The sequence below is a fragment of the Ranitomeya imitator genome, chromosome 4, assembly GCF_032444005.1.
Source record: "Ranitomeya imitator isolate aRanImi1 chromosome 4, aRanImi1.pri, whole genome shotgun sequence".
NCBI classification, from domain to species: domain Eukaryota; kingdom Metazoa; phylum Chordata; class Amphibia; order Anura; family Dendrobatidae; genus Ranitomeya; species Ranitomeya imitator.
Window position 1 is genome coordinate 358,435,405 of NC_091285.1, and position 72,089 is coordinate 358,507,493.

The following is a 72,089-nucleotide window of genomic DNA, read 5'->3' on the forward strand; positions in this document are numbered from 1 at the left end:
CATGGACATCACCAAACGCTGGGTTTCCTCCTTCTTAATGCTTTGCCAGGCCTTTACAGCCGCAGCCTTCAGGTCTTGCTTGTTTGTGGGTCTTTCCGTCTTAAGTCTGGATTTGAGCAAGTGAAATGCATGCTCAATTGGGTTTAGATCTGGAGATTGACTTGGCCATTGCAGAATGTTCCACTTTTTGGCACTCATGAACTCCTGGGTAGCTTTGGACGTATGCTTGGGGTCATTGTCCATCTGTACTATGAAGCGCCGTCCAATCAACTTTGCAGCATTTGGCTGAATCTGGGCTGAAAGTATATCCCGGTACACTTCAGAATTCATCCGGCTACTCTTGTCTGCTCTTATGTCATCAATAAACACAAGTGACCCAGTGCCATTGAAAGCCATGCATGCCCATGCCATCACGTTGCCTCCACCATGTTTTACAGAGGATGTGGTGTGCCTTGGATCATGTGCCGTTCCCTTTCTTCTCCAAACTTTTTTCTTCCCATCATTCTGGTACAGGTTGATCTTTGTCTCATCTGTCCATAGAATACTTTTCCAGAACTGAGCTGGCTTCTTGAGGTGTTTTTCTGCAAATTTAACTCTGGCCTGTCTATTTTTGGTATTGATGAATGGTTTGCATCTAGATGTGAACCCTTTGTATTTACTGTCATGGAGTCTTCTCTTTACTGTTGACTTAGAGACAGATACACCTACTTCACTGAGAGTGTTCTGGACTTCAGTTGATGTTGTGAACGGGTTCTTCTTCACCAAATTAAGTATGCGGGGATCATCCACCACTGTTGTCATCCGTGGACGCCCAGGCCTTTTTGAGTTCCCAAGCTCACCAGTCAATTCCTTTTTTCTCAGAATGTACCCAACTGTTGTTTTTGCTACTCCAAGCATGTCTGCTATCTCTCTGATGGATTTTTTCTTTTTTTTCAGCCTCAGGATGTTCTGCTTCACCTCAATTGAGAGTTCCTTTGACCGTATGTTGTCTGCTCACAGCAACAGCTGCCAAATGCAAAACCACACACCTGGAATCCACCCCTGACCTTTTAACTACTTCATTGATTACAGGTTAACGAGGGAGACGCCTTCAGAGTTAATTGCAGCCCTTAGAGTCCATTGTCCAATTACTTTTGGTCCCTTGAAAAAGAGGACGCTATGCATTACAGAGCTATGATTCCTAAACCCTTTCTCCGATTTGGATGTGGAAACTATCATATTGCAGCTGGGAGTGTGCACTTTCAGCCCATATTATATATATAATTGTATTTCTGAACATGTTTTTGTAAACAGCTAAAATAACAAAACTTGTGTCACTGTCCAAATATTTCTGGCCCTAACTGTAGCTGAAAAATTTCTCTGGGTCTCTTCGTAGCTCCATGTATAAAGTAGAAAGGACTCCCCGCATCATTCTCTGTGCTGTGATGGGGTGGATCCACAAACGCCGTCGCCACTGACGCATGATGCGCCGCTGTCTCTCTCGCGCCTTCTCCAGAACAATCGCTCTCAAACGATTCGCCTCCACAGTAAAATCCACGTTGATCTTCAGAATATTCGCAATAATGACATCGATCTTGCTCTCCAACCACTTGCTCCTCCACAACCTGTCACAGATGGGTTGAAGGAACACTGTATATATAGGTTTTCAGTAGCCAATCACATTTGGTAGCCTCCCAGGGGCGTTTTTAAAATCCGGATCCGTGAAAAAAATGGATAAAAAAACTGAAGAAACGGATGCAAAACTGATGAAATGGATCTAGTTTTTCGCCAGTTCCGCTAGTCGGATCCGGCGTAAAACTGGATCCTTTTCATCAGTTTTTCACATTTTACACCGGATCCATCGCTCCGGCGTGATGCCGGAATCGGCATGACGGCAAAAACCTGATGTGTGAAAGTAGCCTTAATATGTTTGTGATTGCACATAGCCCAAACAGAAAAAATGCGTTACATCTGTATGTAATAATATATCAGATGGAGCTTAAGTCAGGAAAGGAAAAATAAATTTGAGCGGTCTCACCAGTTCCTTTAGTCCACTTGCCCAAATAGTGTCCTCCTGGATGGTACTCCAGAGAAGGAATGGGACAATACATACCCCTATCAGTCCCTGTGGGGCTAGATTTAGGCTATGTGCACACGTCAGGATTTTCTGCAGAATTTTCCTGAACAAAACCGGACTTTTTCTGCAGGAAATCCGCATGCGTTTTTTTCGCGTTTTTGACTTTTTTTGTGCGTTTTTTTTCCGGAGCTTCCCAATGCATAAAATAGCGGCAAAAACACGAAAAATCCGCAAAATTAATGAACATGATGAGTTTTTTTACTGAGATGCTTTTTTTTCACGGAAAAAATGCATCATGTGTAGAAAAATTGCAGAATGCATTAAAAATGATGGGATGCTTATGTATGCGTTTTTTAAGCGTTTTTCCCACCGAAAAAAAGCGAAAAAAATGCGAAAAATCCTGAACGTGTACACAGCCTTAAACTAATCCCCCAAGACTTCTGCCCTGACAAGGGCAGTCCACAACTACCCCTAGGCTGAGAGGCCCTGCACAGTCCCTTAAATACACATCCCAATGCGCTTCATCCAAGAAAAATCATCAGGGGACAAACTTGAATTCATTATTAGATACTAACGTGCTAAGTGCTAAATATGTCAGTGGGTCCCTCTACTCTCTGTCCTGTTCTGCAGCAAGACAACAAACAATCAGTGTAAGGCCAGTCTCACACGTCCAGATAATTCCGGTACCGGAAAAATTGGTACCGGAATTGTCCGTGTGCTCCCGTGGTACATCAATGTGGCACACGTGTGCCGACTGGGTACCACACGGAGCGTGCAGGAGACAGCGCTAGAGATAAGCGCTGTCCCCTGCATCTGGTGCTGAAGCGACCATTCATATCTTCTCTCCAGCAGCGTTCGCTGGAAAGAAGATATGAAAAATCCCTTTTTTTTTTTGTCCTCGTGTTTAAAATAAAGATCCCTGTCGCCAAGCCCCCTCCCACCCCCTGTGCGCCCCCCCCTGCTGTTACTAAAATACTCACCCGGCTCCTTCGCAGCGTCCTGTCCTCGCCGCACCTTCTCCTGTATGAGCGGTCACGTGGTGCTGCTTATTACAGTAATGAATATGCGGCTCCACCCCTATGGGAGGTGGAGCCGCATATTCATGACTGTAATCGGCGGTCACTGAAAGCAGGCAGAGGGGCCACGCCAGAATCGAAAACCCTACCCATATTCCCGCCCCTATGCACCTAAAGTTTATTACACCCAAGCTTCAAATGCTGATTAAAGAAAAACCAGGAGGCGGTTTTCTTCACTAAATATATCTATCTACTGAACCTGTATAACAGCGCCATTATGGCTATGCCTTTACTTTAACATGCTAAATTGTGATGATAGGTTCTCTTTAATATGTTGATCCACAGGAAGGCAAAACCCCCAGATTTTTTCAGTGAGCACGGTGGCTCAGTGGTTAGCACTTGCTTTGCAATGCTGGAGTCTTGGCTTCAAAGCCCACCAAAGAGAACATCTGCAAAGAGTTTGTAAGTTCTCCCCGTGTCTGTGGGGGTTTCATCCCCACTCCAAAGACATATAAGATTTACATTGAGAGTCCCAGAAGGAAAGAATGATGATTTCGTCTTTAAAGCACTGTTAAATAGGATGGTTCAAACTAAGTAAAAAAACATTACAACTAGTGTTGAGCATTCCGATACTGCAAATATCGGGTATCGGCCGATATTCGCTGTAACGGATATCAGATACTGAGTTCCGATATTTTTAAGATATTGGATACCGGAATCTGAAGTTCCTATAGTGCAATGATGCACTATAATGGAGAGTGGGCGGTGTGTGGGCGGAGACTGCGTCTGTGTGTGCGGGCGGGGTCTGTGCGTGACCATGGGGGGGTCTGTGCGGGCCTGTCGGGGGTCTGTACGGGCCTCTCGGGGGTCTGTACGGGCCTCTCGGGGGTCTGTGCGGCCGGCGGTCTGTATGGGCCTCTCTGGGGTCTGCGCGGCCTGCCGGGGGTCTGTACGGGCCTCTCGGGGGTCTGTGCGGCCTGCCGGGGGTCTGTGCGGCCTGCCGGGCATTTGTACGGGCCTCTCTGGGGTCTGTGTGGCCTGCCCGGGGGTCTGTATGGGCCTCTCGGGGAGCTGTGTGGGCTGCACACACATTAGGAAAAAATTATTTTAATATTCTTCATTTAACCATACTTACCATACTTCAGCGCCTGCAAAAAACGTAAAATAATAAACCGTATACTACCTGTCCGCCGTAGTCCAATTAATAACGAGTGTCCCACGACGATCTCCCCTATAGAACGGTGACATCAGGTGATGTCATTGCTCTATAGGACCCTCAGTGACACACTGACAGGAGATAATGGCTCCTGCAGTGCATCACTGAACTATAATAACCTCTCAGAGTCTCACTTTATGGCAATTGCTGCGTGGGAAAATTTCTCACACAGCAATGCCAAAAGTGAGACTAGGGACTATTTTTTTTTACAGCGGCGGAGGAATACAGTGCGGTAGGATACCTTCCTCCCGTCATTGTGTTCCTGGAGCCCCTGGAGAGTGGTTGCATCAGCTGATGCTGCCATTCTCCACGGGAGATCGTCATGGGACACTCGTGGATTTCTGCGGATCAGGGAGTATATTAGTTGTTTGTTATTTTAATCTTTTTTACAGATGACACTGTCTTTGGGGATCAAAATGACAAGTAATGGTGAGTATGTAATCTATGTTATATGTATTGTATGAATGTATTGTATGTAGTATGTATGAATGTATTTTATGTAGTATGTATTGTGGTGCGGTGACCCACGTTACAGCCAGGGGGCGCTGTGTGTGCGCTTCAAGATGCGTTAGGAGGCATAAATGTGATGAGACAAAGTCCGGCAGGAGTTTAAATGGCCGGTGTGTGTTGCAGAGGAGGACATTCTGCGCTGTCAGTCTGAAGTTTGGTTGGTGTTCTGGGACCTGTAGTCCCACAAGTAATGGTGTAGTTCTAATGGGAGACTGGCAGGGCTGGTTATGAGAGATGGGAGGGTCAAACTAGCCACACACACCCACACTCCCACCCAGGGGAGTGGTTACAGGTATGTAATGTGACTAGGGTGTGGGTGGGTCACATGGTTCCTGTGTATGGATCCATTTGGTCCATGTGCAAGGTCCTCGCTGGTCAGTGTTGGAGTCTCCTGGCATTGGAGAAGACCTGCAAGCACTACTGAGATCGTGGACCTAGTGGACGGGTCAGTGTTGGATTCTCCTGGCATTGGAGAAGTCTTGGAAGCACTGTAGAGTGAGTCCTACAATAGTCTGTGTGGTTTGGATTGTCCTGAAGAGGGCTGGAGTCCTGGAAGCACTGCTGAGGCTATGGACTGAATGCTCAAGGGTGTTGGATTGTCCTGGGATGGACTGGAGGCCTGCAAGCACCTGGTAAGAGTGTGAATCCTGGAATGGTCAGAGTGTTGGATTGTCCGCGGATGGACTGGAGTCCTGTAAGCACTTGGTAAGATCATGGACTGATGGCCTGTGTGTTGGAAGTGCCTGTGATTGGACTTCCTGGAAGCACATGGAAAGGCTGCATCTACAGAGCCTGAGACAGTTTCTGTGTTTGGGGAAGCTACAGTTCCTACTGTGGGTCTGGACTATCCGAGGTGCCCTGGTCACAAGGACGGTGATCCCAGTGAGGCAGTTTCCCTGTGAACTAACACTGGCAGGAGTAACTACCGCATGTTTTGTAAAGCCACACGTGTTAAAGTAACAGACTGTGTGTAACCTGGCTTACGGTGCGGTTTATGACGCTTTAGTAAACCGGAACGGACTTAATTTGTGGAAAAATCATGCCTGTATGCGTTATTCCCATGCAAAGCGATTGTCCCCCAAGACCCGAAGTAAGGGAAACGCTACAGTATGTGGTATGTAGTATGTTGTTTGTATGTATGTTGAATGTATGTAGTATGTAGTATGTATGCATGTATGTAGTATGTATGTAGTATGTATGTACGTACGTATGTATGTATGTATGGATGCATGTAGTATGGATGCATGTAGTATGGATGCATGCATGTTTTGTTTTTTTACATTCAACACATTAGCCGGATGATGGGACTACTACTGTCAAATCATTGGCTAATGTGTCAATTACTGCCATTGTAGCAGGCATAGCCCGATAGGACTTGTAGTCCCATCGGACGATGCCTGCACACCCGCACACACCCCGGAGAGGCTCGTACAGACCCCCAGCAGGTCGCACAGACCCCAGACAGGCCTATACAGACCCCCGAGAGGCCCGTACAGACCCCCGGCAGGCCGCACAGACCCCAGAGAGGCCCGTACAGACCCCCGGCCGGCCGCACAGACCCCCGGCAGCCTGCACAGACCCCCGAGAGGCCCGTACAGACCCCCGGCAGGCCCGCACAGAGCCCCCACGGTCCCGCACAGACATTCAGCCTTTGCCCATGCACCGCCCACACTCTTCCCCTCTCCGGAACAGGATGTACAAGGACAGAAAGGGCTTATTTTAATTCCGATATTTGTGTCCCATTGACTTGCATTGGTATCGGGTATCGGTATTTTTTGGATATCGGCCGATCCAAACCGATACCGATATTTCCGAATATCGGAAGCTATCGCTCAACACTAATTACAACAGCTTGTGGTGGAGAGTTTCATACCCATATACCCCAGTTTTGTATTTTGTAAATTGATGAGAACAACTATTAACAGAACTATTTTTGAAAGCATTCTCTTTCAGATGGCCGTGATAATCGGTGTAATATCGGATCACAATGCACACACTGATCCCACATAATTGACCCGAGCATGACAGCTTCCTAGAAATATAGAACACTGTCATGCTGGGGTCAGGAGGTGTGCAGCCAGTTTGTGCATTGCGAGCCGACATCGGACAGACTATTACAGATATCTGAAGGAACCCGTAGGCTAGGGTCACATTGCGTTAGTGCAATCCGTTTAGCGCTAGCGCTAGCGGATTGCGCTAACGCAATGTTTTCTATGGGGCTGCGGTCGGGGTCGCGGTAACGTCCCCGCTCTCGCAGATCCCTGATCTGCGAGAGCGGGGAACGGACCGCGGGCGCGCCTCGGACGCTGCAAGCAGCGTCCGCGGCGCGCCAGGAATCACCGGCGCGTCGCTAGCGCGTGCCGAACATGGCACGCGCTAGTGAAGCGCGTTCCCATTGCCTTCAATGGGCGCGTTAACGGACGCGTTGCACGGCGTTAATTTCGAGGTGCAACGCTGTCCGTTAAACGCGGACCCATAACGCAATGGGAACCCAGCCTTACTTTGCAGCACTTTTCAACACCTGCATTAAGCTTTACATCTGTATAATCATTTAAAGGGAACCTGTCACCCCCAAAATCGAAGATGAGCTAAGCCCACCTGCACCAGGGACTTAGGCTAGGTTCACATTGCGTTAGCGCATTCCGTTAGCGTATGCACTAAACGGATTGCACTAACGCAATGTACAAAAAGGGATTGCGTTTAGCGATTCCGCTAGCGCATCTGCGCTAGCGAGAACGGACCGAAAAACGCAAGCAGCGTTCAAGGTCCGTCAGAAAATAACGGGACATTGCTAACGCATGCCAAAAATGGCATACATTAGCGATGCGTTCGATACATTGCAGTCAATGGGTGCGCTAACAGATCCGTTACATTGCGTTAGTGGCGCTATGTAACGGATCCCGTTAGCGGACTGCCACTAACGCAATGTGAACCCAGCCTTATCTACAGCAGTCTGTAATGCTGTAGATAAGCCCCCAATGTATCCTGAAAGATGAGAAAAAGAGGTTATATTATACTCACCCAGGGGCGTTCCTGCTGTGGTCTGGTCCGATGGGCGGTGCGCAGGCGCCGGGCCTCTCTGACCTTTCCCGCTGCCTGCGCACTGCAGTACTTTGCTCTGCCCTCAACAGGGCACACAAAGTACGCCTGCGCCAGAGCCGCAGCGTGAAGACAAGAAGAGGAGGTCATCCTATGAATATGGGAGGCCCCGGACCGCGACGCCCATCAGACCAGACCGCCCCTGGGTGAGTATAATCTAACCTCTTTTTCTCATCTTTCAGGATACATCGGGAGGCTTATTTACAGCATTACAGAATGCATTACAGAATGCTGTAGATAAGCCCCTGATGCCGGTGGGCTTAGCTCACCTTCGATTTTGGGGGTGACAGGTTCCCTTTAAACATTTTTTTTTTAGAAGGCTCAAATGTTTTCCAGCAGTTTCATTTTTTTCACCAAAATTTACGAAACGACTTTGTGGAGCATGTATGTCAGAACCCACCCAAAGAAAACTCCACACTCAAGTATTCAAAACTGTATTCTGGAAGTTTGTTAACCCTTCAAGTGCTTCATAAGAATTGCAATGCATTGGACTTGTCAGTGCCAGTCCACCATACCTGGCATATTTTGAGGTCAGAATTTGAGCTCTGGATGCCATGACAACCATCAGCACTCCACAACAGTGACAAGGAGAGAGCCCCCTCCTTCTTACAACTGACTAGATGCAGCAGTTGCTATTGAGGTATCTAGAGGGTTAAACAGCTAGAACCGATGCTGGCACTGACCCTGGCCGTCAGTTAATATGGTTATCCGATAAGTGAACTGAACTGTACTGCTCATTTTACCGAGTCATTTTTACTACACAACATCTATAAACAACAAAGGCCACCATTTCACAGCACTAGGAATTTCCTTACGGTTTTCCAGTATACATGCAGTAAATGGGGTTGTTAAAAACTACAAAATACAAGCCCTCATGTGGATGTCAGTGAAAAGTTAGGACTCCTGAGGGAAAAAAAAGGGAGGAAAAACAAAAGCCCAAAAACTGATTGGCTGTGGCAGAAGGGGTTATAATAAGGGTGTGGGGGAAAGGGTTATAATAAGGGCGCGGGGGAAAGGGTTATAATAAGGGCGCGAGGGAAAGAGTTATAATAAGGGCGCGGGGGAAAGAGTTATAATAAGGGCGCGAGGGAAAGAGTTATAAGGGCGCGAGGGAAAGGGTTATAATAAGGGCGCGAGGGAAAGAGTTATAATAAGGGCGCGGGGGAAAGAGTTATAATAAGGGCGCGAGGGAAAGGGTTATAATAAGGGCGCGAGGGAAAAGGTTATAATAAGGGCGCGGGGGAAAGGGTTATAATAAGGGCGCAAGGGAAAGAGTTATAATAAGGGCGCAAGGGAAAGAGTTATAATAAGGGCGCGGGGGAAAGGGTTATAATAAGGGCGCGAGGGAAAGAGTTATAATAAGGGCGCGAGGGAAAGGGTTATAATAAGGGCGCGAGGGAAAAGGTTATAATAAGGGCGCGAGGGAAAGGGTTATAATAAGGGCGCGAGGGAAAGGGTTATAATAAGGGCGCGGGGGAAAGGGTTATAATAAGGGCGCGGGGGAAAGGGTTATAATAAGGGCGCGGGGGAAAGGGTTATAATAAGGGCGCAAGGGAAAGAGTTATAATAAGGGCGCGGGGGAAAGGGTTATAATAAGGGAGCGAGGGAAAGGGTTATAATAAGGGAGCGAGGGAAAGGGTTATAATAAGGGAGCGAGGGAAAGGGTTATAATAAGGGAGCGAGGGAAAGGGTTATAATAAGGGCGCGAGGGAAAAGGTTATAATAAGGACGCGAGGGAAAGGGTTATAATAAGGGAGCGAGGGAAAAGGTTATAATAAGGACGCGAGGGAAAGGGTTATAATAAGGGCGCGAGGGAAAAGGTTATAATAAGGACGTGAGGGAAAGGGTTATAAGGGAGCGAGGGAAAGGGTTATAATAAGGGCGCGAGGGAAAGGGTTATAATAAGGGCGCGAGGGAAAGGGTTATAAGGGCGCGAGGGAAAGGGTTATAAGGGCGCGAGGGAAAGGGTTATAAGGGCGCGAGGGAAAGGGTTATAATAAGGGCGCGAGGGAAAGGGTTATAATAAGGGCGCGAGGGAAAGGGTTATAATAAGGGCGCGAGGGAAAAGGTTATAAGGGCGCGGTGGAAGGGGTTATAATAAGGGCGCGACGGAAGGGGTTGTAAAAAAGGGAGCGGCGTAAGGGGTTATAATAAGGGCGCGGGGAAGGGGTTATAATAATGGCGCGGGGGAGGGGGTTATAATAAGGGTGCGGGGGAAGGGGTTATAATGAGGATGCAGCAGATAAGGTTCTCAGTGACAAAGGGGAGACACATGAGAAAAGTTGTGCCAGCAGCACTGGGGGCGTATCCTGCGCACAAGGCTGAGTGTGCACGCCCCCAATGCACTCGCAGGCTGCTTTGCATACACCTTACACCTCGCCTTCTCACATCGGATTACTACATGGCCGGGACTTTTTTCTTACACCACGCCCCATACAGCCATAGTTGGCACATTTGTCCTGTCAGGTTCCCTTCACAGAGCACCACACGGTGAGAAGTGGCGCAGAGAAGCGCATGGAGCCTCCTCGGTGCGCTGTGTGGCCGCCCATGTAAGGCTACGTTCACATTAGCGTTACGCTAATGTGCGTCGCTGTTGCGTCGGCGACGCAGCGGCGACGCGCCCCTATGTTTAACATAGGGGACGCGTGCGTTTTTTTGGTTGCGTTTTTCGACATGTGCGTCATTTTCGACGCTAGCGTCGGACGCACGAAAATGCAACAAGTTGCATTTTTCGTGCGTCCTTTTTTTGTCAAAAAACGACGCACGCGTCGCAAAACGCAGCGTTTTTGCGCGCGTTTTTGGTGCGTCGCACGTAGCGTCGCCGTTGCGTCGCCGACGCATCGGCGCGCAACGCTAATGTGAACGTAGCCTAACGCTATCGTGTCCCAGCGCACCTCATTTTCTCTGACATCGGAACAACCCCGTTTTTATACCAACTCTCCACACAAAGAATGCTGCTGGCGACGTGGATGTCACCTGACCGTCATGTGTTACGCAGCCGACTGACAGGAAGAGACAGCTGTTACGGAGCATGTGACAGTGGGCGTGTCCCGGCCGCCATTGTGCCGAGTCCACGCCCCCGTCGCGCAGACAGTTGAGAGTTCCAGGTGCTGCAGGAAGCTGCCGCGGTGAGAGCCGGCTGTCCGGGACCGTTACTGTCGCAGCTGTTGGAGACCCTGCCGGTGACGCAGCAGGGCGGTGCTGTGTGCTTCTCTGGTTGTCCGCGCTTTTCCCTCCCCGGAGAGGTGGCGACCTGACGTCACTAATGAACAGCCTGACTCAGGTAGGACGGGAGGCCGCCGTCCGTGTTCCGGTGCGAGCTCTGTTCCGTCCCGCGCTCACTAACTTCCTGCCTTCTGCCGTTACAGAAAATGTCGGGCCTGCAGCTGAACTTCAGTCCGTTAAAGGAGCCGCTGGGCTTCATCAAGGTGCTGGAGTGGGTGAGTGAGAGCTGCCGGGACACGGGCGCACCCTGTGCGGTGACAGGAGGCCCCACCGGGTGTGCCAAGCCGGGGAGGGGCCGCCGTCACAGGCCGGAGCCGGCGTCTGCCGCATGGGCACCGGCCAGCGCATGCCCACTGGGATGGATAGGGGCTCTGTCGCCCGGTTCTTGATCCCCTTAGAGCAGCATGATTTATGGGCGGAGACGCTGATTCCAGTCGTGTCACTTACAGAGCTGCTTGCTGTAATTTGATGAAAATCTGTGTTTTTAGCTGCTGCAGATCTACCAGTAGGGTTGAGCGAAACGGGTCGTTCATTTTCAAAAGTCACCGACTTTTGGCAAAGTCGGGTTTCATGAAACCCGATCCGACCCCTGTGCGGGGTCGGCCATGCGGTACGCGACTTTCGCGCCAAAGTCGCGTTTCAATGACGCGAAAAGCGCCATTTCTCAGCCAATGAAGGTAAACGCAGAGTGTGGGCAGCGTGATGACATAGGTCCTGGTCCCCACCATCTTAGAGAAGGGCATTGCAGTGATTGGCTTGCTGTCTGCGGCGTCACAGGGGCTATAAAGGGGAGTTCCCGCCGACCGCCATGTTACTGCTGCTGATCTGAGCTTAGGGAGAGGTTGCTGCCGCTTCGTCAGAAGCAGGGATAGCGTTAGGCAGGGTCCATTAACCACCAAACCGCTTGTGCTGTAGCGATTTCCACTGCCCAACACCACCTTCGGTGTGCAGGGACAGTGGAAGCTACATTTTTTTTTTTTTCTCAGCGCTGTAGCTCATTGGGCTGCCCTAGAAGGCTCCCTGATAGCTGCATTGCTGTGTGTACGCCGCTGTGCAAACTAACTGCTTTTTTCAAAGCACAAATCCTCTTGTTCCTTCCTTTCTGCACAGCTATCTTTTTTGTTTGTCCACACTTTTTATTTAATTTGTGCATCAGTCCACTCCTTATTGCTGCCTGCCATACCTGGCTGAGATTACTGCAGGGAGATAGTAATTGAAGGACACTCCCTGTTTTTTTGTTTTTTTTTTTGTGGGAGATTAAGATTGGCATTTCTGCTAGAGTGCCATCCCTGTCTGTGTCATCTCTCACTCAGTGGGCCATAGAAAGCCTATTTATTTTTTTGCTTGATTTGGGTTCTAAATTCTACCTGAAAAAATCAATAAATCAATCAGTGGGAGATTAATATTGGCCTTTGGGCTTGTGTGCCAGTCCTAAGCGTGCCATCTCTCTCTGTCTCTCAGATAGTGGGCCATAGAAAGCCTATTTATTATTTTTTTTATTGGGTTTATAAATTTTCCCTGGAACAAAAAAAAAAAAGTGGGAGATAAATATTGGCCTCTGGGCTTGTGTGCCAGTCCTGAGCGTGCCATCTCTCTCACAAATAGTGGGCCATAGAAAGCCTATTTATTATTTTTTTTATTGGGTTTATAAATTTTCCCTGGAACAAAAAAAAAAAAGTGGGAGATAAATATTGCCCTTTCTGCTTGTGTGCCAGTCTTGACTCCTGGGTGTGCCATCTCTCTCTCTCTCTCTCTCTCCAATTGTGGGCCATAGAAAGCCTATTATTTTTTTAGCTTGATTTGGGTTCCAAAATCTACCTGAAAAAATCACTACATCAATCAGTGGGAGATAAATATTGGCCTCTGGGCTTGTGTGCCACTCCTGACTCCTGTGTGCGTCATCTCACTCAGTGGGCCATAGAAAGCCTTTTTTTGTTTTATTTGTTTTCTAAATTCTCCCTGAAAAAATCATTTTATTTTATTTGGTTTCTAAATTCTTCCTGAAAAAATCATTTTATTCTATTATTTTTTTTCCCTAAAGTCTCCCTTAAAAAAAAAAAAAAAATCAAATCAGTGGGAGATTAATATTTACATTTGTGCTTCAGTGACAGTCCTGCGTGTGTGGCATCTCTCTCATTTGTTGCCACCAACAACAGAGTGTGTAACATTGTGCCTGATTTTCGTTGTGGTGTCACTCACCTGTAAAGGGGTAGGTAAATCATACTGAAGTTATAGCTCACCGTGTAATTTGTGTGACAGCAACAAATACCGTTAGTTTGTTTACGTTTTTAAAACAATGAGGAAGTATGGTGGAAGAGGTCGTGGCCGGGGGCGTTCATTGTCAGCTGGTAATGAGGGTAGTGGTAGTGGTGGAGCATCAGCTGGTCGTGGGAAAAAAAATATTGCACCTAAGTCTGGAGCTGTGGAGCCAGGTTCGTCGTCCGGCTACACAAGGCCTCAAACGCTCCCTTTTCTGGGAGTAGGAAAACCGCTTTTAAAGCCGGAGCAGCAAGAGCAAGTTTTGGCTTATCTTGCTGACTCAGCCTCTAGCTCTTTTGCCTCCTCTCGTGAAACTGGTAAATGTCAAAGCAGCGCGTCGTTAGTGGATGTTCACGGTCAGGGACAAGTCGCTTCCTAGTCCTCTTCAGCAAAAACAACAACAGAGAAGAATGCAGCAGGCGACACAACGGGTTACTCCATGGAGCTCTTTACACATACCGTCCCTGGCTTAGAAAGTGAAGCAGTTAACAGTCCATGCCCATTACAAGTTGAATCTGACATGGAGTGCACTGATGCACAGCCACAGCCAGACTACTATGCTGGTCCTTTGACTCAGACCACAACATTGCCCTTGCAGGGTGCTGATCAAGAATCAGACCCTGATGAGACTATGTTGCCCCATCACGAACGCTATACCACCGACCGACACGGTGACACAGACGAAGTTGCACACGAGCTACTAGAAGAGGTAATAGATGACCCAGTTCTTGACCCCGATTGGCAGCCATTGGGGGAACAGGGTGCAGGCGGCAGCAGTTCTGAAGCGGAGGAGGAGGGGCCGCAGCAGGCATCAACATCGCAACAGGTTCCATCTGCCGGGCCCGTATCTTGCCCAAAACGCGTGGCAAAGCCAAAACCTGTTGGAGGACAGCGTGGCCATCCGGTTAAAGCTCAGTCTGCAATGCCTGAAAAGGTATCCGATGCTAGAAAGAGTGCAGTCTGGCATTTTTTTAAACAACATCCAATTGATCAGCGCAAAGTCATCTGTCAAAAATGTTCAACTACCTTAAGCAGAGGACAGAATCTGAAAAGTCTCAATACATGTTGCATGCATAGACATTTAACCACCATGCATTTGCAAGCCTGGACTAACTACCAAACGTCCCTTAAGGTTGTAGCACCCTCGGCCAATGAAGCTAGTCAGCAACGCAACATTCCTTCCGGCAGTGTAGGGCCACCATTTTCCGCACCACCTGCACTATCTGTGCAGGTTTCTTTGCCAGGCCAAAGCAGTCAGGGAATCACCAGTTTCGTAGTAGGAAACACTGCATCTAGGGCACCGGCGGCAACAATACCATCTCTCACCGTCTCTCAGTCTGCCATGTCCACCGGCACCCCCGCTAGTTCCACGATCTCCAGCTCTCCAGTCCAGCTCACCCTACATGAGACTATGGTTAGAAAAAGGAAGTACTTAGCCTCGCATCCGCGTACACAGGGTTTGAACGCACACATAGCTAGACGAATCTCGTTAGAGATGATGCCCTACCGGTTAGTTGAAAGCGAAGCTTTCAAAGCCCTGATGGACTACGCTGTACCACGCTACGAGCTACCCAGTCGACACTTTTTTTCCAGAAAAGCCATCCCAGCCCTCCACCAGCATGTTAAAGAGCGCATCGTCCATGCACTCAGGCAATCTGTGAGCACAAAGGTGCACCTGACAACATATGCATGGACCAGTAGGCATGGCCAGGGACGTTACGTGTCCATCACGGCACACTGGGTAAATGTGGTGGATGCAGGGTCCACAGGGGACAGCAAGTTTGGGACAGTTCTGCCTAGCCCACGGTCTAGGAAACAATTGGCTGTAGCCGTTCGCACCCCCTCCTCCTCCTCTTCGTCCTCCTGCAGAAGCGAGAGCTCGTCCACAGACCGCAGTCGCACAACCACTCCATCCGCAGCTGCCACTGTTGCACACCAGGTCTCCCATTATGGGGCAGCTACTGGCAAACGTCAGCAGGCTGTATTGGCTATGAAGTGTTTGGGCGACAACAGACACACCGCGGAAGTTCTGTCCGAGTTCTTGCAGAAAGAAACGCAGTCGTGGCTGGGCACTGTAGATCTTGAGGCAGGCAAGGTAGTGAGTGATAACGGAAGGAATTTCATGGCTGCCATCTCCCTTTCCCAACTGAAACACATTCCTTGCCTGGCTCACACCTTAAACCTGGTGGTGCAGTGCTTCCTGAAAAGTTATCTGGGGTTATCCGACCTGCTCCTCAAAGTGCGTGGACTTTGCTCACATATCCGCCGTTCGCCCGTACACTCCAGCCGTATGCAGACCTATCAGCGTTCTTTGAACCTTCCCCAGCATCGCCTAATCATAGACGTTGCAACAAGGTGGAACTCAACACTGCACATGCTTCAGAGACTGTGTGAACAGAGGCGGGCTGTTATGTTTTTGTGGGAGGATACACATACACGGGCAGGCAGTAGGATGGCAGACATGGAGTTGTCAGGTGTGCAGTGGTCGAAGATTCAAGACATGTGTCAAGTCCTTCAGTGTTTTGAGGAATGCACACGGCTGGTTAGTGCAGACAACGCCATAATAAGCATGAGCATCCCCCTAATGCGTCTGCTGATGCAAAGTTTGACGCACATAAAGGATCAGGCGTCTGCAGCTGAGGAAGAGGAAAGCCTTGATGACAGTCAGCCATTGTCTGGCCAGGGCAGTGTACAGGACGAGGTAGCGGGCGAAGAGGAGGAGGAGGACGAGGAGGATGATGGGGATGATTATATTTTTAATGAGGAAGCTTTTCCGGGGCCACTGGAAATTGGTGGCGCGGCAAGGCCGGGTTCTGGTTTTTTGAGGGACACAAGTGACGTGGATTTGCCTGAAACTGCCCCTCAACCAAGCACAACCGCAGATTTGAGAACTGGAACTTTGGCCCACATGGCGGATTATGCCTTACGTATCCTCAAAAGGGACACACGCATAACTAAAATGATGAATGATGACGATTACTGGTTGGCCTGCCTCCTTGATCCTCGCTATAAAGGCAAATTGCAAAATATAATGCCACATGAGAACTTGGAACAAATATTAGCAACCAAACAATCAACTCTTGTTGACCGTTTGCTTCTGGCATTCCCTGCACACAGCGCCCGTGATCGTTCTCACACGAGCAGCAGGGGCCAGCAGACCAGAGGAGTTAGAGGGGCAGAAATCAGAAGTGGCGTTGGCCAGAGGGGTTTTCTGACCAGGTTGTGGAGTGATTTTGCTATGACCGCAGACAGGACAGGTACTGCAGCATCAATTCAAAGTGACAGGAGACAACATTTGTCCAGTATGGTTACAAACTATTTTTCATCCCTTATCGATGTTCTCCCTCAACCGTCATTCCCATTTGATTACTGGGCATCAAAATTAGACACCTGGCCAGAATTGGCAGAATATGCATTGCAGGAGCTTGCTTGCCCGGCAGCTAGTGTCCTATCAGAAAGAGTATTCAGTGCTGCAGGTTCAATACTAACAGAATAAAGGACTCGTCTGGCTACCCAAAATGTAGATGATCTAACCTTCATTAAAATGAACCACAACTGGATTTCGAAATCTTTTGCCCCACCTTGCCCGGCTGACACCTAGCTTTCCTATGAAAAGGTCTTGCCTGTGGACTATTCTGAATGCCTTTTCCAATCTCGTAATTTTCTGCACCTGATTGTCCAGCATACGACATGTTTACACCTCACTAAATGGCCAAACTCCCCACACGGGGCCGTGGTATCGACAGTTGGCGACAGCACCCGTGAGAGTGCAGTTTGTCTGAAGAGGTGGGTGTGCCCGCTTTTGGTCGACGGCACTGCCACTGGGTCCCTCCTAGTACAATAAAGTGTCTCTGGCGGTGGTGGTGCGCACCCAACGTCAGACACACCGTTGTAATATGAGGGGCCCTGGGCCTGTACCGCCGGCCACAAGACAGTTCCCCCCCCCCCAGCTCAAACAGTGCTCTACCACTTGCAAAAGTATCTCACAGCTCCACCAATGTTTAGTCTATGCGCTGACATCCTTCAATGCCTGCCACTGACAATACCATTGTATTGACATTTTTGTTATGTTAGGCCTTCGATGCCTGCCTGTGGTCACTCCTTCCACTAGGCCTCCACTGACCACACCACTGCTGCCCGTGTACCCCTGGAACCAATTTAAAATTGCCTACAGCCATGTGTTATTATTTTAGGCCTTCGATGCCTGTCTGCGGTCACTCCTTCCACTAGGCCTCCACTGACCACGCCACTGCTGCCCGTGTACCCCTGGAACCAATTTAAAATTGCCTACAGCCATGTGTTATTATTTTAGGCCTTCGATGCCTGTCTGCGGTCACTCCTTCCACTAGTCCTCCACTGACCACACCACTGCTGCCCGTGTACCCCTGGAACCAACATCAGAAAATATAAAAATAAGTATTTTGCTTATAAAAAAGAAAATACTGGAGAGATATCAAATGCAGACATTTTAACATTAAAAACAAACACATACAACAAAAATCTGGTACAGTACTAAAAATGGCCACCAGCTACAATAACTTTCTCCTGCAAGTAGTTAACTGAAAGGTTTTTTCAATTTTAAACACAGATATGGCATCCACCGAGTGTTGTCCTGTCGCGTCGTCTTTATATTATTGCCAAGAAGATGCAAAACAATGAAAATAATAAAATCATTATTTACCAAAAAAATAGAGTAAGTCAAAACCACATTGCAAATAAACATTCATTACAAATAAAGAAGCAGGGCGCGTCCGAGGGTGAGTATATACCTAATAAGAATATAATCACCCTCGGACGCGCCCTGCTTCTTTCCGACAGCCTTCCTTCCTAAGAATCAGCCCTTCCGTGGTGTAGAGAGAGGGTTTGTTACATTCCAAGGTGTTCCCCAGGTTGCCTTTCCTGAGCTTCGATCTTCCGGCTCTCGTTTAGTAGTTGTTGGAAACTACGCTGCATTGGGCCTAAAAATTGGGTATGGGGTGTAGAGAGATGGTGTGTTCCACTCCAAGGTGTTCCCCAGGTTGCCTTTCCTGAGCTTCGATCTTCCGGCTCTCGTTTAGTAGTTGTTGGAAACTACGCTGCATTAGGCCTACAAATTGGGTATGGGGTGTAGAGAGATGGTGTGTTCCACTGTAGAGAGATGGTGTGTTCCACTCCAAGGTGTTCCCCAGGTTTCCTCGCCAATGCTTCGATCATCATGCTCTCGTTTAGTAGTTGTTGGAAACTACGCTGCATTAGGCCTACAAATTGGGTATGGGGTGTAGAGAGATGGTGTGTTCCACTCCAAGGTGTTCCCCAGGTTTCCTCTCCATTGCTTCGATCTTCCGGCTCTCGTTTAGTAGTTGTTGGAAACTACGCTGCATTAGGCCTACAAATTGGGTATGGGGTGTAGAGAGATGGTGTGTTCCACTGTAGAGAGATGGTGTGTTCCACTCCAAGGTGTTCCCCAGGTTTCCTCGCCAATGCTTCGATCATCATGCTCTCGTTTAGTAGTTGTTGGAAACTACGCTGCATTAGGCCTACAAATTGGGTATGGGGTGTAGAGAGATGGTGTGTTCCACTCCAAGGTGTTCCCCAGGTTTCCTCTCCATTGCTTCGATCTTCATGCTCTCGTTTAGTAGTTGTTGGAAACTACGCTGCATTAGGCCTACAAATTGGGTATGGGGTGTAGAGAGATGGTGTGTTACACTCCAAGGTGTTCCCCAGGTTTCCTCTCCATTGCTTCGATCTTCATGCTCTCGTTTAGTAGTTGTTGGAAACTACGCTGCATTGGGCCTACAAATTGGGTATGGGGTGTAGAGAGATGGTGTGTTCCACTCCAAGGTGTTCTTCAGGTTGCCTTTCCTGAGCTTCTATCTTCAGGCTCTCATTAAATTGTGCTTAAACGGAACTGCATTTGGCGTACTAGTTGGTTTGGGGCCTACTATCGGTGTCTGCCGCTCCTTGCTGTTCTGCTGGTTTCCTGTCCTGAAATTCCGTTTTCAGGCGCTCGTTAAGTAGTTGTTAATGTTAGACTGCATTTGGCCTACTAGTTGGGTTGGGGCCTACTATCGGTGTCTGCCACTCCTTGCTGTTCTCCTCCACTGAACAAAGCTGTGCCGCCTGTTTACTACTGTTGCCAATTTTGAACTGCATTTCGACTACTTACTGATTTGGGCCTACTCTCTGTGTCAGCCTCTCATTCCAGTTGTCCTCCACTGCAGTGCCCCCTGATTAGTCCTGTGTTACCAATTTTGAACTGCATTTAGCCCACTTTATTCTTTGGGCCTATATCTGTGTTTCCTCCTCATCCTGCCCATTGCCCAGCCAGTGATAGATGAGTCTGCTGGTACATTGACCCATAACGCAACATTCCCCGTGCACGCTACACAACAACATTGTGACCCTGCTGAAAGTCAGGTTGCTCTTCCCGCATACCATACCACCTTACACGGGGACAAAGAGGAAGGTGCAGATGAAAGTGCAGGTTCCTTCATCAGGTGGGGGGGAGGAATACTAGTTGGCGACGTCACTGGCACAGGGCCTCTCATAGTACGCAAAAGTGTTGCTGCCGGTGGGAGGCGCCCCCGCCGTGCAAACACACCGCTGTACTTTGAGGGGCCCTGTGCCAGTGCCAATGCCAACGAGTGGGCCCCCCCTGCTTGCTCAGGTTCACAGCACTTGCAAAGTTGAAATACTTACCTCTCCGTGACGTGGTCCAGATTTCCTGGGCCCACTAATTACTTGAACCAGCCCTACCCACCACAACTTTAGCCAAATGACCCCCAATTTCAAATGCCTTCCAATTATTATAAGGTAAATTACGCTTGACAAGCTTCATTAAGAAGAATGGATGGTTTTGACATTAAAATGGGCACTCTAGGTGTTTTCCTGGCCCCCACTCACTGCCGACTATGCTGCCCCATTGACTTGCATTGGGTTTCGTGTTTCGGTCGATCCCGACTTTACGTCATAATCGGCCGATTTCACTCGACCCGACTTTTGAGATAGTCGGGTTTCGCGAAACCCGGCTCGACTCTAAAAAGGTCAAGGTCGCTCAACTCTATCTACCAGCTCTCTGAATGTTGATGTCTGTATAGCCCCACCCACACCACTGATTGTCAGCTTTCTGCCTATTTACACTGTGCATAGGCAGAAAGCTGCCAATCAGTGTGGGTGCGTTGTCTGACTACTCGCTAGCAGGTTTTGTACTCCACTAAGGTTCTCTTACTTGTAAAACAGTGATTTTTATCAAGACTAGAGATGGACGGACAACTCAATGTTCAGGTCCGGCCGAACAGGTAAAAAAAAACTTCAGGTACCAGAACAGTACCCGGACCCCATTCACTTGAATAGGGGGCCCAAACATCCACTGTTTAGCACGCTGTCATGTGCAAACACTGCTTCTGATGGGTAGTAAAATCACCGCCAATCAGACAGCCATAGTTCCCAGGCTGACAGCGTGAGCCCACAGTTGTGATTGGAGGTGTAAAGTTTACATCCGGTCACTGGTGATGGCTGATGGGACTACTGCTCCTGTCCCTGCTAATAAAAGTGAGAGCGGGAGCTGCTGATGGGAGAATTGATCAGCCACCGCCACAGCATGGGTTCCTCGTGTTTTTGATAACCATCCAGGCAAAACTCCCAGCTAGGGGCTGCAAACCTCAGCATTAACAAGGCTGGTTATCAAGAATAGAGGGGGTCCCCATGCTAAAAATAGCAGCTCGCAGCCACCCAGAAAAAAGCACCTCTATTAGATGCACCAATTCTGACACTGTGCCCTACTCTTCTCTCTTTCCCTGTAGCAGTGGCAAGTGGGGTTGATGTCACCTTTTGTATTGTCAGGTGACATAAAGCCCACAGGTTAGTAATGGAGAGGCGTCTATAAGACCTATCCATTATTAATCCTATAGTTCTATTGTAAATGGACAGGCAGCAAGAGTAAAGTCTCTTATTTGAAATGAAAAAACACATTTTTCCTTTTTTTTTTTAACTTAAAAATAACGAACACCATAATACTCACCTGACGCCCATTCCATTTAAGTCCTTGTCTCCTGCAATAAAACAAATTAAAAAAAAAAAAAAAATATTATTTATATATATATATATATATATATATATATATATATATATATATATATATATATATATATATATATATATATATATATATATATATATATATATATCTATCTATATATATATATATATATATATATATATATATCTCTCCTCACCTGTCTGCCCTTCTGTCCCACACTGTAATCCATGTCTGGGGATTAATAGTTTTCAACCTAGAAGATGATGCCAAGATGTGAGAATACCATCCCCCAACTGTCTTCTTTAGCTGGACTGGTTGTCAAAAAAAAGGGGGGGTCCCATTGCCATTTTTTAATTGATTTATTTAAATAATTAAAACAGCGTGGGGACCCCTCTATTCTAGCCAACCTTGCTGAAGCTGACAGCTGAGGGTTGCCTGGCTGGTTATCAAAAATACAGGGGAACTCACATTGTTGTTTTTTTTTACTTACAGCGCAGGCACCGATTGATGAATACTCTTATCAGCCGCTCCTGCTCTCACTGTTATTAGTGGCAACAAGCATAGGCTGATGGGAGCTGTAGTCCCGTCAGCCGACACCAATGACTGAAGGTAAACATTATACCTCTGATCACAGCTGCTGGCTCACACGGTCATTGGACAGTGTGGGAATTGTGGCACCCTGACCGGCGGTGATGATTTTACCGCCGCTGTCGTACACATGACAGCATGACAAACACCCAGTGTTTGGGGGGTGAACCCGAACAGTAACATGAACTTCCTGGTGAAATCCTTGTTCAGTGTCGATGCCCAAACAGTAGGGGTTCGGTTCGGTTGCAGAACTTTACTGTTCAGGTTCGCCCATCTCTAATCAAGACTACAGAAAGCAGCCCAGATTCCTTATTAAAGAGGTTCTCTTGGAGTAGAAAAAAAAAAGACCCACTGCAGGTTTTGTAACTTCTTCGTCTCGTGGGGTTGTCTAAACTGTGTAGGAAACGGGCGTCTGGTGCTTTCTGGGTGGGTGAGCTTATTTCATCCGCTACAACTATGTCTACTTAGTCTTTGATTTTTTGGTATCACTCTATATCTGGCATCCTGAGCTAGCATCATGTAATTCCCTGATTTTTATGACTAAGGCTACCGACGCATCCTGTGACAACGCAGCACAACGGGGGCAGCGGATGCAGTTTTAGAACGCATCCGCTGCTCCATTGTGAGTTGTGGGGAGGAGGGGGTGGAGTTCCGGCCGCGTATGCGTGGTCGGAAATGACGGACACGACGCACAAAAAAAGTTACATGTAACTTTTTTTGTTCCGACGGTCCGCCACAACACAACCGTCACACGACGTGTGGCAATACGTCGCTAATGTTAGTCTATGGGGAAAAAACGCATCCTGCAGACAACTTTGCAGGATGCGTTTTTTCTCCAAAACGACGCATTGCGTCGTACGACGCTAGTGTGAAAGTAGCCTTAAACATAATATATTTTATCCTTAGAGGTTGTCCAATATTTTTTTTTTTTTTCATTGCAGACCTATTGTTAGGATAGATCCACAATTTCTGATTGGTCCGGATCCGACACCTGTCCCCTCCGCTGATCACCTGTTTTGTGTCGGCATCCGCCAGCTGGAACTGCTCTTTCTCTGTCCCCCATGACGGCACTACAGAGAGAGGGGATCCGCCCACCAAGGACAGGAAACCTACAGATAAAAAGGTGGTACCTCTCTCCCGCATCAGTTTGGTTTCCTTTCCTTGATGGGAGATCCACAGAAGCCTACCTCGATTCGTCGTGGGATTCCAGGGCCAATTAGTCCGATGCAGGCAACGGGGCTCCCCTTGCCTCAGCTGGTGTGGTGACCCGAGGCACCACCGCTGGGGCTAGTAGGCCTCTAGGGTGCTTGGGGAGAGGTGGCATAGAGCAGTCGTGGCCGCCTCTCCAGGTAAAAAACTCTGCGATGCAGCAGCAATATCCTGGCGGGGGTTCCTCTGGGTAAGGAGACCGTGCCAGTCCCATTACGTGGTAGCCGCCTCCCAAAAGCGTAAGCCTGCACGGCTGGGGCCTCCCGGGAGCTCCTGGGTCCAGCGTACACACGCGCCGCTGCACGGTCCCATCTTGTGGGCGGTCCCACTATGGTGGCGTTCTTGGCGGCTCTGCACATGCGCGAGACCAGATCAAGATTTCGTGCATTGCATTACTGGGGGCAGTCACTGCGCATGCGCGGGCAGTAATTTGCGCGGCCCCTATTATTTAAGGAGTGCAGCCTAAGGTCAAGATGCTTCCGATGGAGCTCGACCAGCACTCCCCCAGTATGAGTGACCTGGAACCGCAGGGATCCCCTATATGTAGATCCTCACCGTCGCAGCTGCCGCAGCAGCAGCCGCCGCAGCAGAAGCAACGGCCACAAAAAATACAAGCCTCTCATCACAAGGAGGCCACCGGCAAAGGACGCTCTGGATCACAGCATAGCAAAGGCTCTAGTCCTGCTGTAGTGGCCCGGGCAGGGTACTGCACATCTGCTTCCTATTGATATGAATAGGAGGCGGATGTGCACTACCCTGCTGCGGCTACTACAAGAAGACGGAGCAGCTCCACAATCGTGCAGTTCCGGATGCTGACACAGAACCGCTGATCGACAGCTGTCTGAACCCAACCGATCCGATGATATAGTGGTAAACAACCTCTTTAATTATTCAGTTGAATTCTTGCTGCTATTTGTACCTCACCCATTTGCTTCTCCTTTGTCTAATGTGCTCATTGTTTTATTTTCTGTCTTAATCTATTTGAATGATATTGTCTGTTTTCTGTGATAAATGTAGGTCCCTCTGTCTTATTAGGTATTGTATTGATAATTCTCTGGGACTTACCACAGTGCCAGCAGTTAAGTTAAGATACCTGTATAACTTGATAATGCAAAGTGTTTTTTTGTTTTTTTTTCTATTCTGTATAGTTTTTTTCAATCTTCTCGTTTGCTACTTGTGGTGGATACAGTGGACAAACTAGTTTAAAACTGTCCTGCAATAAGACTGAAAATCTAACTATCACAGCCTCATTTGGGTATCCTTTTAGGTAAGTAGTATCGGACTGGTATTGTGTGTTTACCAGCTATGATGTGTGCATATAATGCCTTGCAAATGTTCTAGCAACAGCCCCAAGCTAAGGTCTTGTGCACATGGCAGAGCTGTGACAGTGTCCATGGTGGTTAACCGTGTGTGTATGTATGTGTGTATCTATCTTTCTGAAGAGCCCGGCGTTGCCTGGGCATAGTAAATATCTGTGGTTAGTTATAGCGCCTCACTTCTCTCATTTTCCCATCACGTCTTTTTCTCCCTCACATCTTCCCCCCCCCCCCCCCAACACCTGTCATTTTGACCTCACACCTGTCATTTTCCCCTCAGTATGTACCTGTATGTAATCTCCCCTGTATATAGTATATACGTGTCATCTCCTCGTGTGTGTGTGTATAGCATGTACCTGTGTCATCTCCTCGTGTGTGTGTATAGCATGTCATCTCCGTGTGTGTGTGTATAGCATGTACCTGTGTCATCTCCTTGTGTGTGTATAGCATGTACCTGTCATCTCGTGTGTGTGTGTGTATAGCATGTACCTGTCATCTCGTGTGTGTGTGTATAGCATGTACCTGTCATCTCGTGTGTGTATAGCATGTACCTGTCATCTCGTGTGTGTGTGTGTATAGCATGTACCTGTCATCTCGTGTGTGTGTGTGTGTATAGCATGTACCTGTCATCTCGTGTGTGTGTGTGTGTATAGCATGTACCTGTCATCTCGTGTGTGTGTGTATATAGCATGTACCTGTGTCATCTCCTCGTGTGTTTGTGTATATAGCATGTACCTGTGTGTCATCTCCTCGTGTGTTTGTGTATATAGCATGTACCTGTGTGTCATCTCCTCGTGTGTTTGTGTATATAGCATGTACCTGTGTGTCATCTCCTCGTGTGTGTATAGCATGTACCTGTGTGTCATCTCCTCGTGTGTTTGTGTATAGCATGTACCTGTGTATCTCCTCGTGCGTGTGTATAGCATGTACTTGTGTCATCTCCTCGTGTGTTTGTGTATATAGCATGTACCCGTGTCATCTCCTCGTGTGTTTGTGTATATAGCATGTACGTGTGTCATCTCCTCGTGTGTTTGTGTATATAGCATGTACCTGTCATCTCCTCGTGTGTGTGTGTGTATAGCATGTACCTGTCATCTCGTGTGTGTGTGTGTATAGCATGTACCTGTGTCATCTCCTCGTGTGTTTGTGTGTATAGCATGTACCTGTGTCATCTCCTCGTGTGTTTGTGTGTATAGCATGTACCTGTGTATCTCCTCGTGTGTTTGTGTATATAGCATGTACCTGTGTCATCTCCTCTTGTGTTTGTGTATATAGCATGTACCTGTGTCATCTCCTCGTGTGTTTGTGTATATAGCATGTACCTGTGTCATCTCCTCCTCGTGTGTGTGTGTGTGTATAGCATGTACCTGTCATCTCGTGTGTGTGTGTGTGTGTATAGCATGTACCTGTGTCATCTCCTCGTGTGTTTGTGTATATATCATGTACCTGTCTGCCATCTCCTCGCGTGTGTATAGCATGTACCGGTGTCATCTCCTCCTGTATTAGACCTCGTTCTCACTTTATTTGGTCAGTATTTGTAAGCTAAAACTTGGAGTAAAACGGAGGAAAAGTTTATTAGAAACAAGTCACCACTTCTATATTTTCCTCCCACTCGTGGTTTTGGCTTATAAATACTGAGGTAAAAAACTGAACATGTGAATGTGGCCTTATACACAACCTCCACCTGCAGCGCCTCACTCTTCTCTATATACACACCCTTAGGGTATGTGTCCACGTGGCGTAATAGCTGCGCTTTGGATGCAGCGGAAACCCTGCTCCGTCCAAAGTGCCGCCCCCCTTTGTAGGCGTTGTGATTCTGGAAGTGTTCCTTGAACACTGGCGGAATCGCCACATCCTATACATAAAACTGTGGTATTTATTTTGCGGAGGCGGAGCGTCTCCGCAAGATAAAGACATGCTGCGGTCTAGAAAGACGAGCTGCATGTGTGTAAATGCATGGCCGCCAGATGCGGCCATACACATAGTGGAGATGGGATTTCATAAAATCCCCTGCACTATGCTGTAACATCTGGACGCTGTGGCTGTACGCAGTGTCCAATCCGCAGCTAATCCTGATGTAATACGCCATGTTGAAACATACCCTTCTACTGCAGCAGCACCTCACTTCTCTCATTTTCCCCCTCACATCTCTATCCATGAGGCTCCCCCCTTTCCATTGATGTCATGCCTCACAGGAGCAGCTCCATTGTAGACATGACGGAGCTAGATGTGGCCTGTGCCTGCTATGGGGAGTGGGCGTGGCTCAACACTCACTATACTATATTTTTATTCCATACAATATGCCAATTTAACGCACTTTGCTGCTCTGTATAGTGATTTTAGATTAGCATAAATTTGCCTTATTGTTGGGGTGTGACTCATGGACTTGCACAGCATTATTAGTTTGGAGAAGAACTGAAACTGGTAGAAGTATCTGCATAGACGCCTCATACACTGAAATAATGAGAGACTTGACGATAAGCCCAGTCGTAAAAGAGCTGAAAATAATACCAATTAAAGTTTCAGCTTAAAAAAAAAAAAGGCCATCCTACAACTTAGTTGGTCTAGGAAGAAAAAAGGTTATGGCTTATGGAATGCAATAACACATTGTTTAAGTGCTTTTATATTTTGCAAAACTAGGAATTCAACCTCTCTCCCCACCGTCTCCTTTTTTCCAAAAAAATGAATCCTAACCACCCACACAATTAAAGTTATCATTTCATCTATTGTGCACTGCTAGCAACGTTAAAACTAACAAAAAAATGCCCGCTTGCCAATGTGTTTAGTGCTTTAAAGGGGACTGGTCACTACTAGGACAACCCCTTCTTAAGCTAAATGTTCAGCCCTGATAAAATAATCAAGCCTATACTTGCCTCCTGTGCCGGCATTCACTCTCCCCAGGGCTGTGATGCGGTGTTGTGACGCTGGCATCGCTCTCTGCCTTCATACGAGCTGAACATGAAGAGGAGGCTAGAGATCAGCCGCAGCCTGGACTTCCTCTTCATGTCCAGTTTGTTCGGAGGCTATTACAGTGACACCAGAGCTAACTGGGCGCCGGGTATCACATGTCATTCCACAGCATCACAGCCCTGAGACCCCGAGTTCTGGCTCGGGAGGGGAGTATCGGGGTGAAACATTTCGTTTAAGGAGTTGTCCTAGTAATGGACAACCCCTTCAAGCCTGGATATAGTTAGAACCAATGTCTAATCTCAGTTGACATCTCCTGTTCTATTAAAGGTGGTTGGCTTTTTTTTCTTTTCTTTCCTGGCGGTCTTGCAGGCAGGATTAGTGTGCGGTGTGATCTTCTTTTATAAAGCTTTAGGCAGAAAGCAAAGGATTCACAGTTTACAAAAGATGATGGCGAGCCCTCACCCGTCCCTGCATTCCTTGCGTAGATAAGAGTATGTTCCTCTATTTAAAATTGAATAAAAATATCTGCAATCAGAAAATATCAGATTGTGTCAGAAGCTAATTTTATTTAAAAAAACAAATGGGAAGTTATGGTAGATCTACACCTTTCCAAAACTATAGTTACATTTTGGGGGAAAAAAAAATCTCTGTACCTGCCAAATCTCTTTCATGTAATTGTGAGCATTTGGTAATAAACTACAAGTATCTGTCCTGTGTTAATGGTTGGGTTGCTGTTGGCCTGATGGTGTGGTAATTGGGTTGTATAGTCATTGTAGTAGAGCAGACTTTGGGATCTGATAGAACCATAGACTTGCAGCAGTGTGTTGATTTTATGTCAGCAAGTAACAGAATCTCTAAGGAATGTTGACAGCACCTTGTTGAATTTAGGCTGTCCTAAGAGAAATGGACAGGGCTGCCCGGTTCTATTATACTGGATTCACTCATGGAGGTGTCTGTGGTCAAGATCTTTCCAATATGGATATTGGCACTTAAGTTGATGGCAAATAAACAGCCCCTGGTTTGCCACTGAATGTCAGTGTATCTCATAACCATTAATAAAGATGCTTTTAGCTGAGGATAATTTGAAGACCAAGAGAATGGTGTGGTTTTGGCTTCATCATGAGTGAACTCCAGTTGCAGTGTGTACCATGTAAATTTGACAGTATTAATCTTTCTACTGGGCCATACTAGCCAGAACATCATTCCTGGTCTTTTCCATTTGTCACAGTCCATACATTAATGTTCTAAATTACCTCCTAAACCCCTTCTGCACCATGACATACATATAGATAATGGAGATGGAGCTGTGCCTGTACAACTTACTGTTTTTATGCGACCGACCTCAGCTTTTAAGGACTCTGATGAGGAGAACTATTAACTCACTCGCCCACCCACAGCAATGATTTGCCATCACAACTATGACAATGGCTTGCCAATTACAGAAGTATTTTAGATCTTGTTAACGGCAAGATTTAATGGGCTACCTGTCAGTATAAAGCCTTCACGAATATCTATGCTCGATGTCTAATGATGCAAATGTATGTTCTACTTTCATACTATTGACTGAGTCAGTAGGAAAATATGTGCAAGTCATTTTATTTAAAGTGAACCTGTCGGCAGTTTTGGCCTATAAGAGATAAGGCCATCACCTTTCAGGGCTTATATACAGCATTCCATATAATGCTGTATATAAGCCCCAACCCAACCTGTAAGAACTGAAAAATAATGTTTATGAAATACTCACCTGCGAGCGGTGTGGTCTGAGGGGTGTCACTCTTTTGTCCGGCCCCTCCCATCTTCTTATGATGCCGTCCTCCTGTTTGCTTTGGGTGGATGATGCTACCCTGCATCATCCACACAGGCTCCCCAGCATTGCGCTCCTGCGCAGGCATACTTGTCTGTCCTGTTGAGGGCAGAGCAAAGTACTGCAGTGCGCAGGCTCTGGGAAAGGTCAGAGGCCCAGCGCCTGTCCACTGCAGTACTTTGCTCTGCCCTCAACAGGACGAACAAAGTACGCCTGCTCAGGAGCGCAATGCCGAGCAGACTGTGTGGATGATGCGGGGATGCATCATCCACACGAAGCAAGCAGGAGGGCAGCATCACAAGAAGAAGGGAGGTGCTGGACCAAGAAGAGCAACACCCCTCGGATGGGACCACCCCGCAGGTGAGTATAAGTTATTTTTCTTCTATTACAGGTCGGGTTGGAGGCAGATATACAGCATTATAGAATGCTGTATATCAGCCCTGAAAGGTGGTGGCTGTATCTTAGATTGGCCAAAACTGGTAACAGGTTCCCTTTAATATTATAATTTAATAGAGGTACTTGTATTTATTGAGGTAACAATATCCTTGATATATCAGATTACTATCTGCCTGCTGAATAGCTTTTGCTATCACTGTTTGTCCCCCCCCTTTTTTTATTAATGTACTATTTTATTACTATATCATTAAACTATAATAAAATTATTCAATATTATTTTTTTGATATGTTCCTTGTTCGTTTTTAGGTTGTAAGATTTAATAGGCCACCTGTCAGTATAAAGCCAGTCATATGTTGTAGGAAGCAGTTGAAGGAAAGCAAAGTCAGAATTGTACATGGGGGGATGTTGCACATCAAACCGTGTAAAAAAAAAAAAAAAAAAAAAATGTAATTATAAAGTTGCATTTAACTAGGAAAAAAAGGCTAGGTTCATACACTTACCATGCTGTCCGCTGAGCATTGCATCAGGGTTTCCATCAAAATCCTATTTTTTCTGCACCTTTGAAAAAGACTGTTGGGGTGGAGGCCAGACAGTGTCCAATTCAATTGTTTGCCTCTGTTAGGGATCGGCTGGGTTCACATTGCGCTTGAGGCGTCCGTTAGACGGACTACGTTACACCGTGGTGTAACGCAGCCAGTTAACGCCGCCATTTAGTCCAATGTCAGATACATCGCTAGCGCACGGCCACAATGGGCGTGCGCTAGCGATGTGCCGTCATTGAGTGACGGACCCTGGGACGCGGGCTGCAGCATTTCCGGGTCTGTCACTGCTAGCGCAGGTAGAGCTAGCAGATGCTCTATCTGCGCTAGCGCGATGTCATGTTGGCACTTGCGTTAACAGCAGCCCGGTAACGCATGTGTTGAACCGGCTGCTGTTAACGCACCGTGAACCCAGCCTAAAGGTACCGTTACACTAAACGACTTACCAACGATCACGACCAGCGATACGACCTGGCCGTGATCGTTGGTAAGTTGTTGTGTGGTCGCTGGGGAGCTGTCACACAGACAGCTCTCTCCAGCGACCAACGATCAGAGGAACGACTTCGGCATCGTTGAAACTGTCTTCAACGATGCCGAAGTCCCCGGGTAACCAGGGTAAACATCGGGTTACTAAGTGCAGGGCTGCGCTTAGTAACCCAATATTTACCCTGGTTACCATTGCAAAAGTTAAAAAAAAAAACAGTAGATACTCACATTCCGATGTCTGTCACGTCCCCCGGCGTCAGCTTCCCTGCACTGACTGTCAGCGCCGGCCGTAAAGCAGAGCACAGCGGTGACTTCACCGCTGTGCTCTGCTTTACGGCCGGCGCTGACAGTCAGTGCAGGGAAGCTGACGCCGGGGGACGTGACAGACATCGGAATGTGAGTATCTGCTGTTTTTTTTTTTAACTTTTGCAATGGTAACCAGGGTAAATATTGGGTTACTAAGCGCGGCCCTGCGCTTAGTAACCCGATATTTACCCTGGTTACAAGTGAACACATCGCTGGATCGGCGTCACACACGCTGATCCAGCTATGACAGCGGGTGATCAGTGACCAAAAAAAGGTCCTGATCATTCCCCAACGATCTCCCAGCAGGGGCCTGTTCGTTGGTCGCTGTCACACATAACGAGATCGTTAGCGGGATTGTTGCTATGTCATAAAAAGCGTGACGTTGCAACGATATCGTTAACGAAATTGTTATGTGTGAAGGTACCTTTAGGCACAAGCAGTCTGCTCTATGATGAGGAACATGTTTGTGCTACGGGGTGGCCTGGGGTGGTCTCTCCTTGGCTTCTCTGGCTAGCAGGAAGATAAAACTCTGCCTACAGTCCCGCCCTGGAGCATGGGCATCTCATTAACTGAAAAGTTACCAGATTTCTTCACCCCAGGTATCATTTTAATCAGTTTAACACTGCCAATCTGACAATGTCTGTAATTTACTTGGCAAAATCCTGCTGACAGGTTCTCTTAAAATGCAGATGTTAATCTCTAACGGCATCATTTAAAGGACGTGTACCAGGAGCGTGTCTTTCCATGTGCTCCTCTTTTCCCGTGGAACATGATTGTGTAATGCCGATGGATTGCCATGTCAGCTGGGAGGCTCGCTGAAGGTTCCAATGAATACCAACATGAGGCTGGGCTTCATTGGAGACTGATTTTTTTATTTTTTTTTTTTATATATATACTATACACTGCAATTTTATGTTATTTCAGTACATAGGTTGAAGTGATTAGACAATCACGGGTTACCCTTAGGAAATCTAATAGTTTATCCAAATATTAAAAGAATTAAACCAAACTCCGAAAAGAGGAAGAAAAAAACCCTGAAACTCCCATGCTGCAGTCTCTCCATAACTCAGCCTTAAAAAATAGCATCCAACTGTCATATCTACCCCAAAATGTTTCACTGTTATTATATTGACCCTGTGAATCATATTGTCAAGTCGCTTTTAGAGCACAATGAATGCCGTAAAAAAAAAAAAAAAATTGATATTTTTTTTTGTTTACCAATTTCACAGCACTTGGATTTTTTTCCCCAATTTTCTAGTACATTTGAATAGTAAAATGTATTTTGTTATTGAAAACTACCAAAAATACGTCCTGCTGTGTATGGGAAAAATATATATATATATATATATATATATATATATATATATATATATATATATATATATATATATATATATATATATATATATATATATATATATATATATATATATTTTCAAAGGCACAATTAAGAAAGGAAAAATAAAAATCGAGCTAGGAAGGGGTTAATCCGGAATATGTAGGTTGTAAGCAGATAAACTTATGAATAGTATATCTTTTTTATATCGATATAAATGCAATACTCATTTTCCTTATGGTTTGCCTTTAGGTTAAATAATGTCAAATTTGCTGAATATAAAGAAGGCTTCTGTGGATCAACACTGAAAGAATGGCACCTTAGTGGTGATTTTTCTTCCTCTGCTGAATTTTATGTTACAATTGCAGTTCTTGCTTTTCTTTACTGTATTGGTGCTCTTGTCTTGTATCTTGGATTCAGACATCTTTATCAGAACCCTAGCAAACTGCCATTAATTGTAAGTATTTTGTATAAACTGTGTAATGCTGAAATTCTATGTACAGTGCAATTATATTGGTCATTAACTCCAGTAAGATAATGGAATGAGTGCTCTGTTCCGTATCCGTGAGCTTAATACTTACAGTTGGGTCCAGAAATACTTGGACAGTGACAAGTTTTGGCACTTTAGCAGTTTACCAAAACATTCAGTGCTGACTGTCTCTCGACTTTAAATTGAGGGTAGAAAAATGCTGTAGGGAAACAGCGCACACCAGACCATTAGGTGATACCTTTATAAAATGATATATTAAACCCAGGTAATCTCCCTTGAGCGCGTTCTGTAGGCACAACTCCTGGGTACAGTTGGTTTTTCACTTGAGAAAGATACCAGTTCAGCGTGGAAATGCGTTGTGAAATAAAAAACGCTTTTCATATTGGATCAAGGATCATCATTTCGGTTAGTGCAGCCCAAAACTGGGAATTATTTTCCTTTAACTTGTGGGTAGTCCCATCCCAATTGGCGTTTACTGTTAAGGAATTACAGTTCTTTAATATGTAGCTGCCTCTTTTTAATAACACCAATGGTGATTGGACAATTGTCAAAAGCCTTTTTCCAGAATGTCCCTTGTGACAGCACACCAGGAGGTAGTCCTTCCTTGACATATGACTTGACGGGTTGACAGAGAAGTTAAAAGGCCTTTCCCCCCACCAGTGGTTTTCCTGTCCCTGCAGGGGACTGTTGCATGAGAGGTTCTCGTAAAGATATCTTATCCTGTGGAGCTTCAGGGTATGTGCACACGTTGCGGATTTTGCTGCGGATCCGCAGCAGTTTCCCATGAGTTTACAGTACAATGTAAACTTATGGGAAACCAAAAACGCTGTACCCATGCTGCGGAAAAAGCCGCGTGGAAACGCTGCGGTTTATTTTCCGCAGCATGTCAATTATTTGTGCGGAATCCGCAGCGGTTTTCCATCTGCTACAATTGAAAACTGCAGATGGAAAACCGCAGCAGAATCCGCATTAGAATCGCGGTAAATCCGCAGTAAAAACCGCAGCGGTTTTTCACTGCGGATTTGGCAAATCCACTGCGGGAAAATCCGAAATAGAATCCGCAGCGTGTGCACTTAGCCTCATTGTATGAACTCTAGGGCATTGACGGGTCCCTGCTTTTCCTTCCCCCTGTCAATTTGATTCGGACCATCAACTTTCTCGGTAGAGGTCCCTCAGCCAACAGTCAGACACTGCATCTTCTGCAATAATGCAGTATTCATCAATGTGATGCCGCTTCATTTCCTGCTGGGCTCTCGGCATTTCCAGCTCCCCCTGTTCTTCTAATGGTATCTGAAGCTATGGAACGGTGTGGAGGCAGAACAGGTTAAGTGCACTTGGTAAATGTTGTCTTAATGGGCTAGGATTCTGGGCTGATAATGCCGAAGTTGAGCCTAGGGCCTCATGTGCTGAAGTTTGGCTTGAAGTACAGAAGCTAGTATTTGGACCTCTAGACTAAAGTTAAGCCTCATGTCTTGGCTACGTCTCATGGATTAACTTCAGTTTGCTGCATGTTTTGGCTGTACAGGGCCTCATGATTGAGTTTAAAGGATTGTTCGGTCTAAATTGTGACTTGTGAATCTTCCCAGCTCACACACCGTGCGCTTAAAGGATTTGCCAGTTTCTGAGCAGGTACATATGCGTTTTGCATACTCCCAGTTAGAGCCCATCTAGTGGGCGCATCCTCGCTAAATACAAGTGGCTCCGTGGTATAACTTGTCTACCACATTCATACTGAATGTTTGGCATTTATAGGCATATATTTGGCATCACTACAGTGATTAATCTTTGCAGATTTCTAAAATTGTCTGCTTTCTTCTGATCTTACAGATCAGTCCATATAGACTGAGAGATAGATGGAGAGATGGATATTTATATCCTTACTAGATTGTGGCCCGATTCTAACGCATCGGGTATTCTAGAATATGCATGTCCCCGTAGTATATGGACAATGATGATTCCAGAATTCGCGGCAGACTGTGCCCGTCGCTGATTGGTCGAGGCAACCTTTATGACATCATCGTCGCCATGGCAACCATTATGACATCATCGTCGCTGTGCCCGTTGCTGATTGGTCGAGGCCTGGCGGCCTCGACCAATCAGACGCGGGATTTCTACGTCCTTTATGACATCATCGTCGCTGTGCCCGTCGCTGATTGGTCGAGGCCTGGCGGCCTCGACCAATCAGACGCGGGATTTCTACGTCCTTTATGACATCGTCGCTGTGCCCGTCGCTGATTGGTCGAGGCCTGGCGGCCTCGACCAATCAGAGAGCCGGGATTTCCAGGACAGACAGAAAGACAGACAGACAGACGGAAAAACCCTTAGACAATTATATATATAGATATCTATATCCTGGTTCTTGCCCAGGAGTGTGATCCTTTTAGGGCTTCTGTATCCACTCTGGTGCTGTTTTCTCTGGTACTACTCCTGGTATTCTGTCTGGAGAGAGGTACTGGAGAAATAGAATTGGATCCACCAGGAAGTCAATTTCCAGGTACTACCTCAAAACAGCACCCTTACTTCCCCTCCCTTAGGCTTGCACAAGATCAATCTTCCTACAGATCGTTCATTCATCAAGTCTCCATGGGTCGAGTGAGCTGGGGCCGTTAAAGTGTTTATCTTGTTTTTGAGTTTCTAGTGGGTTGTAAAGACCATTTACATCCATCCTTCTGTGGTACTTTGTAAAACACTGTGGGTGGAATTGGCCTTTTATCCTCCCTGTTATGTCTTGTCATAAAACAGCACACCAGGGGGTAGACCTTCCTTGACCCGAGGGACTACCTGGAAATCGAATTATCGGTAGATCTAATTCCCTTTATTGGGCTGCATGGGCTATTTCACTCATTAATCATCAATTATGCAGGTTAAAGGTTCGGAGCTCATTCCCAGTGTGGCAATTGGAAGCTGTCTCTTTCTAACTCAAAACATGCAGTTAAAGGAGCTTTCAATGGAAGGGAAACAGACAAAAAAGCAGAAACCCATCAGAGATGACAGAAATGTTATGTTGTAAAAGAAAAAAAGTTCACTAGTGAGTTTGGGAATGCAAAAAGGCCTGGATGTCCACAGAAGACAAATGGTGGATGATCACAGAATCCTTTTCATGTTGAGAAAAAAAATCCCCTTCACAACATCCACCAAAGTGAAGTACACTCTCCAGGAAGTAGGTGTCACAGAATCTAAGGCCACATTCACATGTTGCGTCCTGTCCTGCGGGTTCTCCCGCAGCGGATTTGATAAATCTGCAGGGCAAACCCGCTGCGGTTATCCCTGAAGATTTATCGCGGTTTGTCCTGCGGGATTTTACCCCTACTATTGATGCTGCATATGCAGCAATATGCAGCATCAATAGTAATGTTAAAAATAATGATATACTCACCCTCTGACGTCCCGATCTCCTCGGCGCTGCAGGCGGCGGTCCGGTTCCAAAGATGCTGTGCGACCAGGACCTTCGTGACGTCACGGTCATTTCACGGACTTCAGAGGTGAGTATAATCATGATTTTTTTATTTTAATTCTTTTTTTTTTTTTTTTTTTTTTTTTACTCAAATATGGTTCCCGGGGCCTGGAGGAGAGTCTCCTCTCCTCCACCCCGGGTATAACCCGCACATTATCCGCTTACTTCCCGCATGGTGGGCACAGCCCCATGCGGGAAGTAAGCGGATCAATGCATTTCTATGGGTGCAGAATCGCTGCGATTCTGCACAAAGTGGTGACATGGTCCTTCTTTTTTTCCGCAGCAATTCAGTGCGTTTTTTTTTCGGGATTTTCCGCAATGTGGGCACAGCGGTTTTTGTTTTCCATAGGGTAACATTGTACTGTACCCTGCATGGAAAACAGCTGCGGACCCGCAGCGGCAAAATCGCGGCGGTTCCGCAGTAAAAACCGCATAGTGTGAACATACCCCAAGTCTGCCATAAAGAATACTTTGCACCTTGAAGGGAACCCTCTGTTTGCACTCAAACCATTAATCAGCCTTAAAAATAGGCCAGTTTGCTTTGCCAAAAAATCATCTAAAGAAGACAGTGTAGTTCTAGAAAAGCACTCTTTGGACTGATGAAACAAGATTATCCTGTACCAGAATGATGTGAAGGCTTGGAATGGCTCATAATCCAAAGCACGCCACATGTTATGTAAAACATGGTGGAGGCAGTGTGATGGTATGGGCATGCATGGCTTCCAGTGGCACCACACCACTAGTGTTTATTGATGTGGCTGAAGACAAGCAGCTGGATGAATTCTGAAGTGTACAGGGCTGTACTTTCTCATCAGAATCAACCAGATGCAGCAAGGTTATTTGGATGGCGCTTCACAGTACAGATGGACAATAATTCAAAACAATGTAAAAGGAACACAAGAGTTTTGTTTTTGTTTGTGTTTTTTTTTTAGGCCAACAAGTGTAATCTGTAATTGCCTAGTTAATCAGCAGATCTCATCCCCATCAAACATGTATTTCACATGTTTAAGACAAGGCAGAAAGGCGCATAAACAAGCAACAACAGAAGTCACAAAGGAGGGAACCCAGAGTTTGGTAAAGTCCATGGCTTCCAGACTTCAGGCAGTCATTGCCTGCAAAGGATTCTCTATAAAGTGTAAAAAATGAACATTTTATTTATTGTTAGTCAATTTGTCCAATGGCTTTTGAACCCCTGAAATGAGGAGGCTTTTTAGAAAGTGGTTGCGATTTCTAAACATCTCCCAGAATATTTGCATTCAACACCTTTAATTAAACCTGAAAGTCTATTCTAATTTGCTTCTAAGTTGTTTGGTTTTAAATAATAGTGGCATGCAGAGCCCAAATCACGAAGACTCGGTCACTGTCCAGTTATTTCTCCACCTTACTGTATAGCATGATAAATATTTCAGCCATCAATTATGACTCAAATTGAAGTGGAGTCAGTGCAGGGGCATTTTTTTTTTTTTTTTTTACATTGACTGTTACCAGGTAATGGTTGTGTCCCAAGTAATTTTCATACTGCTGTTCTGCAGTGCATTCAAGAATCTCCCTATTGATCACCATTTAGATTCAGTTTGTTTTAATTTTTTTATTTCCTAAAATGTGTTTTAAGTCACAGAAAATAAGCACATCATGTATTGATGCCCATCTAACATTGAGAGAATGTAACCTGTGGTTAGTTTTATAGTTCTTATGGTACATGATTATCACTTTTGGATACCTGTTTGAAGGATTATACATGTACAAAGGAACGTGTTCTACTAATTATCAGAGTATCCCCTTGTCGACCCACTGCTTTCCTAAAAGAGCTATATTCCTTTCATCAAGTTCCACTTCAACTTTTGCCTGTATCCAATTTGAAAATGTTATTTCAGGTCTAAGTAGCCTCACCACAGAATCCCTAATGGGGCTCACAATCTAAATGCCCTATTAGTATGTCCTTGGCGTGTGTGAGGAATGCAGAGTACTCTGCAGAAATGTGGGGAGAACATACAAAAAACCTTTGTAGATATTGTCCTCAGTGGGATTTCACTCCTGGACCCCTGCGCTAATCGCTGATCTACCGCCTAACACAGTATTGTGTGGAAGATGGCGGGTTAGGACAGTTGTTCATATATTCCTAGTACTAATGGCAACATAACACACACAATAGGCACTGGGGAAACAAGGGGGGATATTGGGAGATGGCTCTTGTTTGTTTTTTCTCCTTGATTTTGTTTTGTGCTCATCACATACAATAAAGGAAACTAATGATCTACATTCTTCTTATTGCTGCTTGGATTATATGATGGATGTTAGTGGTAAGTAAGCTTTGCATTCAGAAGTATGTTCTTACCCTTTCTTTATGGCCATTTTCAAAACCGCAAATTACATAATGTATTCTCAAACTGATTTATTACTACTCTGAATATATGGGGAGGAAGCACTATGGCTTAACTTTTCTATGAGCCAAAATGGCACAAAAAGAAAATTATTGTTAATAAACGTTCAAAAGGGTGTGTGTGTATATGTGTATGTGTTCTCAGCCAGGTGACCCAACAAGGAGAGGAACACCCAATTCTGTACCTAAGCAGGAAACTCCTGCCCAGAGAAGTGGCTTATGCCACCATTGAAAAAGAATGTTTGGCAATTGTGTGGGCTCTGCAGAAGCTGCAACCATACATCTATTAGCGCAACTTCACCGTGATCACAGATCATAGCCCATTGAGTTGGCTCCATAGAGTAGTTGGGGACAATGGGAAGTTGCTTAGATGGAGTTTGATACTTCAGCAATATGATTTCACAATTCAGCACAAGAAGGGAGTTGATCATGGCAATGCTGATGGCCTTTCTCGCCAAGATGGGGCAGAACCAGATACGCGCTCGCGAGCTGACCTGTAAGTCAACCCCCATGCACGTTCATAAGGAGGAAGGTGTGAGTGTGATGAAATATGAATCTATAATAAATATATGTGTGTATATATATGTGTATATATATGTGTGTGTATATATGTATATATAGATATATAGATATATAGATATATGGATATATGTCTAGGGTTATATGTGTGACTGGTGATAATGTAACATCTGTCCTGAAGGCAAGTCGCACCTAGGTGTTAATAGGTACTTCCTTGGGAATAGTAGAAATTCTGTCTCCAGATCTCACCAGGAGGTCTGGCTAAGGCCAAGAACAAAGGAACACTTGACACCTCTGAGGTCTTGGAGGGGAGATGCTAAATTGCGGCCTGAGGTAATCTATCCCTGAGAACCTCTCCACAAGAGAAATATATTCATTGGGGGCGTGGCCGTGGCCCAATCAAACAGACCGCAATTATGATATTAACCTGGGAGGCCGGTCGAGAAACCTGGCCTCAGACCAAAGTTATAAATTTAGGCTGCAGACAGAGAATTGTGTTCACATGTGAGGGCAGCCTGAGAAGCTGATGTGTTCCAACTCCAATCACCCCCCCCCCCCCCCCCCCCCTTAGGGAGCAGAAAGCAGACTACCAGTTGGATGATACCTGTAAGTTTATCCTGTTTATTTTGACATTGTTTGCATAAGTTGTATGTCTTTTTCTTATTGTAAGCATTGAACTTTTTGCTATTAAAGTATAAAACTTTAACAAGTTGAACCTTGAATGTTCTAAAGAATCCATAGCCAAAAGGTGTGTGAGCCTTATGAGTGATAGACATATTTTTATTAGTTCCAGGACCCATCGCCTGTGCATTCGATGAGTGGTGGCAGCTGGTGTGTGTGGCCTGGGTCAGTGTGTGATTTATGCTCCCATTACAGCATAGGACAGAGGTTGAATGCTGGACTGAGAGTGGGGAGATAGATTAACCCTTGCAGGCACAACCCCAAGTCACGTGTGAGAGCAGGCACGTGATGAATAAGTGACATCGGAGTAGGGATCCTTGACAATTGGTCGTATGTAATATATATATATATATATATATATATATATATATATATATATATATATATATATATATATATATATATATATATATATATATATATATATATATCTCAATGTGCTGTGCTATCAATGCACAGGTATACAGCAGCCTGTCAGTCATTGATTTAGCCTTTACTGCTTTGTGCTATACATTATATGAATGAAGGCACACATTGAGGCTTGTGGAAGGTGATGGGCACTTGTGAGACTGTGCCAATGGGAAGGGGGCGTGGCTTCAGAAAACGTGGCAAAAAATAGCACTAGTGTCTGCTGCATTCTTCTTTGATCGTTGCCGTTTAACCTTTTTTTTTTCTGTTGTGTTTTTTTTTGTTTTTTAAGCACTGCATTAAATTATGGCATAGAAAAAAAAATGAGGCTACATTGTAGTGTGACATCATTTTACATACTTGCCAATTGTATTGCCTTTCTTTTTCATGCTCCTATGTTATCTCCCTTGTTCTCCTATTTGATTAAAAGGGAGAGGCTTAGGGGAGTGATGTTGTAGTATCTCATACCAGGTGTGGACGACTTAAAACTGACCTGAGATGTAAGTGCATAGCAAACCCCGATTGAAAATGCAGCAGCTGTACATTCTAGCCAACACCTGCTGCGTCAGTCACGATCAGAGTTGGCAGTGAACATGGCAGTTTAAGCACTTCAATGCTGCTGTCAGTGACTGTGGCATCTAGATGGTTGAGTGTGGGGACTCCCTTTGTAACCCCATTGGGACCCTGAGATCATGATGGTGTGGTTCTCCTGGTTGCCATCTTAAAGGCCGGCTATAGTGACATGTTCAGAAGTTACCAACATTTAGGTGGGAGAAATTTTCTCTCCAGTCATGCCACTTTGCATTAATTCCTGTTTTTTAAAAAAATGGTGTCACTTTTTGGGGGTTTCCAATACAGTATTTACCCCAGAGTCACTTCAAGACTGAATAGGTCCCCCCAAAAAGTTGTAAATTTCTAATTCTAACAAAATCTAAGAATATTTTACAGAAGGTGCTGATGTAACGTAGACGTGAGGTAAATGTTAGCTATTTTGTATGGTAGGACTCTGAATTAAAGGGCTAATAATTCAAAGTTTGAACATTGCTAATATTAGAGACTTGTCAAATTTCTGATGTTTTGTGTTTATAAAAATATCGACCCCAATTAACCATTATTATGAAATGTGTCACGAAAAAATAATCTCAATCAGTGGGATATGTTGAAACAGGAGCTAATGCCTCATAGTGACACGTCATATTTGAAAAATTTGGCCTGGCCTCTAAGGGGCTAATTGGGATGAGAGGATCACTGGACCTGCCCCTTTGACTTAGTTCCTTGCTTATTTTTGAGCTGTGTAAATACATCAGTGGTTTCAGCAGCATAAATCTGTTAACATGTTGCCTTTCAGTGTAATCTGCTCTGTAATAAAGAGAAAATTGTGTATGGCCCATATCATTTTTTTATTTTTTTTTAGGATTTCATCATAACAGTAATTTTTGCCTTTATGTGGCTTGTGAGTTCCTCTGCATGGGCTAAAGGATTGACTGATATTAAAACCAGTACCGACCCAGAGCATATTGCATCACATCAGTGTTTGTCACAATTCCAGTGTTCTCCCGGTTTGGAATCGCGCATGGGAAGTCTAAACATATCTGTGGTATGTATATTGTGCATCATAACGCTGTATGAGAGAAGCTCACTTTGCTGACTTTAATATCTTTCCATTGATGCAGCCATATGGGGTTCATATTTTGTTTCCTACATGCACGCACACATACCTTGTAGCCTCATTGGTACATCATATAACGTATAGTTGGTATCTTTGATAATGTATAATGTGTGCATGTATATCTGTATCTCAGTAAAACCAGTGATTCTAAGGAGCTGTGAGTGCATCATCACACCCCAATGTACTTCACGTTACACTTCTTCCAAATGCAATTTCTCGCTGTTTAGAGCATTGCTTTTGGGATAATTAAGGGATTAACTTGCCTTTTTTTTTTAAAGAACTATACTTTCATATAATTGGTTTGGAGGTGTGAAAGTTTCTCCCAAATTCCCTTTAGTGAAATCTAATAGCTAAAAATTGTTTTTCCAAACTGTGTGGCAGGTTTATAACAAATGTTTCAGATCATCAAAAACATTTATACTAGACAAAAATAACACCATTTAAACACAAAATGCAGTTTTTAAATGAAGGTCTCTATTAAAGGAAAATAGGAATTAGTCCTACCGGTAATTGTGCTTCCAAGAGTCTTGTCATGACAGGAGGTAGTCCTTCTCGTTGTCCAGCGACAGGAAACACACGAGAGGTTAAAAGCCCCCCTCCACCTCACCCTCAGTGTTTTACCAATCACCACACCAGGATGGATGCAACTCTATTTTATTGCATTCCCACACACGTGTTAATTTCACACAAGTATTTGAAATTCAGGGGAGGAAATGTAATGGTGCTGTCATGATGGACCTCCTGGAAATACGATTACCGGTAGGACTAATTCCTAATTCAAATTAAACATGGAAACACGAGAAGTAATGGAATGAAACTAAAAGGGGAAGATACAGATTAGATATTAGAGAGAACTTTTTGACCATGAGGGTGATCAATGAGTGGAACAGGCTGCTATTTGCTCCGCTATGACCTACAAGAAGTGGAATACTGAATGAAGAACACTTAAGTATAAAAATAGGTTACATGCTTCTGTATATAGAGAGACAGCCAGAGATTCTCCCAATACCTCCAAATCTCCAGAGGACCCTACAGGAGAGTTGTCAATACATTATGGCTCCATCATGAGGGACACGGATCTATCATTCTACCTGAAATAATCTAGGGGACCTCTACACCGGTTGTAAGAATACAGATCTTCTCCATTGACCATCATTGAACCATGGATATGTTTGGAGAAAGCCAGGATTGGGACCCACCAGTTGCCTGGCTCCATGGAGATGTTCAGAGAAGCCAGGTTGTGACCCTCAATTCAACTGGCCTTGTACCTCAATGGACTGTCATCTTCCTAAGCTTGTCGTTACCTTGACCCTGGGAGCTCTGAAGTAACCGCTACCATTATCCCGGAGAGTCAGTGGAAGGGTGAGACTCTAATGTGCATCATCTTGGGATATTTTTCTGGGACTGTTCTACATGTTATCTGTCTGTTTAGTGGTTCAATAAAGCATTGCCACACTGTTTTACCCTACCCTGTGTTTGAGTAGCGTTATGCCCATGTTAAAAGGAGAGCGGGCGTTCGACAGGACGATCCCTGGTACATGCGGTTTTGGCTAGTGGACTGGGGGCCACTGGAAACTTGAATGTAATAGCAGTGGCTATTCAGTTTGCAAAATAAAATGATCTAAAAATTACATTGGCCTATTTCTAATAAATGAGACACATCTAATATACCTATGTATTTCCTACATAAGATGTGTTATGCCAGGTTACAAGTACTGTTAATTTGGCTTATTGCTGATAAATTACATTTAAATATATTTCCATTACATGCCCCATGACCTGTTTCTCAAACTGATTTTAATTGCATGTTTTTGTTTTTCAGGCTTTTGGGTTCTTGAACTTGATTTTGTGGGCAGGAAATGCATGGTTTGCCTATAAAGAAACCAACCTACACACTCCACCACAACCAGACAACCCTGAACAAGGCCCGCCACCTTCTTCGATGTAACGAAAGTTCAAACGTCCATCTATTAAAAAAAAAAATGCCAATTTTGTCTCTTAGGAGCAAGTAGCCAAAAAAATGGGTAGAATTAGGAATTTTCTACTGGGCTAGTGATACTTTTTTATTTTTTCTTGTTATATAAAAGCCTTAAAATGTGATTATATAGTATATCTTCATGGTAAAGGTCATTTGGAGGTGAATCTTGCCTCCTATGTAAAATGTCAAAATAGTTACCCCTCGTTTTCAGTACCTAAAATGTAATGATAATGAGACTTTCAAATAATAATTCCATCTAAAGTATATAAATAAATAAAAAGGTTATAAAGTCGATCCTTTTAAAGGAATGGAAATGGTATTGTGCTACTTACAGCAGCATCTTTTAGTGCTCATTTAGACAGGTCTATATTTCCGAACACTACAGTGTGGAAAATTGTTATTTACTAATTGATGATCAACCAAATGATAAAATAATACAGTATAAAAGGTATGAGAAATGCTATTTTCATAAATGTCACAAAGCCTCCAAAGAATGCAATTTTTTTTTTTTTTAACTAACTCAGGTTTTGAGAATGTGTGCAACCTGTCACTTGCATACCGTCCTACTGGTCAAGGAAAATAGTGATTACTGATTATATGCTTTTAAATACTTGGTCTCGTCCCAAATATATAATCAGAATCAGGTAATAGGAATGTGTTATTTAAAAGTCCAAATATAGGGCAGCGCGGGGTAATCCTAATCTAATACTTAACTGAAAATTTTTGCAAAATGTACATGGCTACACCGCTTGTATCTACTTCTGGTGTGAAGGGAATTTTGATGGCTCAGTGAATGGTATTAGTGGATTAGTTCTGGCAAACTTTTGTTTGTCTTTTTTTCGTTTTTGTCTTTTACATGCTATTATAAATTCTTAGCCCATATCCAAAGATTAAAGTACAACGTTCTTAAAGTGACACTAAGAATTTTTAAAACCTTAATGTAAATAGCTGAACCCTATGTCAAACGTCTTGCATTGATGTACTGTACTAAGATTACCAAACTGCTGTAATACTATTTTCTGTAATAAGAATGTTCTGCAATATCTCTGAGCACATGCTTTTTTTACTTGGCACATTTTTGAATTTTTTTCCTCTTGTTTAGAAGCAACAATGCATTCTTTATTTGTAGTTCTTTATAGCCTGTTAGACTAATTAAAGGGTTATTCCAGTCTGGCAAATGTTGTTCACTGTATGGTGAAGTTAGTCTCCATTTTACTTTATTGTATCTGTCATTTGTGTTCATTTAACAGAAATCTAGATTTACTTTTGGTGGAGATAAGTTTGACCTGATATATAATGGACACGCAGATGCACAGTTGTTACAATACATTTAGGTAGTCACAAGGAGTGGTCAGCAGATTGCCAAGCTGTAGGTGCGATATGTTTATAAGATTATAGGGAAATTAACAGCCACTGCAATTTAGGATGTGTCGACATCACACATATACCACTACCTCTGTACTGTAACAAGCTCTGCATGTGTGTCCCATTACATGACCAGGACAGATTTTTACTCCCTGGAAGTGATCAATTATGGTTATTCACTTGTTACTTTTTATCAGTGCAGTTAAGTGCTAAAATAAACTGTTGAGTACCTATTGTGTATGTGTCGGTGATTGTCCTGTGATGGGTTAAAATAATGGCAGCTTACATTTAAATAAAAATAGAACAGGATAAACCAGTCAAGTGCTTTAAATTTATGGTACCTAGTCTCAGGATTTAAACCCACTCTATTGTAAACTTTATGTCCTGAGGTTAAAATCTCTTCAATCTTGCTGGAGCATGTCCAGTCCTCCAACTGCCATAGAGAAGACAGTTGTGGTTTATTACCGCTTCTATTTTACCTGTTGCATAGCTCTCAATATGCACCATGCAGTAGATAGAAGCATCTGCTCTGCCAATGCTGCTGTATGGTTTGGCTCACATGCTTGCCATGGTTCTTCCTGCACAGCTGGTAAGAAATAACCCAGCACCCACAATGCCCACATTCAGGCTGACTGGCTCCAAGCAGTTCATCCTTGTACATAGCGAACTCTACCATGACTGCTGTGATCATGTGAAAGTTTGTGTGATGGGACCATGCCTCCCTAGACTTACTGACCCACCACCAAAATGGTCTTGCTTTATGATGATGCAGGCAGCATACCCTTCAGCCCCACGTCTCCCAATACTGTCAACATTGCTCAGTGAAATCCAACTCTGAACTGAGAAGAAAACAGGGTGTCAATGAATGACCTGCAAATTCTGGAGTTTTCTGGCAAGTGCAGCATGATGCTGGGGGCAATGAGCAGGAGTACCGATACAATTCATCATGCCACCCTCATTGAGCCGGTTTGTCAGTTTGGTCAAAAACCTTTATACTAACAGAACACTGTAGGTAACTTTGCAGGTCTGTGGTCATCCTCCTAATCCTCACACAAATGAGCAGATACTGGTCCTGCTGCAAACTTTGACTGTTGGCTTTGTCCGGCTCTCCTCGTCTAACAGCCCATGTATTGGTATCTGTTCCTTGCTCTTGAGACTGCTGGGAGACACCGCAAACTTATTTGCAACCACACATATGCATACCAACCTGGAGGAGCTGGACTACCTGTGCAAACTGGATAGGCTACAGATGCTCCTTCATGCTACGAGTAGTGATATGGACACTAGGAAAACTGGAGAGTACGGTAATCAGTTGGGAATGCTAGAGAGTAACTCTGGCCACCAACTGCCAGATAATTCCCTTTTATTAAACACCACATATGAGATGGTTCTACCAGTGTATATAGGAAGTATGCAGCCGACCCGCCTAAAAACAGAATGTAGTCCTACATAACAAACACGGACGGTACTTTGCTATCCCTGATGAATCATTCCTGTGGACATGTCAAATATACACTGCATGTCTGTGAATGTGTTTATAGTGCACTTATGTGCATGCCTATATCCGTTACAGTGCCTTGAAAGTCTTTATACTCCATGAACTGTTCTATATTTTGTTCACATTACACCCACAATCTTAAATGTATTTTTATAGGGATTTTGTGATCTGCCATTACTAAGTAGCAAATATTTGAGAAGTGAAAAGATGATAAGTTTTTCTCTGTCGCCCATGACGGCACCACGGAGAGAGGGGATCCGCCCACCAAGGACAGGAAACCTACAGATAAAAAGGCGGTACCACTCTCCCACATCAGTTGGTTTCCTGTCCTTGATGGGAGACCTACGGACTTACCAGGATCGATGTGGGATAACGGGGACAACCAGTCCGACTCAGGCAGCTGGGGTCCCTCTGCCTCGGCTGGGGTGGTCACCCGAAGAGCCACCGCTGGGGGCTAGTGGGCCTCTAGGGTGTGCGGGGGAGGTGACTGAGTTCGCGGTCACCTCCCCAGGTAAGATGCAGCTGCGGCAACATCCAGGGGGGGTCCCTCTGTGGTTGCGGAAGGAGCGGCGTGGCCCTCCCAGGAAAGCGTCAGCCTGCACACTGCACTGCCACCCGGCGTGCAGAGCCGCGCGTTAGGGGCAGGCTGCATAGGACCGGGAGTCCCGGTGAGCAGCTCCATATCTGCATTCCTGGGCGCCATCTTGGAAAGTACGGCGCATGCTCGGGACTTACTGGTCTCGCGATAGCTGCGGGGCGCTTCTGCGCAGGCGCCAGCGGTAGACAGCCGCATGGGCGCCGAAGATCGGGTCATCTGCGCGTGCGCCGACGATGGGCTCGTCTGCGCAGGCACCGGCATTCGGCGCTCCTCGCCGTCGCTATGGGGACTCCTGCGCAGGCATCAGTTCAAAATAAAGCGGCGGGAAATCCTTCGTTTAAATGGGAGTGGTTACAAGCTCCCAGTGGCTCTGCAGCGTTATCCTCAGCAAGAGCCTCAGGCCGCAGCACCAGTCGCCGCAGCGCCAGCGCAGTGCACATTGACAGAGCAGCAGCAGAAACGGCCGCAGACCAGCCGCAGTATGAGCAACCTGGCATCACCCTTGCCAGAATCACCACCACCTCTAGCATCGCCGCAGCAGCAGCAAAAACGGCGACAACAGAAAGGACACCACCGGTAAAGAACGCCAAAGGTCCCAACACAGTAAGTCCAGCATGGCGTCGGGGGAAAAAGCCAGATGCAGAGCATCCCCAACCGGTATTTATGGGTCCTTGAGGTGGTAAGTTCATCTTCGTGAAAGTCAGAGACAGTAAGATTATCTTTTGTCTCTTTTATAGAGGAGGAAAAGCTTAGGTAAAACTAAGCATAAAATCTGTGCCATTTGTAGAGATCTTCCACCTGCCTGGGAGAAGAGACTATGTAATAGATGCATACAGCAGACAGTATCTGAAAGTCTTCCCGGGTTTGCAGCCGATCTAAAAAACTTGATCAAGGAGCAAGTGGAACACACTTTTAGATCCCTAAAAAGTGGAAAAATACGGAGAAAGACCAGACGCAGGTCCCCGTCCCCGGTATCAAAAACAGACAGTGATAGTTCGGGTTCAATATCCTCTAACTCCTCCTCCTCATCCTTAGAAGACACCGATGGTCTCATAAAAGCAGTGAGAAGCACTATGGGGCTGGTAGATTCCCACCCAAAAAAAATCGGTTCAGGACATCATGTTCAGGGGGGTTAGAACAAAAAAAAAAGAGAAGGGCTTTTCCGCTTAATGATGCGATAGCGGCACTAATTAAAAAAGAATGGAAAAAAAACCATGAAAAAGACACTATTAACTCCAAAAAGAAAATACCCCTTTGAGGAGGAGTCCTGCTCTTTTTGGGAGAAAGCTCCCAAGTTAGATGTCGCCATAGCTAAGGCATCAAAGAAATTTGCCCTCCCTTTTGAGGATATGGGTGTCCTAAAGGACCCTATGGACAAGAAGGCGGATGCCTTCCTCAAAGGCTCCTGGGAAGCAGCGGGAGGAGGTCTAAAACCGGCAGTGGCAGCCGCGTGTACATCCCGCTCCCTAATGATTTGGCTAAACCAACTAGAGGGCCAATTAAAAGGGAAATCTTCCCGGGACTCAATACTGAACACCTTACCCGTAATGAGGGGGGCAGCGGCATTTCTGGCTGATGCTTCGGCTGATTCCATCAGATTAGCCGCTAGATCAGCAGTGTTTGCTAATGCGGCTAGGCGTGCCCTCTGGCTTAAAAGCTGGCCAGGCGATTTACAAACAAAAGCAAAATTGTGTACCATCCCCTGCGAAGGAGAATTTTTGTTCGGGTCTACCCTAGACGACATCCTGAAAAAAGCAGGGGACAGCAAAAAGGCTTTTCCCTCCTTGGGTCTCCCCTCTTACCAGAAGCCCTTTCGGAGCAAGAGGTTTTTCCGTAAGAAACCGGGGAGAGGCCAGGGGAAATGGGAAGATAAGAGAAACAAAAATAAGGGATTCATCTTTAACAAAAACGCCAACGATAACAAAAAATCTTCACAAAGAAGGTTCGCCCCAGGTGGGGGGGAGATTGTCTCTCTTTCTCCCAGCCTGGGAAAGGATTACTTCCAGTCAATGGATATTGAACATAATAGAATCAGGACTGAAACTAACATTCAAAAGATACCCTCGTCCCTCTTTTACGATGACATCTACAAGGTCTTCAGCAGAAGAACTTCGTTTAAATGGGAGTGGTTACAAGCTCCCAGTGGCTCTGCAGCGTTATCCTCAGCAAGAGCCTCAGGCCGCAGCACCAGTCGCCGCAGCGCCAGCGCAGTGCACATTGAGAGAACAGCAGCAGAAACGGTGGGGGGGAGATTGTCTCTCTTTCTCCCGGCCTGGGAAAGGATTACTTCCAGTCAATGGATATTGAACATAATAGAATCAGGACTGAAACTAACATTCAAAAGATACCCTCGTCCCTCTTTTACGATGACATCTACAAGGTCTTCAGCAGAAGAACAACTGGCACTAGAAAACAAAGTCATGTTAGTAGAGAAGGGAGTACTCCTGGAGGTTCCCCCACAAGAAAGAGGGCAGGGGTACTATTCCCCTCTGTTCCTGAGAAAAAAAACAGACGGTTCCTTCAGGACCATCATAAACTTGAAAAACCTAAACGACTACCTAGAGGTTCAAGCATTCAAGATGGAAACAATAAAGTACTCTATCAAAATGCTGTTTCCTCAATGCTTCATGGTGGTCCTAGACCTGGAGGACGCGTATTATCACGTCCCAATACACAAGGATCACCAGAGATTTCTCAGGATGGCTGTTCACATCAGGGGAGTTTTAAGCCACTTCCAATTCTCAGCTCTACCATTTGGTCTAGCCATAGCCCCGAGAATTTTCACAAAACTGATTGCGGAGGTAATGGCTCACTTCAGGGAACAAAACACCCTGATTGTACCATATCTGGACGACTTTTTGGTGATAGGCTCCTCCCCGCAACATTGCGAGAATCATCTGGCAATAGTAATACATTCTTTAAAGGAGTTGGGTTGGCTAATAAACCTAAAAAAATCCAGGCTAATGCTTTCCCAGGTCCAGGAGTACCTAGGTCTCTCCCTAGACTCCATAAAAATGGAATGTCGGCTCCCGAGGGACAAAATACAAAAGCTAAAAAGTCTAGTATTAAGAATTCAATCTCTCCCCTCCATAACTCTCCGCCAAGCCATGTCCCTCTTAGGCTCCATGACTTCATGCATCCCTGCAGTCCAGTGGGCCCAGCTACATTCAAGAGACCTCCAATGGCAGATCTTGTCAGAACAGGTCCATCTAGGGGGGCATTTAGAAGGGCGGTTAACTATCTCCTCGCACCAATCACGCTCTAACATGGTGGACATCGCAGGAAAATCTTTCCCGGGGAGTCCCGTGGGTAATCCAAATTTCAAAGGTCCTAACTACGGACACGAGTCCCACAGGGTGGGGAGCTCATCTGGGCGATCTAGTAGCCCAGGGTACTTGGTCTTCAACGCTAGCAAACAAATCTTCCAATATGAAGGAACTTCTTGCGGTCAAGTTTGCCCTTCAGGAGTTCTTGTGGGTCCTTCACTCTCACCATGTAAGGGTGATGTCGGACAACCGGGTGGTGGTATCTTACCTAAATCACCAAGGGGGCACTCGTTCCAAAAATCTAATGGAAGTGACCAAGTCAATCCTACAAATACCCGAGAGCAGCCTTCTATCCCTGACAAGCTTGCATATAAAGGGAGTAGGAACAGGAACAGATTGGTAGAGCAGCTTAGTATACATTTTTTGCAAAAAACGTATCAACCAAATACCCTGTTTTTTACATCTTTTACTAGCACTTGCGGATTACTGCAACATTTTTTCAAACTGAGTGTTTTTGGTTTTACTATTCTCTTTTGTGTCTTCAGGTTTCTTGGTGGTGTGTGAACATGATCATACAGACTTGTTCACTGTGCAAGTAGCCCATGTGTTCCTGTTTCCATAATTGTTCTCTTGTGTCTACAAGACTGGGGAGTTCCACCACTCCTCTTGGGCTATCTGCACAATAGCTGTTCTACCCTGTATGCACACATGGATTTTTCCTCTCTGAACCCTGTTCACACAGGTTATATACAGATGATCAGGTTTTTAAATACATCAGATAGGGATTGCATACATTAGTTAGGACTGCTCTGATAAGGGTATACCGTGAAGATTGGTAGAGCAGCTTAGTATACATTTTTTGCAAAAAACGTATCAACCAAATACCCTGTTTTTTACATCTTTTACTAGCACTTGCGGATTACTGCAACATTTTTTCAAACTGAGTGTTTTTGGTTTTACTATTCTCTTTTGTGTCTTCAGGTTTCTTGGTGGTGTGTGAACATGATCATACAGACTTGTTCACTGTGCAAGTAGCCCATGTGTTCCTGTTTCCATAATTGTTCTCTTGTGTCTACAAGACTGGGGAGTTCCACCACTCCTCTTGGGCTATCTGCACAATAGCTGTTCTACCCTGTATGCACACATGGATTTTTCCTCTCTGAACCCTGTTCACACAGGTTATATACAGATGATCAGGTTTTTAAATACATCAGATAGGGATTGCATACATTAGTTAGGACTGCTCTGATAAGGGTATACCGTGAAGATTGGTAGAGCAGCTTAGTATACATTTTTTGCAAAAAACGTATCAACCAAATACCCTGTTTTTTACATCTTTTACTAGCACTTGCGGATTACTGCAACATTTTTTCAAACTGAGTGTTTTTGGTTTTACTATTCTCTTTTGTGTCTTCAGGTTTCTTGGTGGTGTGTGAACATGATCATACAGACTTGTTCACTGTGCAAGTAGCCCATGTGTTCCTGTTTCCATAATTGTTCTCTTGTGTCTACAAGACTGGGGAGTTCCACCACTCCTCTTGGGCTATCTGCACAATAGCTGTTCTACCCTGTATGCACACATGGATTTTTCCTCTCTGAACCCTGTTCACACAGGTTATATACAGATGATCAGGTTTTTAAATACATCAGATAGGGATTGCATACATTAGTTAGGACTGCTCTGATAAGGGTATACCGTGAAGATTGGTAGAGCAGCTTAGTATACATTTTTTGCAAAAAACGTATCAACCAAATACCCTGTTTTTTACATCTTTTACTAGCACTTGCGGATTACTGCAACATTTTTTCAAACTGAGTGTTTTTGGTTTTACTATTCTCTTTTGTGTCTTCAGGTTTCTTGGTGGTGTGTGAACATGATCATACAGACTTGTTCACTGTGCAAGTAGCCCATGTGTTCCTGTTTCCATAATTGTTCTCTTGTGTCTACAAGACTGGGGAGTTCCACCACTCCTCTTGGGCTATCTGCACAATAGCTGTTCTACCCTGTATGCACACATGGATTTTTCCTCTCTGAACCCTGTTCACACAGGTTATATACAGATGATCAGGTTTTTAAATACATCAGATAGGGATTGCATACATTAGTTAGGACTGCTCTGATAAGGGTATACCGTGAAGATTGGTAGAGCAGCTTAGTATACATTTTTTGCAAAAAACGTATCAACCAAATACCCTGTTTTTTACATCTTTTACTAGCACTTGCGGATTACTGCAACATTTTTTCAAACTGAGTGTTTTTGGTTTTACTATTCTCTTTTGTGTCTTCAGGTTTCTTGGTGGTGTGTGAACATGATCATACAGACTTGTTCACTGTGCAAGTAGCCCATGTGTTCCTGTTTCCATAATTGTTCTCTTGTGTCTACAAGACTGGGGAGTTCCACCACTCCTCTTGGGCTATCTGCACAATAGCTGTTCTACCCTGTATGCACACATGGATTTTTCCTCTCTGAACCCTGTTCACACAGGTTATATACAGATGATCAGGTTTTTAAATACATCAGATAGGGATTGCATACATTAGTTAGGACTGCTCTGATAAGGGTATACCGTGAAGATTGGTAGAGCAGCTTAGTATACATTTTTTGCAAAAAACGTATCAACCAAATACCCTGTTTTTTACATCTTTTACTAGCACTTGCGGATTACTGCAACATTTTTTCAAACTGAGTGTTTTTGGTTTTACTATTCTCTTTTGTGTCTTCAGGTTTCTTGGTGGTGTGTGAACATGATCATACAGACTTGTTCACTGTGCAAGTAGCCCATGTGTTCCTGTTTCCATAATTGTTCTCTTGTGTCTACAAGACTGGGGAGTTCCACCACTCCTCTTGGGCTATCTGCACAATAGCTGTTCTACCCTGTATGCACACATGGATTTTTCCTCTCTGAACCCTGTTCACACAGGTTATATACAGATGATCAGGTTTTTAAATACATCAGATAGGGATTGCATACATTAGTTAGGACTGCTCTGATAAGGGTATACCGTGAAGATTGGTAGAGCAGCTTAGTATACATTTTTTGCAAAAAACGTATCAACCAAATACCCTGTTTTTTACATCTTTTACTAGCACTTGCGGATTACTGCAACATTTTTTCAAACTGAGTGTTTTTGGTTTTACTATTCTCTTTTGTGTCTTCATATAAAGGGAGTAGACAATCGCAAAGCAGACTTCCTCAGTCGTTCCAGCCTAAAACAGGGAGAATGGGAACTAAATCAGGCGATATTTACACAGATCACACAAAAATGGGGTGTACCCAAAATAGATCTCTTTGCAAATCACCTAAACAAAAAAGACTCCTTTTGCTCCCTAGCTCCCCTGGGGAACCCAGTAGTAGTGGATGCATTCCTGATTCCGTGGGGGCATCAGCTGGTCTACGCCTTCCCTCCTCTTGTTCTGATTCCGGCAGTGCTGAGGAAGATTCGGGAGGACGGGGCGCTTGTCATCCTAATAGCCCTGTTCTGGCCGAAGAGACCTTGGTTCTCTTGGATGAGGAAAATGTCAATATCCGACCCTTGGGTATTACCAGACCTCCAAGACCTACTGTCGCAGGGCCCAGTTCATCACCCGCAGCTCAAGAGCTTGCACTTGACAGCTTGGCTCTTGAGAGGAAGCTATTAGAAGGCAGAGGGTTCTCTCTGGGGTTAATTTCAACTCTATTGCAAAGTAGAAAGCCGGTTACAACAAAACAGTACGGAAAGATATGGAAAAAGTTTCATCGTCAGGTGCGAAAATAGGGAAAGAAATTCCCCTTAATTCCATATTAGAGTTTCTGCAAAACGGGTTGGAGATGGGTTTGGCCACAAGTACCCTAAAAGTTCATGTGGCAGCATTGGGAGCCCTATTTAATTTTAATTTAGCTTCAAATAGGTGGGTCTCCAGGTTTATCAGAGCAGCTGGGAGATCAAGACCTTTTCCAGTAAAAGTTGTTCCTCAATGGGATTTAAATTTGGTCCTTAAAGCCCTGACTAAACCACCCTTTGAACCATTACACGAAACTTCAATAAAAAACCTGTCTCTCAAAACCGCCCTGTTGGTCGCCCTCACATCTGCCCGTAGGGTTAGCGACATACAGGCACTTTCAGCTAACCCCCCTTACACACAGCTCTTAGAAGATAGGGTCATTTTAAAGATAGACCCAGCATACCTCCCGAAAGTGGCTTCCAAGTTTTGACAGGTCTCAAGAGATATTGCTCCCCTCCTTCTGTCCCAACTCTAAAAATAAGGAGGAACAAATATTACATACACTAGATGTCCGAAGATGCCTCTTACAATACTTAGAAGTCACTAGAGAGAGTAGGGAGGATCCCTCTCTGTTTGTGTGTTTCCAGGGTCCCCGAAAGGGGAAAAATGCATCCAAGGCCACTATAGCAAGATGGATCACGGACGCCATCAGCCTGTCATACTCGGCAAGTGGAATGTCCGTTCCAGGGGAGGTCAAGGCTCACTCAACAAGGGCAGTGGCAACTTCTTGGGCGGAGAAGGCCGGAGCTTCTATTGACCAGATATGTAAAGCTACTACCTGGTCCTCACCATCTACATTCTATAGGCACTATAGATTGGACCTAATCTCCTCTTCAGACCTTACCTTCGGTAAAAGGGTTCTGGAAGCGATGGTCCCTCCCTGAATGTACTATCTATGCAAATCTCTCCGTGGTGCCATCATGGGCGACAGAGAAAAATATAGTTCTTACCGATAACGGTATTTCTCTGAGCCCATGACGGCACCCGTACATTCCCTCCCTTCACTTGTGGGTGTACACATCAACATAGTGCCATAGTTTATTCATAGTTTATTTGATAGTCACGCGGTATCTTGTTTATGCTAAATAGTTAACACTAACAAATTTTTTTTTAGTAGTCTCCCATCATTCTCTATGTAAACAACTGATGCGGGAGAGTGGTACCGCCTTTTTATCTGTAGGTTTCCTGTCTTGGTGGGCGGATCCCCTCTCCCCGTGGTGCCGTCATGGGCTCAGAGAAATACCGTTATCGGTAAGAACTATATTTTTCTAAATGTTTTAAAAATATAACCAAAAATTGTGATGTGCATTTGTATTCAATCCCCCCAGAGTAACTACTTTGTAGGACCACCTTTCGCTGCAATTACTGCTGCAAGTCTTTTGGGGTCTGTCTCTAGCAGCTTTGCGCATGTAGCGGCTGACCTTTTTACCAATTCTTCTTTCTAAACTAGCTCAGTGAGTTTGGATGGAGGTGTCTGTGAACATAAATTTCTAAGTCTTGCCCCAGCTTCTCAATGGGATTTGCTTAGTGATGAGCAAGTGTGCTCGTTACTTGAGATTTCAGAGCATGCTCGGGTGTTCTCAGAGTATCTTGGGCGTGCTCGTAGATTATGGTTGTGTCGCTGCAGCTGCATGACTTGCAGCTGCTAGACAGCCTGAACACATGCAGGGATTGCCTGTTTATTAAGGAATCCCCACATGTATTCAGGCTGTCAAGCATCCGCAAATCATGCATTTGTGGGGACTTGAACATAATCTACGTACACGCCCAAGATACTCTGAAAACACCCGAGCATGCTCGGAAAACTAGAGTAACACTCGCTCATTACTAGAATTTATTTCAGCTGACCATCTTCCACAGGCGATGTAGGGGACACAGCATGAATCATTTCCTTTAGACTTCACAAATACTTGTCACTTCGCATTAGTCTGTCACATAAAATACATTTATGTTTGTGGGTGTAATGTGAGAAAAATGTGGAAAAGTTCACGAGGTATGAATAATTTCTCTAGGCATTGTGACCATGAATCCCATCTCAATGAAAAAATATCCAGTATACAACACTTTGTCTGATTTTAGCTGTAACCGTTAATAAGGTCTTATCCGTAAGCCAAAGATATTCTGTTTAATGTCAAAAGTAGGATAGGCAAAAACTTTAGAAAAAAGTTTTGCTTCTTTATTACGAGCTCATATAGCATTTTTAGTTGCAAATAAACTGTTCCCATGAAACTGTGTGAATGTATTACCAGTACAGTTCATATCTTGCACACTAGATGTCAGTGCAGGTCTGGAATAGTTGACTTTAATTGACTTTTACCAGTACAAGAAAAATTTGTATCTTTGTACATTGATAGTTCTGCTTCACATCACTTGTCTTATCTAGTACATTATTCCTGTTTCCTCTTGTGCATAAATATGTGATTCTTCAGATTTTGTATTAGTCTATGCCTGATGAAGAGACCTGAGTAGTCTGGAAAGCTTGCAATTTGTTAAAATTTTTTCATTTTGCCATTACAAGATATCCACCACTGAAGACTCAAATTTTTATATTTTTCTACTACCAGTAGTAGCTCTCTCCGTATTTTGTCTCCTAAACTTTTTGCAGCAAGGTTATGGTCACAGAATGAGTCCGATTCATCAAAACTCTCCCTCCAGAATTCTTAAAAGCTTTAAAAATACACAAAATTTTGTGACACTTGTCGTTTTCACACCAGTTTCTCTCCACTCTAACAAAATGGGCAAAGATGGGGCATGCGGGAGCAATGAGCTGTGATGTTCTCAACATCAGAAATCTCATTCCAGTACCTGACTGGAGTGAGATTTCTGGTGTAGCGGAAAGAAGTGCATGCTACTAGATTCATGAAGAGGCGTGCACCTATCCATGATTCAGGAGCGTCTGACTCCAGTATGCCCCCTCAGCAAGACTAGCGCTAATAATGCCGATCTTGTTGAATTTGGCCGAATGCCTATTTCAAGCAGATTCTTGGAACTCGCCTAAAACAGCCTCACAAAACCACCACAATCAACATAATGCACCATAATGTAAAGTCGACATTGTTGTGCACATTCATCCTCTTCAGGGATCGGAAAATGTGAAGTAGCTAAAAGAAGTAACATGTTCATTCTTTGGGCAACTTTATTTGGAAGCCACCTTGTCTTTATAGTTTAAAGTAAACGGAAAAGATGCTGGTGGCAATGCAAAAAATTACGTCAAATCTGCCAGGCATAGGCTTTTGCGTGAAGCACCTTCTCCTAGGCAAAAAGATGTGCTTATACCGTTAAAGGGAACCTGTCACCCCGTTTTTTCAGTACGAGATAAAAATACTGTTAAATAGGGCCTGAGCTGTGCGTTACTATAGAGGACTCCATATGCGCACGCGCGGCCTCAGGAAGATGGCCGCCCCCACAGATCACCAGGGAAATAGCGCAGATCGCGCGTTTTCTCTTCTCCTGCCCAGTGGATTCAGAAGATGGGCATGCGCAAACCACTACGCCACAAACAGAAAGATATGCAAGATCTGGGGGAAGAAACAGCGATGTCGCCACGCCCATCTGACCTGACCAGCCTGATTGACAGGCGAAAACGGCGACTTTGGTAAGTTATTTCGGCAGCATAGGTGGGGAATCAGGATACACTAGTAACGCACAGCTCAGGCCATATTTAACAGTATTTTTTATCTCGTACTGAAAAAACGGGGTGACAGGTTCCCTTTAATGTGCTACTCTGTACTCAGCTACTCTATATGTTTATGATAAGCAGCTGTTTGTATTGGTAACTACAGCTTTTGTGTCTGTTACGGTTATCGAGGGCATGCAGTTGGTTGTAAAAGCAGCTTCAATTCTGAGCATGTCATACATCAGAAGGAACCCAGGACCCACTGCACCTGCATATATGGTCTCACAATGGGTCTGAGGAGCTCATCCTGATACCTAATAGCAGTCAGGGTACCTCTGGCTAGCACATGGAGGGCTGTGCAGCCCTCAAAAGAAATGTCTCCCCACACCAATACTAATCCACTGCCAATCTGGTCATGCTGGAGAATGGAGGCAGCAGAACATTCTCCATGGTGTCACCAGACTCTGTCATGTCTGTCACATGTGCTCAGTGTGAACCTGCTGTCATCTCTGAAGAGCACAGGGAACCAATTTCGAGTCGAATCTGTCAATCTTGTTGTTCTCTAGCAAATGTCAATTGCCCTGCACGGTGTTGGGTTATAAGCACAACACCCACTTGTGGAGGTCGGGCCCTCATACCACCATCATGGAGTCTGTTTCTGACAGTTTGAGCAGACATGTGGATGTTAGTTGACTGCTGGAGGTAATTTTGCAGGGCACTGGCACTGCTCCTTTTCCTCGCACAAAGGAGAAGGTAGCGGTCCTGTTGATGGGTTGTTGCCCTCCTCTGGCCCCCCCATGTCTACTTGTGTACTGGTCTATCTCCTGGTATTTGCTCCATACTCCATACTTTCTTGCCACAGCTTGCATTGACATGCCATCCTGGATGAGCTGCAGTACCTGAGCAACTTCTGTGGGTTGTAGACACTACCTCATGCTACTGTACTGTACCTCTAGTGCAAAATGAGACCAGTTGATTTTCTGGATTTGTTTTCTCATCTTTTTAAGTGGGAGAGCTTGCACAATTGGTGGCTGACTAAATAATTTTTCCCCCCACTGTATATTATCTGTTTATGCTGCATGTTTTGGATGTATGTGATCTATGTATGTATGTGCTCAATGTATGCATGTTTCTGTATGTATATGCTCCATCTATACATGTATTTGTATGTATGTGCTGTATTTATGCATGCATCTGTATATAGGTGTTGTCTGGCATCCTGGTGCCAGGGGCTCCTTGCCTGATCCTAACGCCAGGGGTGTCCTAGCTGCCCCTGTTCCCTGGATTACTTCTAATGGTGACGCTAGGGCCACGTACCTTGTGAGCGCCTGAATCTGCCCTCAGTCTGTTCCCTCCCCCCACCCAAGGAAGAGGGGAGTAATAGTGTATGACTATACACCAACCAGAATACCAAGGTAATACGAACAGGAATAAAGGAAAATATAAATCACACAAAAATGCACACACAATCAACAGAGGGAGACATCAGGTGGATAAGGATGGGAAAAACCAAAGTAGGAGAAGGAGAGGATTTGCACGCAACCAAAACCTAGCAACAGTCTAAGATAAATCCACCAAATGCCTTCTTAACCCCTTACCGACCTTTGACGCAGAGTATGCATCATGAAAACCTGTGCCAATCCGACCTGTGACGCAGCATATGCATCATGGTCGGATCGCGCTCCTGCAGATCGGGTGAAAGGGTTAACTGTAATTTCACCCGACCTGCAGGGACAGGGGGAGTGGTACTTGAGTCCAGGGGGGTGGCTTCACCCCCCCTATCGCTACGATCGCTCTGATTGGCTGTTGAAAGTGACGTTTCACTTTCAATCAGAGCAATAGTAAATAGTAATATTTCACCAATGAAAATTGGTGAAATACTACAGTCCAGCCATGGCCGATGCTGCAATAGCATCAGCCATGTCTGGAGACCGCGATCTGCCACCGCCCCGATCTCCTCCCCTCCATCCTCTGTCCTGTCATCTGTCCTCCGCTCCCCTCCGTCCTCCTGTCCGCTCCCCCCGCAGTCCAATCTCCCCCCGGCTGTCCGATCCCATCCCTGCATACTTACCGAGCTCTGGTGTCCCTCCTGGTGTCCGTCTGTCTTCTCCATGGGCGCCGTCATCTTCCAAAATGGGGGGCGCATGCGCAGTGCGCCCACCGAATCTGCCGGCCGGCAGATTCGTTCCAGGTACATTTTGATTGCTGTGATAGGTTCTATCACAGCGATCAAAATAAAATAATAAATAAACCCCCCCTTTATCACCCCCATAGGTAGGGACAAAAATAAAATAAAGAAAAAATATTTACTTTTATTTTTCCACTAGGATTAGGGTTAGAACTAGGGTTAGGGTTAGAATTAGGGTTAGGGTTGCAATTAGGGTTAGAATTAGGGTTAGAATTGGGCTATGTGCACACAGTGCGGATTTGGCTACGGATCCGCAGCGGACTGGCCGTTGCGGATTCGTAGCAGTTTTCCATCATGTTTACAGTACCATGTAAACCTATGGAAAACTAAATCCGCTGTGCTCATGGTGTGGAAAATACCACGCGGAAATGCTGCGTTGTATTTTCCACAGCATCTCAATTCTTTGTGTGGACTCCGCAGCGTTTTACACCTGTTCCTCAATAGGAATCCACAGGTGAAATCCACACAAAAACACTGGAAATCCGTGGTAAATATGCAGGTAAAACGCAGTGCCTTTTACCTGCGGATTTTTCAAAAACTGCGGAAAAATCCTCACACAAATCCGTGGGCACATAGCCTTAGGGTTAGGGTTAGGGTTGGAAATAGAGTTAAGATTAGGGTTAGGGATGTGTTAAGGTTAAGGTTATGGCTAGGGTTGTGATTAGGGTTAGGGGTGTGTTGGGGTTAGCACTGTGGTTAGGGTTTGGTTTAGGGTTAGGGGTGTGTTGGGGTTAGGGTTCTGGTTAGGGTTGTGATTAGGGTTATGGCTAGAGTTGGGATTAGGGTTAGGGGTGTGTTGGGGTTAGTGTTGGAGTTAGAATTGAGGGGTTTCCCTCCAAACGTGACATGGCGCCACCATTGATTCCAGCCAATCTTGCATTCAAAAAGTCAAATGGTGCTCCCTCCCTTCCGAGCCCCAGCGTGTGCCCAAACAGTGGTTTACCCAAACATATGGGTTATCGGCGTACTCAGGAAAAATTGCACAACAACTTTGGGGGTCTAATTTCTCCTGTTACCCTTGGAAAAATAAAAAATGGGGTCTAAAAACTAATTTTTGTGGGAAAAAAATGATTTTTTATTTTCACGGCTCTGCGTTATATATTTCTGTGAAGCACTTGGGGGTTCAAAGTGCTCACCACACATCTAGATAAGTTCCTTAGGGGGTCTAGGTTCCAAAATAGGGTCAATTGTGGGGGGTTTCTACTGTTTAGGCACATCAGGGGCTCTGCAAACGCAACGTGACGCCCACAGAACGTTCCATCAAAGTCTGCATTTCAAAACGTCACTACTTCCCTTCCGAGCCTTGACATGTGACCAAACAGTGGTTCCCTCCCTCATATGGGGTATCAGCGTACTCAGGACAAATTTCTCCTGTTACCCTTGTGAAAATAAAAAATTGCGGGCTAAAAAATAATTTTTGAGGAAAGAAAAATGATTTTTTATTTTCACAGCTCTGCGTTATAAACTTCTGTGAAGCACTTGGGGGTTCAAAGTGCTCCTCGCACATCCAGATTAGTTCCTTGGGAGGTCTAGTTTCCAAAATGGGGTCACTTGTGGGGGAGCTCCAATGTTTAGGCACACGGGCTCTCCAAACGCGACATGGTGTCCGCTAACAATTTGTGCTAATTTTTCATTCAAAAAGTCAAATGGTGCTCCTTCCCTTCCGAGCCCTGCCTTGCGCCCAAACAGTGGTTTCTGACCACATATGAGGTATCGGTATACTGAGAAGAAATTGACCAACAAATTTTAAGATCCATTTTATCCTGTTGACTATGTAAAAATGAAAAAAAAATGAGGCTAAAAGAATTTTTTTGTGAAAAAAAGTACTTTTTCATTTTTACGGATCAATTTGTGAAGCACCTGGGGGTTCAAAGTGCTCACTATACATCTAGATAAGTTCCTTGGGGGGGTCTAGTTTCCAAAATGGGGTCACTGGTGGCGGAGCTCCAATATTTACGCACACAGGGGCTTTACTACTAACATGAAGCCCAATATGTCATGAAAAAACAATCCCAGAATCGCTAGGATCCGTTGAAGCGTTCCAGAGTTATTACCTCATAAAGGGACACTGGTCAGAATTGAAAAAAATGGCCAGGTCATTAAGGTCAAAATAGTCTGGGTCATGAAGGGGTTAAACAAAACACCACCAACTCCTAAACCATGCAGCCATGAAGCTCACTCTGACATTTCCTGAGTCCAGATTATATAGGAGATGGGAATGGCTGAGAGTGAACAGCTGAGACACTTAAGGCAGGTAAGCTTCCAGGAGCACTCAATGGAGTACATTAACCTCTGCACTGCATGAAGAAACCTGCACTGTTGATTATGAAGGTCAAGTGTTTCTAGTCAGTGCATGAGTAGGAGAAATCAGACAGCGCAGTCTTCTAGCTCCTCTCTGTCATGGCAACCCTGTGACAGGTGTGTGTATGTATATCTATGTAGATTTTCTGCGTTTGCATGTTTCTGTATATATGTGTTATGTGCAACATGTGTGATAACGTTTGTGTAACATACAAGTTTGTGTCACATACTTTTTATGTATGTAGCATCCAAATTTATATATCTGGGCTGCGCAGATGAGTGTACAGAGTTGTAAACATCGGCAATCGCCCCAATGAATAAGCAAAATGCTGCTCGTTCATCAGGTGATTGGATTGTTTATGGCGGAACAAAAGTCTGTTCTCAGCAGCACATTGCCCAGTGTACACTGCAGATGTGCTGCTGACATGATACTGTATGGAGACAGATTGATCTGCTATTGATCATTCTGTGCCCATCATTCTTCCTCAGCCAGGGGGAAAGAGAACAGTAAGCAAATGCCTGAACTCGGCCCTTGTAAATGCAACTGAAATGCTTCTTTGTGATGTTGCAATATGTGAGCATTTGGGACCCCAGCTTAACTTTTGCTCAGGGTTCCACTTTGTCAAAAACCAGCCCTGCCCATTTGTGAAGGAGTGACTAAAGACTGCTTTGTTGCCAGTAGCCCTGTAGTAGGATTGGACTATATACAATATAATAGAAGAAAGGCGGAACTCACTGTGGGTGTCTTCAAATGCTTTATTTAATACAAAAATGCAGCTCATGGGAGGCAATGCTGACATATAATACAGGCAATAGCCGATTCGCGCTGGATTATTCTAGCTGTATTTTACAATTGGCTGGATATACAAATATACTTGGATGGCACTGCAGTATTGTGCTATAGGTAAATGTATCTATAGTCTTATGACATGTAAGGCTATGTGCACACGTTGCGGATTGGGGTGCAGAATTTTCTGCACAAAATTCGCATCTCCTGCCAGAAAACGCAGGTGCAGATTTGACATGTTTTCTGTGCGTTTTTGTTACGGATTTGATGCGGATTTCATGTGTTTTTTACCACTGCGGATTTCTATAATGGAAAGGTGCAGAAACGCTGCAGATCTGCACCAAAGAAGTGACATGCTCCTTCTTTTCATCCGCAGCGCTTTCCATGCGGAATTTTCCACACCATTAGCACAGCATTTTTTTTTCCTTTTGATTTTCATTGTACTGTAAATCACTTTGCGGATCTGCAGCATTTCTGCGCGAAAAAAAAACGCTGCGGATCCGCAACGTGTGCACACAGCCTTAGACTGCCGTCACACTAGCTGTATTTGGTCAGTATTTTACATCAGTATTTCTCAGCCAAAACCAGGAGTGGGTGATAAATACAGAAGTGGTGCATATGCTTCTATTATACTTTTCCTCTACTTGTTCCGCTCCTGGTTTTGGCTTACAAATACTGATGTAAAATACTGACCAAATACTACTAGTGCGACGGCAGCCTTAGTGTTATTCAATCTCTGGGTGGTGAATTTTCTTATTTTTATGCTGCTAAGCACGTCAACCAAGCACATGTCTATCGGCCCTTGTAAATATGCCTGGGAACACCAGAAGAAGCAAAATGACCCTCCATCAGGTATATGGATCATTTATGCTGGCTAAAAAAATTGTCAGCAGCACATTGCTTCATATCAATGGTATGCGCTGCCGATTCCATGATACTTTATGGGAACAGAATGATTGTAACGATCATTTTCTCCCATAATTGGACAATGTGCGTCGATGAACCTCTGTATACTTAATTGGCACTCATTATTATAGGTCCACTGATGGTCCAAAATCAGCACCTCTCAATGTACCATAAGTGTCATGGTTGATGTTCTGTGACTTTGCACATCTACCTTACTCCAGGCGAGTCTGTGATTTTATCCCCACAGTTTACAATTCCCATTATATTTGGAGTGCTGTCTTAAAGTTTTAAGTCATAATTGTTCATATTGCAGTCTAGACTCGAGAGCTGCACTCACACTTTTGTTCGTTGTCCTTGAAAACAGTTTACAAACTAAGCATCAGGCATATCTTCAACAGCTTAGTTGAAGTTTGATTTTAGCTAGTTCTCCTACATCAAATTACTGTACAGTTCCTAGGGTGAAGATTTCATTATCCAGAATGGAAAATTAACATTAAGCTTTGAAGAAATGTTTAAAGATTTCAGCTGTAAGGTTTACAGCGATGTTCAAGCAGCTCTTGTATTATTCCATACAGTACAGACCAAAAGTTTGGACACACCTTCTCATTTAAAGATTTTTCTTTATTTTCATGACTATGAAAATTGTACATTCACACTGAAGGCATCAAAACTATGAATTAACACATGTGAAATTATATACTTAACAAAAAAGTGTGAAACAACTGAAAATATGTCTTATATTCTAGGTTCTTCAAAGTAGCCACCTTTTGCTTTGATGACTGCTTTGCACACTCTTGGCATTCTCTTGATGAGCTTCAAGAGGTAGTCACCGGGAATGGTTTTCACTTCACAGGTGTGCCCTGCCAGGTTTAATAAGTGGGATTTCGTGCCTTATAAATGGGGTTGGGATCATCAGTTGTGTTGTGCAGAAGTCTGGTGGATACAAAGCTGATAGTCCTAGTGAATAGACTGTTAGAATTTGTATTATGGCAATATAAAAGCAGCTAAGTAAAGAAAAACGAGTGGCCATCATTACTTTAAGAAATGAAGGTCAGTCAGTCTGAAAAATTGGGAAAACTTTGAGAGTGTTCCCAAGTGCAGTGGCAAAAACCATCAAGCGCTACAAATAAACTGGCTCACATGAGGACCGTCCCAGGAAAGGAAGACCGAGAGTCACCTCTGCTTCTGAGGATAAGTTTACCAGCAGCTCAGATTAGAGACCAGGTCAATGCCACACAGAGTTCTAGCAGCAGACACATCTCTACAACAACTGTTAAGAGGAAACTTTGTGCAGAAGGCCTTCATGGTAAAATAGCTGCTAGGAAACCACTGGTAAGGACAGGCAACAAGCAGAAGAGACTTGTTTGGGCTAAAGAACACAAGGAATGGACATTAGACCAGTGAAAATCTGTGCTTTGGTCTGATGAGTCCAAATTTGAGATCTTTGGTTCCAACCACCGTGTCTTTGTGCAACGCAGAAAAGGTGAACAGATGGACTCTACATGCCTAGTTCCTACCGTGAAGCATGGAGGAGGAGGTGTGATAGTGTGGGGGTGCTTTACTGGTGACACTATTCGTGATTTTTTTCAAAATTGAAGGCATACTGAACCAGCATGGCTACCACAGCGTCTTGCAGCGGCATGCTATTCCATCCGGTTTGCGTTTAGTTGGACCATCATTTATTTTTCAACAGGACAATGACCCCAAACACACCTCCAGACTGTGCAAGGGCTATTTGACCAAGAAGGAGAGTGATGGGGGTGCTACGCCAGATGACCTGGCCTCCACAGTCACCAGACCTGAACCCAATCGAGATGGTTTGGGGTGAGCTGGACCACAGAGTGAAGGCAAAAGGGCCAATAAGTGCTAAGCATCTCTGGGAACTCCTTCAAGATTGTTGGAAGACCATTCCCGGTGACTACCTCTTGAAGCTCATCAAGAGAATGCCAAGAGTGTGCAGAGCAGTCATCAAAGCAAAAGGTGGCTACTTTGAACAACCTAGACTATAAGACATATTTTCAGTTGTTTCACACTTTTTTGTAAAGTATATAATTCCACATGTGTTAATTCATAGTTTTGATGCCTTCAGTGTGAATGTACAATTTTCATAGTCATGAAAATACAGACAAATCTTTAAATGAGAAGGTGTGTCCAAACTTTTGGTCTGTACTGTATGTTAACAGTAACATTTTATGCAAAGTAAAACTGCTTTACCCTGTCCATTTTTATTATTACCTCTAAAGTAAAAAACAGTAATATTCCTCACAATCCATGTCCATATACAGTGGCTACGGAAAGTATTCAGACCCCTTTACATTTTTCACTTTTGTTTCATTGCAGCCATTTGGTAAATTCCAAAAAGTTCATTTTTTTTTCTCATTAATGTACACTCTGCAACCCATCTTGACTGGAAAAAAAACAGAAATGTAGAGATTTTTGCAAATTTATTAAAGAAAAACTGAAATATCACATGGTCATAAATATTCAGACCCTTTGCTCAGACACTCATATTTAAGTCACATGCTGTCCATTTCTTTATGATTTTCCTTGAGATGGTTCTACTCCTTCATTGGAGTCCAGCTTTGTTTAATTAGATAGGAGATGGAAGAAAGTTCAACAAAGTCAACTATCACTGGAGCCCTCCACCAGTCAGGCCTTTACGGAAGCCTCTCTTCAGTGCAAGACATTTGAAAGCCCGCATAGATTTTGCTAAAAAAAAAAAACACATGAAGGACTCCCAGACTATGAGACGTAAGATTCTCTGTTTTGATGAGACGAAGTTAGTCCTTTTTGGTGATAAATCTAAGCGGTATGTCTGGAGAAAACCAGGCACTGCTCATCACCTGCCCAATACTATCCCAACAGTGAAACATGGTGGTGGCAGCATCATACTATGGGGGTGTTTTTCAGCTGCAGGGACAGGATGACTGGTTGCCATTGAATGAAACATGATTGCGGCCAAGTACACAGATATCCTGGATGAAACCCTCTTTTAGAGTGCTCTGGACCTCAGACTTGGCCGAAGGTTCACCTTCCAACAAGACAATGAGCCTATGCTCACAGCTAAAATAACAGGAGTGGCTTCAGAACAACTCTATGACCATTCTTGACTGGTCCAGCCAGAGCCCTAGCCTAAACCCAATTGAGCATCTCTGGAGAGACCTGAAAATGGATGTCCACCAATTTTCACCATCCAACCTGACCGAACTGGAATGGATCTGCAAGGAAGCATGGCAGAGTATCCCCAAATCCAGGTGTAAAAAAACTTGTTGCATCATTCCCAAGAAGACTCATGGCTGTACTAGCTCAAAAAGGTGCTTCTACTCAATCAGGGCCGTATTTAGAGTTTCTGCTGCCCTAGGCACTTTTCGTGCTGCCTCCCCCATTGGTGAGTATGACACTATCGGCAGTGACTTAGGCTACTTTAACATCAGCGATTTTTGACATTTGCGGCAGTTTTTCCGCATCTGTAACGGATCACTTACGGCAACAGTGCGTTCGGCCTCATTCATTCCCTATGGGACTTGGACATGTGCGGCGCGGCACTTGCGGTTTTGCCGCGATCCGGCAAATGCGGTACTTGCAGCAACAGGGAAAAAAAATGCTGCTAGCCGTGTTTTTTTTGTCTCGCCTCACGTGCAAAACCTCAAGTGCCGCACATGTCCGCAAGTCCTATAGGGAATGAATGAGGCCGAACGCAGAGTTGCCGGCCCGTAACTGATACGTTACGCGGCAGATGCGGAAAAACTGCAGTATCTGCCGCGAACGGAGAAAATTGCTGATGTGAAAGTAGCCTTAGCAAACCTTTCCAGTTGTCATGTGAGAATCTGGTGAATCTCATACACATTACATGGTCAGTTGATTTTGCCATGGTTGCAAGGTTTGACAGATTTCTAAAGGGAACCCCCTCTTCAGCCTCACCCTGTTGGATGCAGGACGCAGATTTCCCTCAGCAGCCTCTCCTCACTCCCGTAAGCAGCCTCCACCTGCCAGATGCAGCCTCCACCTGCCGAATGCAGCCACCTCAGCAGCCTTTCATCTCACCAGCCTCTCATCTCACCAGCCTCACCTCTCCTCAGCAGCCTCCCCTCACCAGCCGCTCAACTCCTCTCCAGCCTCTCATCTCCTCAGCAGCCTCTAATCTCCTCAGCAGCATCCCATCTCCTCACCAGCCTCCCATCTCCTCCCATCACCAGCCTCTCCTCTCCTCACCAGCCTCTCTTCCCCTCACCAGCCTTCCCTCTCACCAGCCTCTCCTCTCACCAGCAGCCTCTCCTCACCAGCAGACTCTCCTCTCCTCAACAGCCTCCCATCTCCTCACCAGCCTCTCTTCAGCAGCCTCTCATCTCCTCACCAGCCTCCCCTCTAACCAGCCTCCCCTCTCACCAGCCTCCCTTCTTCTCTCCTCACCAGCCTCTCCTCTCCACACCAGCCTCTCCTCACCAGCAGCCTTTCCTCTCCTCAAAAGCCTCCCCTCTCCTCACCAGCCTCTCCTCTCCAGCCTCCCCTCTCAGCAGCCTCCCCTCTCAGCAGCCTCCCCTCTCCTCACCAGCCTCCCATCTCCTCACCAGCCTCCCATCTCCTCTCCTCACCAGCCTCCCCTCTCATCTCCTCACCAGCCTCTCATATCCTCCCCTTAGCAGCCTCCCCTCACCAGCCTCTCCTCTCCCCTTAGCAGCCTCCCCTCTCATCTCCTCTCCAGCCTCTCATATCCCCCCTTAGCAGCCTCCCCTCACCAGCCTCTCCTCTCCGCTTAGCAGCCTCCCCTCTCATCTCCTCTCCAGCCTCTCATATCCTCCCCTTAGTAGCCTCCCCTCACCAGCCTCTCCTCTCCCCTTAGCAGCCTCCCCTCATCTCCTCTCCAGCCTCTCATATCCTCCCCTTAGCAGCCTCCCCTCACCAGCCTCTCCTCTCCCCTTAGCAGCCTCCCCTCTCATCTCCTCTCCAGCCTCTCATATCCTCCCCTTAGCAGCCTCCTCTCTCCCCTTAGCAGCCTCCCCTCTTCTCAGCAGCCCCCCTCATCTCCTCACCAGCCTCCCCTCTCCTCACCAACCTCCCCTCTCCTCACCAACCTCCCCTCTCCTCACCAACCTCCCCTCTCAGCAGCAGCCTCCCCTCTCATCTCCTCACCAGCCTCTCATCTCCTCTCCAGCCTCTCATATCCTCCCCTTAGCAGCCTCCCCTCACCAGCCTCTCCTCTCAGCAGCCTCCCCTCTCATCTCCTCTCCAGCCTCTCATATCCCCCCTTAGCAGCCTCCCCTCACCAGCCTCTCCTCTCCCCTTAGCAGCCTCCCCTCTCATCTCCAGCCTCTCATATCCTCCCCTTAGCAGCCTCCCCTCTCATCTCCTCTCCAGCCTCTCATATCCTCCCCTTAGCAGCCTCCCCTCTCCTCTTAGCCTCCCCTCTCCAGCCTCTCATATCCCCCCTTAGCAGCCTCCCCTCACCAGCCTCTCCTCTCCCCTTAGCAGCCTCCCCTCTCATCTCCAGCCTCTCATCCTCCCCTTAGCAGCCTCCCCTCACCAGCCTCTCCTCTCCCCTTAGCAGCCTCCACTCTCCAGCCTCTCATCTCCTCTCCTCAGCAGCTACTCATATCCTCCCCTCACCAGCCTCTCCTCTCAGCAGCCTCCCCTCACCAGCCTCTCCCCTCCCCCTAGCAGCCTCCCCTCTCCAGCCTCTCCTCTCCCCTTAGCAGCCTCCCCTCTCCAGCCTCTCCTCTCCCCTTAGCAGCCTCCCCTCTCCAGCCTCCCCTCTCCAGCCTCTCATCTCCTCAGCAGCCACTCATATCCTCCCCTTAACAGCCTCCCCTCATCAGCCTCCCCTCTCCCCTTAGCAGCCTCCCCTCTCATCTCCTCATATCCTCCCCTTAGCAGCCTCCCCTCACCAGCCTCTCCTCTCCCCTTAGCAGCCTCCCCTCTCATCTCCTCTCCAGCCTCTCATATCCCCCCTTAGCAGCCTCCCCTCACCAGCCTCTCCGCTCCCCTTTGCAGCCTCTCATCTCCTCTCTTTTGCAGCCTCTCCTCACTCACATCAGCAGACTCCCGTCTCCTCTCTCACCTCACTCCTCTCTGCAGCTTCCTCTCACACTGCCCGCCTCCTCTCCCTGCTCCCCGCCGACTTCAGTATCTTCTCCCACAAACATGGCATGCTGCTCAGCTCTGCAGTCTGCTCCAGTGCTCCTACATTAAGAAGAGCGCGCAGCATGTCACATGACCGGCGTCAGGACCATGATGCACTTGGGCCTGCCTGCTGCTTAAAGGTACAGCACCCATTTCTGGACGCCAGATGCACACTAACAAGTAATGCCCGGATAGCGGGCGGCCCTGCGCCCGAGACCCCCTCCCCCCGCAGCAGCCGTGGCTGAGGTAGGTGGGTGGGCGGGGTGACCCCCGAACCTTAAAAAAAAAATTATTATTTTTTTTTTAAAACTTGCTCAGGTGCCGCCCCCTTCACATTGCCCCGCCCTAGGCACGTGCCCTCAAGTGCCTAGTGGCAAATACGGCCCTGTACTCAATACTGAGCAAAGGGTCTGAATACTTATGACCATCTGATATTTCAGTTTTTCTTTTTTAATAAATTTGCAAAAATGTCTAAATTTCTGTTTTTTTCAGTCAAGGTGGGGTGCAGAGTGTACATTAATTAGAAAAAAATGAACTATTTTGAATTTACCAAATGGCTGCAATGAAACAAAGAGTGAAAAATTTAAAGGGGTCTGAATACTTTCTATAGCCACTGTAAATGATCAATGTTGCTGCTATCAGTAGCATAATACAAAATAAAGAAGCCTGGACATTGTTAACCCCTTTACCCCCAAAGGGTGGTTTGCACGTTAATGGCCAGGCCAATTTTTACAATTCTGACCACTGTCCCTTTATGAGGTTATAACTCTGGAACGCTTCAACAGATCCCAGTAATTCTGACACTGTTTTCTCGTGACATATTGTACTTCATGATAGTGGTAAAATTTATTTGATATTACCTGCGTTTATTTGTGAAAAAAACGGAAATTTGGCAAACATTTTGAAAATTTCGCAATTTTCCAACTTTGAATTTTTATGCAATTAAATCACAGAGATATGTCACACAAAATACTTAATAAGTAACATTTCCCACATGTCTACTTTACATCAGCACAATTTTGGAAAAAAAATTTTTTTGTTAGGGAGTTATAAGGGTTAAAAGTTGACCAGCAATTTCTCATTTTTACAACACCATTTTTTTTTAGGGACCACATCACATTTGAAGTCATTTTGAAGGGTCTATATGATAGAAAATACCCGTGTGACACCATTCTAAAAACTGCACCCCTCAAGGTGCTCAAAACCACATTCAAGAAGTTTATTAACCCTTCAGGTGTTTCACAGGAATTTTTGGAATGTTTAAATAAAATGAACATTTTACTTTTTTTCACAAAAAATTTGCTTCAACTCCAATTTGTTTTATTTTAGCAAGGGTAACAGGAGCAAATGGACCCCAAAAGTTGTTGTACAATTTGTCCTGAGTACGCTGATACCCCATATGTGGGGGTAAACCACTGTTTGGGCACATGGGAGAGCTCGGAAGGGATGGAGCGCCGTTTGACTTTTCAATGCAAAATTGACAGGAATTGAGATGGCACACCATGTTGCGTTTGGAGAGCCACTGATGTGCCTAAACATTGAAACCCCCCACAAGTGTCACCATTTTGGAAAGTAAACCCCTAAGGAACTTATCTAGAGGTGTGGTGAGCACTTTGACCCACCAAGTGCTTCACAGTAGTTTATAATGTAGAACCGTAAAAATAAAACAGTTTTGTATTTTTCCATGGGTAACAGGAGAAATTGGACCCTAAATATTGTTGTCCAATTAGTCCTGAGTACGCTGATACCCGATATGTGGGGGGGGACCACCGTTTGAGCGCATGACAGAGCTCGGAAGGGAAGGAGCATCATTTG

The 72,089-nt window shown here is 45.3% G+C and overlaps 1 protein-coding gene across 1 annotated transcript; it reads left to right on the plus strand.

Annotated features, from left to right (window-relative positions):
• The first annotated feature begins 10,944 nt into the window (after positions 1-10,944).
• SYPL1 (synaptophysin like 1) lies at positions 10,945-45,464 on the plus strand. Its single transcript, XM_069765081.1, has 6 exons — positions 10,945-11,180; positions 11,266-11,337; positions 24,344-24,462; positions 32,542-32,746; positions 41,636-41,818; positions 43,713-45,464. The coding sequence occupies exons 1-6, from the start codon at positions 11,163-11,165 to the stop codon at positions 43,836-43,838; spliced, it is 723 nt and encodes a 240-aa protein (XP_069621182.1). The 5' UTR covers positions 10,945-11,162; the 3' UTR covers positions 43,839-45,464.
• Positions 45,465-72,089: the final 26,625 nt, after the last annotated feature.

Coding starts and splice junctions, on each gene's coding strand:
- SYPL1 (XM_069765081.1), top strand. Junction 11,338..24,343: donor TCATCAAGGTGCTGGAGTGG/GTGAGTGAGAGC, acceptor TATTCTGTATAG/TTTTTTTCAATCTTCTCGTT. Junction 32,747..41,635: donor CTAGCAAACTGCCATTAATT/GTAAGTATTTTG, acceptor ATTTTTTTTTAG/GATTTCATCATAACAGTAAT.